The sequence below is a fragment of the Hemitrygon akajei genome, unplaced genomic scaffold (assembly GCF_048418815.1).
Source record: "Hemitrygon akajei unplaced genomic scaffold, sHemAka1.3 Scf000049, whole genome shotgun sequence".
In the NCBI taxonomy this organism is placed as follows: domain Eukaryota; kingdom Metazoa; phylum Chordata; class Chondrichthyes; order Myliobatiformes; family Dasyatidae; genus Hemitrygon; species Hemitrygon akajei.
In genome coordinates, this window is record NW_027331935.1 from 7,759,395 (window position 1) to 7,825,812 (window position 66,418).

A 66,418-nucleotide genomic window follows, 5' to 3' on the forward strand; every position below is an offset into this window, starting at 1 on the left:
CTCAATCTTCTACATTCCAAGGAATAAAGTCCTAACCTGTTCAATTTTTCCTCGTAACCCAAGTCCTCCAGACCTGGCAAAATCCTTGTGAATTTTCTCTGAACTCTCGGAACCTCTTTTACAACTTTCATCTATCTACTGTTGTCAGTGCTTTGGTTCATGAAGGCCAATGGGCTGAAATCTTTCTTTCCGTCTCTATCTAACTGTGATACCACTTTCAGTGAATTACAGACATCCCAGTTCCCTTTCCTCTACAACACTCCTCAGTGCCCAACCAGTCACTGTATAAGACCTACACTGGTAGGTCCTACCAAAGTGCAACACCTCACACTTGTCTGCATTAAATTTCATTTTCCATTTCTCAAACCATTTTTCCAGCTGGTCCAGATCGCACTGTAAGCCATGATAGTCTTCCTCGCTGTCCACTACACCCCAATCTTGGTGTCATCCACAAATTTACTGATCCAGTTAACCACACTATCATCCAGACTACTGATATAGCTGACAAACAACAACAGATCAAGCACTGATCCCTATGACACACAACTAGTCACAGGCCTCCAGTCAGAGAGGCAACCATCTGCTACCACACTCTGGCTTCTCCCAAAGCCAGTGTCTCGTCCAATTTACTATCTCATCTTGAATGCTGAGTGACTGAACCTTCTTGACCAACCTCCCATATGAGACATTGTCAAGTGCCTTGCCGAAGTCCATGTAGACAACATCCACTGCTTTGCCTTCATCCACTTTCTTGATAACTTCCTCGAGAAACGCTATAAGATTGGTGAGCCATGAACTACCAAGCACAAAGCCATGTTGTCTATCCTTAATCAATTCACATCTATCCAAATACTTATATATCCGGTTCCTGTGCATACGTTCCAATAACTTTCCCCCTACTGATGTCAAGCACACCAATGTACAATTTCTTAGTTTATTTTTAGAGCCTTTCTTGAACAGCGGAACAACATTGGTTGTCCTCCAATCCTCCAGTACCTCACCTGTCACTAAGGATGATTTAAATATCTGTGCTTGGGCCCCGACAGCTTCTGCACTTGTCTTCCAAAGGGTCCGAGGGAACAATTTGTCAGGCCCTGGGGATTTATCCATGGCAATTTGCCTTCAGACGGCAAACACCTCCACCTCTGTAATCTGTACAGTCTCCATGAAGTTGATGCTGCTTTGCCTCACTTCTATAGACTCTGTGTCCACCTCCTGAGTAAATACGAATGCAGAAAAAATCTCCCCCATCTATTTTGTCTCCTCATATGGATTACCATTCTGATTTTGCAAAGGGTTAATTTTTTCCCTTGCAATCTTTTTGCACTTAACATATCTGCAGAATCCATGAGGATTCTCCTTCACCTTGTCTGCTGGGGCAACCTCATGCCTTCTTTCATCAGTGTTCACTTGAATTTCCTGTATCTCATAAGTAGCCCATTTGTTCCTATCTGCCTGTATGCACCTCCTTTTTATTGATCTGGGAGATGAAAGCCAAAGGGGTGATAGAGCTGCATGGTGGGAGGTGGGGCATGGGGGGGGGTAAACTAAAGTTGCAGGGGGAATGACAGAACAGATAGTGGAGGGGTTTTGGAGACAGATGTTGTTCAGACCTCAGACAAGGTCAGGAATGAAAAACGTTGAGCATGGTGCAGTGAATATGCTAAGCCCTGTATATCTCAATGTAAGGAGCAGCGTAGGAAAGGTGGATGTGTTCAGGGCATGGATCAACACCTGGAATTATGACACTAGGATCTGGCACCTGTGGACTGGGACAGGCTGCTTTATGGCAAAGGTGTGCTTGGTAAGTGGCAGGCCTTCAAAGTGAAATTTTGAAAGTGCAAAGTGGGTATGTGCTTCTCAGAATAAAAGGTAAAGATAGAAACTGTAGGGAACCTTGGATTTCAAGAAATATTGAGACCCTGGTGAAGCACAAAATGGAGTTATATAACAGGGATAGGCAGGCAGGTTCTTATGGAGTATAAGCAATGCAAGAGAACAAATAAGAAATAAATCAGGATGGCTAAAAGAAGGCATGAGGTTGCTGTCGCAAAAAAGATGAAGGATAATCATCAGGGATTCCAGAGATAGATTAAGAGCAAAAGGATTGCAAGGCACAAAGTTGGTCCTCTGGAAGACCGGAATGGCAATCCACGTGTGGAACCAAAGCAGATGGGGGAGATGTTAAATATGTTTTCATCCCTATTTACTCAGGAGATGGACACAGGGTCTATGGGAGTGTGGAAAAGGACATGACATGGTGCTCCCTCGGACCCTACAGGAGGCAAGTGCAGAAATTGTCGGGCCCCTAGCAGAGATAACCAAATCATCCTTAGTGAACGGGGGGGGGGGGGGGTGTGGTTATCAGAGGATTGTAGGATAGCCAAAGTTATTTCACTGTTCAACATAAAACATTGAAATCCACAGCATATTCCAAACCATTCAGCCCACAATGTTGTGCCAACCATGCAACTTACTCTAGAAACTGCCTAGAGTTTCCCTAGTGCATAGCCCTCTATTTTCTAAGCTCCATGTACCTGTCTAAGAGGCTGTTAAAAGACCCTATTGTATCTGCCTCAAGCACCGCTGCTGGCAGTGCATTCCACCCACACACCACTCTCTATGCAAAAACTTACCCCTGACTTTCCCTCGGTATCTATTTCCAAGCGCCTTAAAATTATGCCCCCTCCTGTTAGCCATTTCAGCCCTGGGAAAAGCCTCTGACTATCCACACGATCAATGCCCCTCATCATCTTATGCACCTAAACAAGGCTCTAAGCATAAACAAGGAAACTATACATTGTTTTGAGGATTTGTTGGAAGTATGCAAAATTATGAAGGTACAGATAGGGTAAATGCAGCAGGTTTTTTCCGCTGAGGTTGGGTGGGATGACAACCAGAGGTCATGGGTAAGTGAGGAAGGTGAAAATTTAATGGGAACATGTGGGAAAGCTCTTCACTGAATCGATTGTGAGAGTGTGGAATGAGATGCCAGCACAGTGGTGCATGTGAGCTCGATTTCACCATTTAAGTGAAGTTTGGATAGGCAGCTGGATGGTAGGGGTATGGAGTGCTATCGTCTCAGTGCAGGTCATTGCATCAGACAGCTTAAATGTTTTCAGCATTGTCTAGATGGACAAATGGTCTGTTTCTGCACTGAACTTCTCCAGGTTTCTATGACAGAGAAGCTGGACAAAATTGATTGGAAGGGGAAACTGGTAGGAATGTCGATGGAGCAGCAATGGCTGGAGTTTCCGGGAACAATTCGGGAGGTGCATGGTAGATACATCCCAATGAAGCATTAGAATGGCAGGAGGACACAACAATGGCTGAAATGAGAAGCCAAAGCCAACATAAAAGCCAAAGGTAGGGTAAATAATAGAGCAAAAAATATTGGGAAGCTGTTACAAATTAACAGGTCTGAACAACATCTGTCTGATGTCAAGAAAACCTCTCCCTCAATGTCGTAAAAACTAAAGAGCTGGTTGTGGATTACAAAAGGAATGGAGACAGGGTAAACCCCTTTGCTGTTGAGAGGGTGAACAGCTGTACCGAGGAAGAAGGGCCCAAAGGATACTGGGGACACAATTCACCACAACCACAAACTGTTCCTGCTGCTACCATCCAGGAAACGGTACCACAGCAAAAGGACCAGCAGGCTCCAGGACATCATCTTCTACCAGGCCATCAGACTGATTAATTGATTTCTATGTTATATTGACTGTCCTAAGTGCAAACTATTTATTATGAATTACTACAAATTACACATTGCACATTTAGATGGAGACGTAACCAAAAGATTTCTACTCCTCATATATATGATGTAATAAAATCAATTCAATTCACCCTTTCCACTATCTGCTCTCTCATTCTGACTCCCATTCCCCCTACAACTTATTTTAACCACATCACCTCCCCCCCCAACACTAGCTGTCGAAAGCCTTACCACGAGGATATTAGTCCCCTTCTTGTTCTGTTCCCCTAACTAACGAATCCTCTATCAACCCTTTGAATAACCTCTGCCAGGTAATCCACCCCCCACCAGTTTCTAAAGTGGTCTACCTGTTGTTGTGGGGTTGACCACAAGAGTACTCTGTGAGGGCTGTTTAACCTCATTCCCCTTCCTGACTCTCACCCAGTTTCCTGTGTCCTGCACCTTGGGTGTAACTCACCTCTCTTCATATCATATCTATCACCTCCTCCAACTCCTTGGATGATCCGGAATTCATCCATTTCCAGCTCCAACTCCTTAAGTGCAGGGTTACAAGCTGCATCTGGATGCACATCTTGTAGGTGAGGGCAACAGGGACACTGGAGGTCTCCCCACCTTCCCACCAATGTCCCCCCTAATTTATAATGACCAGTGTGCACATGAAGCCTGTATTGGGCATTTTTGTAATCCAGTGTCAACATGTGCACAGTGAATTTTATATAGAGAGGTATTCATTTTAACACCTAGCAAATCACTGTTGAAAAGAACTTTGATCTCCTCTGGGTCTGATCAAGTTCACCTGCACTCTCACACAACCTGTGTAACAGGCCTGTAACGGGTAATGAAGGATTTTCTCACCAGAGCTTTTGCACTTTGTCCATATGTGGTTTGCTTGCTAAATTACACTTCAAAAAGTCACATTTCCAAGTATCACTCCACTTTTTCCCACTTGTAAATTCTCCAGCAACTTTTGCATCTCCACAATAGACACAGATAATACCAGTTTCTGTATTGTACATAAATATTTCCCCGAACCCTCCCCTAGGTGAACTCATGGTGAACTCATTGATGGCAATGCCAATGAATCTGAAGGAAAGGTTAGTAGTCTGTCTCATTGGAGACATCTGGCACATTTGTGATGTGAAAGCTAATTGTTGCCCAGGACAAAAAGCTGTTTGATATAATTACCTTCCCAGAGAGAATGAGTCAAAACATGTTCTCACGGGCAGAAAAGTTCAGACCAGGAGGAGGTGGAACAAAGCAACACAGACAAAATACTGGAGGAACTCAGCAGGCCAGGCAGCATCTATGGAAAAGAGTACTAATGCTGAGTTCCGCCGGCAGTTTGTGTGTGTTGCTTGGATTTCCAGCATCTGCAGATTTTCTCCTGTTTGGGATTGGAGGTAAAACAAATGTGATTTTCTCAACAGCTGATGTAAAAGATTGTTGTGCCCTATCTCCGAGTTCCCAATCCTTACATTTAGATAGCTGGAGCTCAGCTCTGTCTGAGAGACACATCTGTTCCCATTCCCTCATCAGCCGGAAGCTCCCCGGGGCCCGAATACGGATCGTGGGGCTGAGAAAGAGGGACGAGAGCAGGACTGTGCCGGGATTGAGGGTCGAGTGACTGGACTCACTGCAATTGTCCCTCAGTCGGTATTGTAAAGGCTGACCCAGAAAATCGTTCTTACCTGCGCCGAGTTTCCGAGGCCTTTTGTGAACTGCGCATGCGCAACATTTGGGAACGTCGGCATCTTTGACGCCTGCGCATTCAATCGGGGCTTCAGCGCAGGCGTAAAAGATGCCGAATCTTTCAAACGCAGCGCTTTCTGGGTAATTACGGTGCCATTAAAAGTTCTGCAGGCACCAGTTACATGTCCATATCAATTTTTTTGTGTATAGAAAACTCAGCAGCTCTTTTAACACAGAAAGAAGCCCCCATAATGAATACAATTAATATCAGCAAACTTTCTGCGTGTTTAATGCCAAAGTAGAATCTTCTTAAAAATGCAGATATGAAACACAAGAGATTCTGCTGTTGCTGGAAATGTGGGCACATACACATAAAATGCAGGAGGAACTCTGCAATGCATGCAGCAGCTAAGCAGAGGAGTACACAGTCCAGGCATGCTGAAGGGGTTCGGCCTAAATGTTGTCTATTTATTCCTCTCCACATTTGCTTCCTGATCTGTTGATTTCCACCAGTATTTTGCAGAAATAAACCACCTTTTGTTTCGATCAACCAGTTTCCAAATGTTTCTGATCTTTCATTTGTAGCCACATCCTGTTGGTCTGATTCCTCATCTTCCTCCTCCTTGTAAACTTCAGGCCCCATCTCTTTCATGAGCCCCAAAGCCCTAACTCAGGCTGGCAACTCTTTGGTTTCTGACTCTGCGCCATCGAAGATTAACTACTTGCTCTGCTGTTAGACATTAGAGGTGAATTGCAATAGCCCAGATGTCTGAGGCACAGTCCTTTGAAATTAGTGAAAATCACCCAAAACATTGAAAAGAGCAAGGCTGACAAGTGAAGTCAGACCCAAAGCAAAAGCAAAAGACTGTGTACAAGGAAGCCAAAGCTAATGGGAAGATAGAGGATTGCAGGCTTTTAACAACTTGCAGAAGAAATCTAGGAAGGTCATTCAGAAGGAACTGATGAATGATGCGAGTAAGCATGGGACTAATATCAAAGAGGATACTAAAAGCTTTTTTAAGTATACAAAAGGTAAAAGAGAGTCAAGGGTAGATATAGGACCAATACAGAATGATGCTGGAGATATTGTAATGAGAAGTGCCAAGATGGCAGTGGAACTGAATGAGTAGTTTGCATCAGTCTTCACAGTGGATGTCTACAGTATATCAGACATTCAAGAGTATCAGGGAAGTGACAATTACGACTGAGGAGGTGCTTAGGAAGATAATGGTCTGAGTGTAGATAAATCTCCTGGACCTGATGGAATGCACCCTCGGGTTCTGAAGGAAGTAACTGGAGAGACTGCAGAGGCCTTAACGATGATCTTTCAGGAAACGACAGATTCTGGCATTGTACCGGATGACTGGTAAATTGCAAATGTTATCCACAATTTAAGAAGGGAGGGAGGCAGAAGAAAGGAACCTATAGACCTGTTAGCCTGGCATCAGTGGTTGGGAAGTTGTTGGAAGTGATTTTTAGGGATGAGATTATGGAGTATCTGAGACACATAACAAGAGACACCAAAGCCAGCATGGATTCCTGAAAGGAAAACCCTGCCTGAGAAACCTACTGCAATTTTAAAGGAAATTACAAGCCAGGTAGACAAAGGACATGAAATAGATATAGTGTACTTGGATTTTCAGAAATCCTTTGACAAGGTGCCGCACATGGGGCTGCTTAGCAGGATAAGAGGTCATGGAATTACAGGGAAGTTACTAGCGTGGTTGAACATTGCTAGGTCAGCAGAAAACAGAGAGTGGGAATAAATGTATCGTATTCTGGCTGGCTGCCAGTTACCAGTGGAGTTCCACAGGGGACAGTTTTGGAATCGCTGCTTTTTCGATGTATGTCTATGATTTGGTCTACATTATTAATGGATTTGTGGCTAAAATTGCCGATGATACAAAGATAGGTGGAGGAGCGGGTAGTGTTGAGGAAACAGAAAGACTGCAGAGAGACTCAGATAGTTGGGGAACGGGCAAAGAAATGGCAAATGAAATATAAAGTTGGAAAATGGATGGTCATGCACTTTGGTGGAAGAAATAAACGGACAGAGTATTATTTAGATGGGGAGATCATTCAAAATGCAGAGAGGCAAATGGACTTGGGAGTCCTTGTGCAGGATACCCTTAGCTAAATTCCAGGTTGAGTCAGTGGTGAAGAAGGCAAATGCAATGTTGGCATTCATTACTCGACGTATAGGATATAAGAGCAGGGATGTGATGTTGAGGCTCTATAAGGCACTTGTGAGACCACACTTGGAGTATTGTGTGCAGTTTTGGGATCCTTATTTTAGAAACGATATACTGACATTGGAGAGGGTTCAGAGAAGATTCACGAGAATTATTCCAGGAATGAGAGGGTTACCATATGAAGAATATCTGGCAGCACTTGGGCTGTATTCCCTGGAGTTCAGGAGAATGAGGGGGATTTATACTAACATTTTGAATGTTAAAAGGCCTGAACAGATTAGATGTGGTAAAGTTAATAACCATAACCATATAACAATTACAGCACGGAAACAGGCCATCTCGGCCCTTCTAGTCCGTGCTGAACGCTTACTCTCACCTAGTCCCACTGGCCCGCACTCAGCCCATAACCCTCCATTCCTTTCCTGTCCATATACCTATCCAATTTTACTTTAAATGACAATATGGAACCTGCCTCTACCACTTCTACTGGAAGCTCGTTCCACACAGCTACCACTCGCTGAGTAAAGAATTTCCCCTAGTGTTACCCTTAAACTTTTCCCCCCTAACTCTCAAATCATGTTGTCTTATTTGAATCTCTCCTACTCTCAATGGAAAAAGCCTATCCATGTCAACTCGATCTATTCCCGTCATAATTTTAAATACCTCTATCAAGCCACCCTCAACCTTCTACGCTCCAAATAATAAAGACCTAACTTGTTCAACCTTTCCCTGTAACTTAGGTGCTGAAACCCAGGTAACATTCTAGTAAACCTTCTCTGTACTCTCTCTATTTTGTTGACATCTTTCCTATAATTCGGTGACCAGAACTGTACACAATACTCCAAATTTGGCCTCACCGATGCCTTATACAATTTTAACATTACATCCCAATTCCTATACTCAATGCTCTGATTTATAAAGGCCACATACCAAAAGCTTTCTTCGCCAGCCTATCCACATGAGATTCCACCTTCAGGGAACTATGCACCATTATTCCCAGATCACTCTGTTCTACTGCATTTGTCAAAGCTCTACCATTTACCATGTATGTCCTGTTTGGATTATTCCTACCAAAATATAGCACCTCACAATTATCAGCATTAAACACCATCTGTCATCATTCAGCCGACTCTTCTAACTGGCCTAAATCTCTCTGCAACCTTTGAAAACCTACTTCATTTTCCACAACGCCACCTACCTTAGTATCATCTGCATGGTCGGGGATTAATTAATTTCCCATGGTAGGGGATTCTTGGACAAGAGGGCACGACTTCAGAATTTAAGGACGTCCATTTAGAACTGAGATGCGGGGAAATCACTCGAGTCAGATGGTGGTAAATCTGTGGAATTTGTTGCTACGAGCTGCCGTGGAGGCCGAGTCATTGGGTGTATTTAAGGCAGAGATAGATAGGTTCTTGATTCGCCAGGGCATCGAAGGGTATGGGGTGATGGCAAGGGAGTGGAGCTGACTGGAAGAATTGGATCAGCCCACTATTGAATGGTGGAGCAGACTCGATGGGACAAATGGCCTACTTCTGCTCTTATATCTGATGGACTTAAGGATTCACTCATCCATGTGTCTCCATCCATTTCCAATTTTCAAAAAGTATGTACAATTCAATATCTTAAACACATGGATTTCTGTAGATGCTGGAAATCCAAAGAAACACACACAGAAAATGCTGGATGAACTCAGCAGGTCGAGCAGCATTTATGAAATTAATCAACAGTGGACATATCGGGCCGAGACCTTTCTTCAGTTCTGGAAAGTTACGGGGAAGGCGCCAGAATAAAATGACGTGGGGAGGGAAAAGTGACAGATGAAGCCCGGTGAGAATGAAAGGTAACGGGCTGGAGAGGAAGCAATCTGGTAAGAGGCAGTGGAGCAATAGCGATAGTTCCTCTTGTCCTGCCCCTCTGCAATCAACATATTCTGCTCATGCAAGCGGGCAGTTCGCTCCACCTTGTCCATGGAGTTTCACAGCATCGATGTGTGTAGTGAGGTCTACAAAGTCCAATGCCGGTGTTTCTGTCCACGCCGATCTCTTTAATTCTCTCATGTTACAGCAATAAATTTTCCTGCAACGGGGAAACATCTCTGTCTATCTGTGCTTCTGTCCATCTATCTATTTTTCTATCTTCCATCTATGTTTCTGTCAATTTCTCCGTCACAAAAATACATACGTTCACAGGATCTGTCACACACACACACACACACACACACACACACACACACACACACACACACACACACACACACCACGGAATTTCAATTTCTTTGTCCCAATGTAACTTCATTTTTTTGGTCTTTTTCACCTTTCGATATATTCTGTGCTTATCTTTTCACTGCTCACCGCACTTCAGGTATTCAGGAGTATTTATTGAAATTCATGCAGAAGTGCCAACTGGATTTTGGTGAGAATTTCGATAACGTTCCCCAAATTAGTCCGGGTCAGGGTGGCAGGAAACAGAGGTCCAGGAGAACTTGGCTTTGTGGATACTGAAATGACCTGACCACAGAGGCAGAGGGTGCTGGTAGAGTGAGAAGCGTATTCTCTCTGGAAGTCGGTACACAGGAGTGTTCTGAACCGATTTGTTCTGACAACCCTGTTCGTTGTGATTTTTACATCAATGCTGCAGGTTCAATTGCAGCATTGAAGAGAAGTTTGTGTGGGTAGATGGATGAGGGAAGTATTGACATCTGGAGTCTGGGTGCACGTGGATGGATCCAGGCAGAAAATGGCACAGGCTAGATGGGCCGAAAAACCTGTTTCTGTGCTGTAAGAGAGTGAATTACATTGTACGTCCGACACAAGTCCATTTCCCAGGAGACTTAAATCATTCCAACGAAATGTTCTAAAAAAACTGCAAATTCAATTAACGTTTAACAGACAATGAATATCTGTTGTGAGGAACAAAGTTAATGTTTCAGCTCCAGCACCCTGTGTCGGAATGGCTTCAAACAATTTCTGATGTGATTTCAGGTCTACAGCATCTTGAGTGTTTCTTTAATTTCCAGCTGCTCACAGACAGACGACAATGAGTGGGAATTTCCAAACACGGTGAGGATACTGAACCTGAGGTAGATAACCAACGATGCAAACACTGAACAGCTTAATCCAGGTACTCACTGCCTCTGTGTATTGAGATTACCCCGCAGATCTATTCGATCTGTCTGCTCTTTTCTATTTGTGGCCATTCAGCCCCTCTAACCATCAACAAGATGGCGGCTCCTCTTCCATTTCATTGCATTCTCTATAACAAATACTCTCTAACCGCTTTGTAAATCCTCTATGGAATTAATTTCCATCTTCTGCAGCCCGGTGTTGCCCCAACATTTCACTTCCCACCCCTATCACTATTTCCACCTTCCCACCTCCCCCCTCACCTGGATCCACCTCTCACTCCCCAGCTCTTGCCCCATCCCCACCCCTCACCTCTTTTCACTGACTATTTCCCGTCCACTCTCAGTCCAGAGGGAGGGTCTCGGCCCGAAATGTTGACGGTCCATTTCCCTCCACAGATGCTGCCCGACCCACTGAGTTCCTCCGGCAGTTTGTTCTTTGGTCTGTATAACCCGTGTTAGTATGGGGAGCGGGATTTTACCCCATATTCCAGGGACAGTCTCAACAAATCTCAAATAATTGTCACTTTGCCGGACCATTGGCCCCGCTTGCAGGGCAACAGTCTGCCGGTGTTTGCCCCCCAATGTGGTGAATCCCTCTGCTCGCCACCACCGTGGGCTCAGACATTTCCACAGATGAGCCCCTCCTGTCCCCACGGGGACAAACATCCTGTCCGACCCGTCTCTCACCATCTTCATCCTTTCAGTAAAATCCCCCTCTCCCTCCCTCACCCCGGGGAGCCGGCATCAAACCGACGGGCCGAGCGGTCTCCTCCTACCTCTCAGTGATACATCAGACTCCGGCCGCAGGAGACGCTTCACAAACGCCCCAACTTCCCTCGGAGGAAAATGGAAATAAATCAGAAAGCGGACATTTACTTTGGGATTTGTTTCACTCTGACGGGAGATCGACGCTTGAGCGGGAAACGGTTTCAGCGGGGTAACGCCCACTCGGCTTGTCCACCTCCGTTACTGGTTGTAACCAGTGATTGACATCGCTTCGCACCAATGGGAGTAGCGCAGCTCCTGAAGCTTTGTTTTCAGCGGTGGGAGAGGGGTGGTCACGTGATTGGTAGCTCAGCCGTTAAACCGATAAAGCTCGAGCTCTCCAGCGCGTGGGTGACGTAAGACACCGCGCACGCGAGGGCAGGTCCCGGTGTGGGGACCTATGTGTGACGTCAGGCGCGTGGGCGCGTCTATGTGACGTCACCTGTGGGAGAGCGCTCTTATTTAATAAAACACCTGAATGGACGTTTCTAATGATTTCAGTGGGACAACAACATTAATCACGGGTTTCATCACTGAATCCAGTGTTGTGAGATGTAAGATCCCCGGTTATGTGTCCGGCTGTGCCGTGTTGTTGGTGGAGTGGGCAGCGTGGTGTTTGTCTCGATTCGGGTCACAACACCAGAATTACCAGCGGGGTCCACACACAGTGTATTAGTCAACAGAAAACCTCTCGTCCCTGCAGTCTTTGTCTCCTGGTAAACTCAACACCCTGACAATGTAAACCATAGACACCCCTTCCTCTTTAAAGTCAGTTATTCATTCAGACAGCTGATCGCTGAGAGGAATTATATTTATTGGTCATTAAATTTCGCACAGATTCGTTCGGACGGATTTGATGTGGAGTTCGGGGTGTCACAGTGAAAGGGCCGGACGGCCGAACTCTCTCCGTTGTCCAAACGTCCTTCCAGGTGAGGCGACACTTCACCAGTGAATCTTCCCGGGTCGCCTATTGTGTCCGCTGCTCCCGATGCGGCCGCCTCTACACTGGTGACACCGGCTCCTCCGCAGTTGTGCGGGGTAGGGTTGTTTTTTTTTGGGGGGGCAGATCGATGTTATATCCTTTTGTGCGTGGGGGTGCGTTTTGGGGGTTGGTGATCGGGATGCCGTTCTTTTTGGAGGGGTGGGAGTTTGATTTTTCTCTCCGAACGACTTTCATGCTCTTTCTTTGTTTTGTGGTTCTCTGGATAAGAAAATAAAACGCAAGAGTTGTTTATGGATACCTGCTTTGATAATAAACTGACCTTTGAACTATCCGCTCCCAGCGGGACTTCCCGGTGTCCAAACATTTTCATTTCGATTCCCATTCCCATTCCCGTTCCGACGTGTCAAACCATCGCATCCTCTTCTGCCAAGTTAAGGCCACCCTCAAGGTCCAGAATCTGCACCTTATATTCCGTCTGGGTAGCCCTCCCCCCAACCTGATGGCATGAATATCGATTTCTCCTCCCGGTGAAAAAATCTCCCTCCCTCCCACTCCCTCTCTTCCTCTCTGACTTTTCACGTCCTCTCACGTGCTTATCACGTCTCTCTGGGTCCACTGCTCCTATTCTCCACTCTCTTCTCCTATTAGATTCTATTTTCTTCTGCTCTTGAGCTTTCCCATCTACCTGGCTTCACCTATCACCATCCAGCCAGCCATTTTCTCGCCCGCCCCGATCTTATTCAGATATTTCCCCCATTCCATCTCAGTCCTGAAAGAGGGTACAACTGGAAACGTCAACTGTCGACTCTTTTCGATAGATGCTGCCGGGCCTGCTGAGTTCCGCCAGCATTTTGTTTGTGTTGCTCTGGATTTCCTGCATCTGTAGACTTTGTCGCGTTTGTGATTTACCACTCCGTTGTCCCTCCAGCCTCCGATTACTGGGGGCTCTGCATGGACCGCTGGCCACTAGTGGCGATATGCAGGCCTCCGGCCGCGGGTGTCGCTGTACGGACCTTCGGCCACTGGTGGCAATGTGCAGACCTCCGGCCACCCGCGGTGCTGCGGAGAACCTCCTGATAAACGCATGCGCAGTGCCGACAGCAGCGGTTGTTGGCGGTTCTCCGACTCGAGCGGAGGGGTGAGTGGGGTTTGATCCCGGTGGGTTTGTGTAAATTTGGGCCGGTTGGATTGGGAAAGGACCGGGCCCGAGCTCTGCCGGACGGCTGCAATCTTTTAGCTGCCGGAGCTGTTCGAGGGGTGATTGATAAGTTCGTGGCCTACGTTAGAAGGCCGAAAGTTATGTATGTGTAGTTCAACTCTTTGAGTGATTATGCAGAAAGTTTGAACTTAATAACTTTTGCGGTATTTCTGTTTCAGATAATTGAAAATTGCTGGGTTTTCTAAAATCGACTCCTTCCACCTTAGGCCACGAATTTATCAATCATTTCTTCATTCATGTGATGAGCACGTACACAAATTGGGTGTCACACACACACACACACACACACACACACACATATATATGTATGAATGGGGCTTTTTATAATGTCAAGCACTAAACCAAGATGAAAGAAAGATATATGAATTCCAGAGCTCCACAGAAATACAGTGATAGTTAAGACATTAACAAGATTATAGCCAGTCACTGCATTTCAGTATATAACTGGTACAATAAAACATATTTAATTTAATTTAACAATATGATAGTTTTGCACGATTGCATTCACCAATTATCATAAAATTTAATTATCAAGCAAGTGAAGTAATGTTTGCTTCGAAGCCATAGGGTTGTTAGTGAGAAAAAATTACTTTCGTATTAGCGAGTAATCCACGGACCACCACAGTCACAGCTCCAGGAATTCACCAGAAATGATCAAATATCCTATCCTAATGTTATTAGTGGTATTTTCCCCAACAGCCACCAACCCCTCTCCCTAACCCCCGCTTCCGTAAAATTCCCTCTATTTAATATGCAGCCGCTGTTAAATTCCCCGCTTGTTTATTTTGATTTTTTCACAGAGGTGCTGGAGTGGTGCTCCGGTGAGCTCCGGCAGCACTGCACCCCTGTTTAAATCCAAGTAACATGGACCCGGGGATCAAGCTGACCGAGTTTATGAGGTGTTGAGCGAGTATTTCTGGTCTGGGATCAAATGTTTGTTTCTGGAGTTCCTTTGGAAGCAATGACTGCTAATCTGAGGAGAGAATGAGTTTGTATTCCATCCCTCACAAGGAGAGGCTGTGAGTAAATGGTCTGTTCTGTGTTTGAACCAGTAGAAATAGACCTGGGGGGTTCAGTATTTGAACTGTGTTTGGAAATTCCTCTTCGCTGTCACCTGTCTGTCAGACAGTGGAAATCAAACAGAAACTGAGGTTGCTGGAGATCTGCACTAAAAATGAAAAATTCTGAATCCATTCTGACAAATGATTGTGAAGCTGAATCGTTAAATTTGTTTCTCTCCCCACAGCAGTTCCTTACCTTTTCAGCGATTCTGGTGAATTCAGTTTCTTTTTATTCCATTCACTCTAGAATGGTTTAAATTTCCTGATTGTCTGTTATACTTGGGAATGTGTTCAGTGCAGTTGTTGCTAACAAGGTTCACGTGAATAATCTCAGGAATGATCGGCTTTATGTATGAGGAGCATTTGATGGTTATGGGGTTGTGCTCAATGGAGTTCAGACGGGGGTGAAAGGGGAGGGGGTGGTTAAGTAAACCTACCGAATGCTGAAAAGCCTGGATACAGTGGACATGGAGAGGATGTTTCCATCAGACGGAGAGTCTGTGATCTGACAGCACAGTCTCAGAGTAAAGATGCTTCCCTTCAAAATTGTGATGAGAAAAATTTCTTCAGCCAAAAGATGTCTGATCTGTGGAATTTGTTGCCACAGAGGTTGTTTGAGGCTGCCATTTGGGTATATTTATGACAGAGATTAATATACTCATGATTGCTAAGTAGCTTCAGGGTTACAGCAGGAAGGCAGGAATATGGTGTTGGAATAAATCTCAGCCATGGTTCAGTGGTGGAGCAGACTCGATGGATCGAATCACCTAATCCTGTCCCTACATCTTGTATCTTACCATGACTGAACGATGACTCCTTCCTATCCCATATCAGGTTTTGTGACGTGTCAGGGACAATTACAGATTTGTTCACTGAGATCGTTATATTTGTCTTCGATATTTAGATTTCAGTGAGCAGAAATATTTTGCTCTTTGTATTAACATGCTTAATTATCTCTCATGTTAAAGTTAGACCTGTGGTGAGAGATTTATTGGAAGAAAAGCCCACAACTGGAAGCAAACCACGACTGAAGACGAGGGAAAAGCAGCAAGTGAACCAGCCCGAGGACTGAGAGCACCGACTGGAGAGAAACCCTTCTGACTCAGGGTTTCCAGTGATTCAGTCAGGAGCAAGTTTGGTGAGTCTCATTTACTCAAACACTGGTCCTTCAGACATTACATACTGTACAAAATAAAGTAGGAAATAGTTGAGGTGAGAATGAATGTATCAGTTAAGTCTGTCAGACCCAGTTGCAATCACTCCAGGTCTGGTAATGTACTGTCAGTGTCCCAGCTCTTTAAAGTCACTCACATTCCTTCAGTGTTTGCTCATTTGAAGAGCTTGCATCTTCTGAAGTAGCTTTTGGTTGGTTCTGAGTGTAAAGAGGGGTGTTTATATTTACTATCTTGCAAAAAGAAGTAATTGTTTGAAATTACTTGCTGCAGACTCACTATACGTACCCTGTACATTCTCCACAAGATTATTGACATAGATGACAAGTAGCAATGGGTGTTACCCTGGGGAGCTCCAGGAGACACGGGCCTTGACTCCAATAAACAGCCTCCCATCATCACCATCTGCTTCCTACCATCGAGCTGTTCCCAGACTCTGGGCTCTGTGACAAACACAATGTTAGCAGCAAGATTAGACAATGATTAATATAAAGAGAGATTTGTTGCTTCCTGAAAGCTGTCTGATTCAATGGACCAGATCCTCCTTTGCTCACAACGTAATCTGCCCTAGGACCCATCCTCCCGGGTCACACTGTGTCCGATAACCCACAACCCCAACCTCCCTCCACCCCGCCAGTAACCCCACAAATTTCCCACCATTTACCCCACACCCGTACACATAAACAGATCCACATCACCAACATCCACTCTCACAGCTTGGGGAACCAGAACTAACAAGATCCTACCGGCCCAAACTGTCCAGCTGTTTGGCTCAGTCCCGGCCCTTTCCCACTGCAACCGACCTTCGATTTACACAAACCCGAGATCAGCTCCTTCCTCATCGCCGCCCAACCAGGAGAGCTGCCGGCAACAGCTGGGGTCGTCACTTTGCTGTAATATGCAGGGATTCCCCACAGCACCACCAGTGGCTGGAGGTCGGAGGGACAACGTAAAGGATTTGGCTGTTTGGTTCTTTCACTGTGACATCGCCAAACTGTGCATTAACTCCATCCAGCCAAATCTGAACGAACTTCAACGACCAACAAGTATAATTCCTCGCAGCGATCAGCTATCTGAATGTTTCACTCACTGTTAGAGGAAGGGGTACCTACACTGTCGGGGTGTTTAGCTTGCCATCAGTTCCATCAACCAGATCATTGGCATATAACATGAAAGGAATCATTCCCAACGTAGACCCCTGTGGAACTCCACTAGAAACCGGTAGCCAGCCAGAAAAGGCTGTCTGTATTCCCACTGGTTTGCTCCTGCCAATCTTCCTTTTTCCTGAAATAACATAGGCTCAGAGCTTGTTAAGGAGCCTCATTTGTGGCATCTTGTCCAAGGTCTGAAAATCCAAGTACACAAGATCAATCAATTCTCCTTTGTGTACCCTGCTTATTATTTCTGAAAGCATTCCAACAAATTTATTAGGCAAGATTTTCCCTTGAGTTTCCCTTGCTGACTCCAGCCTATTTTGCGCCTCCAAGTGTCCCGAACTCACATCCTTAACAATTGACTCCAACATCTTTCAAACCACTGTCAGACTAACTGGCCTATAGTTTCCCGTGGTTGTGCAGTTTAATCTTTCTTCGGTTCAGACAAGGGAGTGAGATCCAGATCTGTCACGTTCTCTCATTGTGCGTGGGCATATTTTTTAATTGACTCCGTTCCACTGTTACAAATTGCTGAAGTGCAGTCAATGTTTCGAGGTGTATAACCCGATTAATGCAAGAGGGAAGCCTTTTCTGTTTTTCCGGGCTTCTCAAACATTTGTACACTTCAGTGAAATCTCCCTCCAGAAGTTCCAGAGGAGAAGCTCAGTCTGTCTAATATTTCCACACAGTTAAAGTGGGGAATCGTTTATTATTGTCATTTACCGAGGTTCAATGAAAATCTTGTCTTGCATACCATTCTCTCAGATCAACACATTACAACAGTAGATGATGGTAAAACTTTAACAGAGTGTAACAAAGCATTATGGTCACAGAGAAAATCCACTGCAGGTGGACATCTGGTGCAAGGTCACATCGAGTTACATTGTGAAGTCAAGAGTCCATCTTATAATGCTGAGGAACATTCAGTTTGCTTATAACAGCAGAATGGAAAATGTCCCTAGGCCTGGTGGTACGTTTTCTGTTTTTGTGTTTTCATTTATCTTCGACCCGATGGGTGGTTGAGAATTGAGAATGTCTGGTCTGGAGTTCTGGGAATCTTTAATTATGTTGCCTGATTTACTGAGGCAGCAGGAAGTATAGAGCGAGTCCATGGAGGGGAGGCTTGTTTCCATGATGTGCTCAGCGAAGTCCACAGTTCTCTGCTATTTCTTGAAGTCAACAGAAGAGAGTAGCCACACAAAGGTGTGATGTATCCGGATGAGAAACTTTTTATGGTGTAAACTTCAATTCGCCGGATCAATAACCACACCACAAGCAATTCTTTACTTTATCCTTATGACCAGTTTATTTGTTCAAACTCAGCCTGTGAGAAGCTCGGAGCCAAGCATCAGAGAGACAGAATTCCTCTCCATCTGGCGGCTCATGACAATTTATAGAACTAGGAAACAAAGAGCACTTTAGTTCAACTGGTATTCCCAACATGTTTGTCGGAGCAAAACTTAATTTCTTATGTAACCCTTACCCAACAGGCTGGTATATGTCTAGAGGAAAAGGAGATCCAGCCACACACCAACCCACCTCCCGTACACGCAGGTGCTGTGAGAATCAAGTTTATGCTGCGTGTACACACACAATATCAAGCTCACACCAGATACCGTTACAGAATACACTTTAAAGCATAGGTGTCAAACTCAAGGCCCGCGGGCCATATCCGGCCCGGCATACAGTTATATCCGGTCATTTTAGGTAGATCTATTATTTTAATTATTAATGGCCCGGCGATATGAAGCCTATGATTGTAAGTTAATACCAATCATAAAAAGAATGCTTGCTCAGCAGTTTTCTTCATAAGAAACGGAATTTGTGAAGTGAAACACTTTGTAGTTATAGCAGAGACTGAGACACATGAGAGCAGGCTGAAAAAACGGAGGCAACGAAAGCTGCGTTCGCACGCGTCCGACTGATCCGGCCCGCATGAAGCTGCATTTTGCTCAATCTGGCCTGTGACCTAAAATGAGTTTGACACCCCTGCTTTAAAGAGTTTACTAAAACTAAAAGAGTACTCTGCAATACAGTATATATGAAGGAAAAGAAAATAAAGTAAAAGGCGCCTTACTTATCAAAGTTCAGTCAGTTTAGTGCACATCGTTGGAGCTGAACCATCGTACCATTCGACCCCTCGTCACTTTCCTCCGACCTCCACGTCCTCGCACCTGGGACCACCCGGGTGGACGTCCGAGCAGCGCAGCGCACGTCCACCTTCCTCAGCGTCTCCTTCCCGCCTCCCCTGAAAAGACCGCAAAACCCCCCAAGCTCCCAGCCCCACAAGACAAAATAACATTCCCCATTGGTTAACAACTGAATACAATCCCCATAGCAGCAAGTCCAAAGCTAAACAACTGCGAGAGAAAACACTTATCAGACATAAAAGCATTCCTACTCTAGCAAACCGAAGAAGCCATTTTGATTAACATACACAGTACATTGTACACTTAGATAAGAGAGTCCAGTAAATCAGGGTTTTAATTACAAATGAATGTTCTGTCCAATCCTTAACAGTTATTCTCCTGCGTTAGACAAAGGAGGGAACTCAGTTCAATTTGTGTCTCATGAGAACTCAACTCCACATAACGTTCCCAAGAGACATCTGTGAGTCGTTAATCTAAACAAGCTGTAAGCAGGTACCTTATTGAAGGGCAAATTTGCACATTATCCAGAACAGAGCAAAATAAGTTCGCACTTAATTTTAACCCGTTATTTACAGGAGTCCAAGAATCATTTCTTACATCCCCCAATACCCTTAAAACTTAATCATTCCTCCTTTTTATTATTGCACGATAACCTTTCAGAACAGATTGTCGCTTCTACAACATGATAGAAAACATGGCCAGACGCAGACAATAATCAAAATAATCAAAATTAATACAATCAGACTTCCAAAATGCTAAAACAACCCCCAGAAGTCCCCGAATATATTCAGGGGCCAGGGCCAGGGCCCTGCCTTACTGGTCCCAAAATTGTGGAGCTTACTGCCAACATCTTGAATTTTCTGAATCTCTTGGGTTCTGTGTTTAGACAAGTCAGTAATATTGGACGATTCGTCAGGGATATAAGTACAGCATTCCTTACCTATGATAGCACAGGTCCCTCCTTTTTCTGCTAATATAAAGTGTTGGGCCATCCGATTCTGTCGCACTGTTTGGCGAATTGCAATCATCTCAGTTACCTGTGCTTGAGTGTCAGTCAGTGCTCCAGCTGTATTATTGGCCAATTCTTCTAGAGCGGCTGGTAAATTAATTATTTCCCTGGAATTTCTGGCTACCCCATAGGAGGGAGAGGCAATCATCCATAATCTCTCAGATTCCGTTATACCCCTTCGTTGCCTGTTCCAATGGGGTTGATCCTGAGGCTGAGCCAGGATCCTCAAGTGTGGCACAAGGTCGGCCAAGTAGCAACAACCACTCCAACCCTCGTCCCCCCTCGAGAACCCGTCTGGTAGGGTGTGGTTCCATGCCGCTGCCCTGTTCTTTCTCCCGGCAGCCAGGGGTAGGCCCTATTTCCACAAACCCAATAAGTTCCATTTAGTGGTCCAGGGGTATCATAAGTTTGATTGTTGGTACAGTTACTACTTCCCACTTGATAGGGTGCACTCTCATTCTGGTTACACCAACAAGTAGTACTAACCACTGCTGGAGATGTAACTCTTATCCCCGGCGATAGCTTGGAGGGGTCTTGTGGAGGAGATCTACGTCTCCAACCCTCAAAGCAACACCATCCCCAGTCTCGCCTTCCAGACCTGGATATGGTGCAATTGACAATGTTACCATTACGGCTATCAGAAAATACCAGAACTGAATTTACTTCGCTAGTACTCAGGGGCACCAGTGACATGGGGATCGTAGTCTGACCCTGTTGGGGAATTTCGTCACTTACCCAACATGCTCCCCGCTCCACGTGTTTGGCGTAGGTGTGGTAGAGGGACAGGAAAGTGTTAAACTGGAGGCCTCCTGAGACAGGGGCAGGTTCCCTTAGGGTAATTAAAATCAGCATTCACCAGTACATTTTCCAGTCCTTATCAGTTCTGCCAGTAACGTGTTTACAGGCAGAGCTGGAGCTATCCGCCGGAGCTGCCCTTCCACCATCACTGCAGGAGGTGTTGTCAGTAGCACTTGGTACAGTCCTCCCCACCTCGGTCCCAACTTCCTACCATCCCAGTTCTTGAGCAGAACACAATCTCCAGTCTCGATGGTGGAGTGGTCACCTTTAGTTTGGGTTTTGTCCTCTCGATAGGCCTGTCGTACCTGTGAATGCAAGCTTTGGAGAGATTTAGTTAATTTGCATAAGTATTTTCCCATCTCCTCCCCCAAGGTATGCATATCCAATGTTGCAGGTAAGCTCTCAGGGAGGAGCGGCAAACAAGGTCGGGGTCCCCATGGGGTTCTCATGGGCTTCCCGTAGATAATTTCTGCCGGTGATTTCTTACTTGATGGCATGATTCTCATATGGAATAGGACTAAGGGTAAAACCTTCAACCAGATCATTTCAGTTTCTTGTGTAAGTTTTGCCAACTTATCTTTCAACTGGCTCCTTCCACTATGTCGCTGCATTCAGATGATAGGTGCAGTGGAACTGCTGTTTTATAGCAAGGAGTTTACAGATTTCCTCATTTATTTTGGCCCATTGTCCTAGCTGATCATTTCTGGAAGTCTATAGCAAGGAGTTATTTCTTTTAGCAATATGATCACAACAATTATAGTTGTAGGAATAGCTTCAATCCATCTGCTAAATACATCTACTATCACTGAGCAATACCTATAACAGTGGACTCCAGGTAATTCTATAAAATCAAGTTGCAAACAAGAAAAAGGTCCACCAGGCAAGGGGGTAGTTCCGGAACCACAAGGCATCCCCTTTCCAGCATTTGTTTTTTTATTACAGTTTAAGCATGCTTTGGCTCGCTTTTCAGCTGCTTTCTGGAAATCAAGATTGTAATAATGTATTAACCATCCCCTCCTTGCCCAAGTGTGTACAATTATGTACATGATCTACCAAAATAGGTAAGAACACGGAGGGAACACAGACCTTTCACGCAGGGGTCACCCATAAATTGGTCTGAGGTTCGAGGTGGCAACCCATTTGGGACCATAGTTTGTGCTCTCCTTCAGGGGCGTCCCCCTGTTAGTTACGTATTTCCCACAAGTCCGGCATACCCGTCCTTAGATTTTGTCTAATAGGAGCTTGCTGGGTTCCCGAGGGGAACTAAACGTGTGTTATTCAAGGCTGTCTGTTTGGCAGCTGCATCAGCCCTAACATTACCCTGGAACATCTCATCACACTCCCCAGTATGGGCAGCACATTTAATAATAGTCAAAACTCGAGGTAGCTGTAGAGCGGTGAGTAAGTTGTTCACAAACGTAGCATTACTAATGGGGTGGCCAGAGGAAGTCAGGAATCCCCAAAGCCCTGTAGTCAGTTCATAACGGGAGTCCGTGTAAAAGTCCGCACTTTAGTCTGTTGCTAGGATACAGGCAGGAGTCAGAGCAAACAGCTCAGCCTTCTGGGCGGAGTCAGCCGATTCAAAAGAGTCCTCTTCAATTACACTGGCATGCAAAAGTTTGGGCACCCCTGGTCAAAGTTTCTGTTACTGTGAATAGTTAAACGAGTAAAAGTTGAACGGATTTCCAAAAGGCATAAGTTAAGATGACACACTTTTAAAATATTTTAAACAAGAAAACTTTTTTATTTCCATCTTTTACAGTTTCAAAATAACAAAAAAGGAAAAGGGCCTGAAGCAAAAGTTTGGGCACCCTGCATGGTCAACACCTAGTAACACCCCCTTTGGCCGGTATCACAGCTTGTAAATGTATTTTGTAGCCAGCTAAGAGTCTTTCAATTCTTGTTTGCGGGATTTTCGCCCATTCTTCCTTGCAAATGGCTTCTAGTTCTGTGGATTCTTGAGCTGTCTTGCATGCACTGATCTTTTGAGGTCTATCCACAGATTCTCGATGATGTTTAGGTCGGGGGACTGTGAGGGCCTTGGCAAAACCTTCAGCTTGCACCTCGTGGTAGTCCATTGTGGATTTTGAGGTGTGTTTAGGATCATTATCTTGTTGTAGAAGCCATCCTCTTTTCATCTTCGGCTTTTTTCCAGACAGTGTGATGTTTGCTTTCAGGCCGCTGGCAGAAGGGGTTCAAACGCAGTGGAGTCAGATTAAGTGCCCACCACCAGGGGTGGGGGGGGGGGTCGGTAACTGGGGAAGATGTCGGTTGTTCGCTAGTTCCAGGGTGATACCCTTGTCCGCGCAGAGAATCTCGACTTCCAACGGACAGAGCAAGTCACTCTCTGCTAGATTACACCCCCGACTGGTGGTGACTGTAAATTAAACCTCACACTGGGTCCCCTGGAATTCCACCTGCAGTGGCTGGGTACGTGAATACGTATGTGCCCTGCCTTTGAACCCAAACAGAATGATTGTCTGATAGCTGTTTTCCATCTTCTGATACTATTTCCTGATCGACAGTGGTTGTGGTTGCAATCAATCATAAACGGAACAGGAATTCCAGCAACTTGCAATATTACATTGGGCTCTTCCTGAGGGGTGGTACTCATGGTAGGAAATATCTTTGCTTGTCTACCCTAGCAGGGATGACAGTGGAACAACAATGGCAGGTATTTCTGGGAATAATACAGAAGGTGCAGGATCAGTTCAAAGAGGAGGAAAGATTCTAACTGGAGTAAGGGGCGACCGTGGCTGTCAAGGGAAATCAAAGATGGTATAAAAATAAAGGAGAAAAAGTATAACATAGCAAAGATGAGCAAGAAGCCAGAGGATTGGGAAACTTTTAAAGAGCAACAGAAGATAACTAAAAAGGCAATACGGGGAGAAAAGATGAGGCATGAAGGTAATATAAAGGACGATAGTAAAAGCTTCTTTAGGTATGTGAAGAGGAAAAAGTTCAGACCAAAGTTGGGCGCTTGAAGACAGAAATGGGTGAATTTATTGCGGGGAACAAGGAAATGGCAGACGAGTTGAACAGGTACTTTATATGTGTCTTCACTAGGGAAGACACAGACGATCTCCTGATATAATAGTGGCCAGAGGTCCTAGGGTAACGGAGGAACTGAAGGAAATTTATATTGGGCAGGAAATGGAGTTGGGTAGACTGATGGCACTGAAGGCTGATAAATCTCCAGGGCTGATGGTCTGCATCCCAGGGTACTTAAGGAGGTGGCTCTGTTATTAGTAATCATTTTCCAATGTTCTATAGATTCAGGATCAGTTCCTGAGAATTGGAGGGCCGCTAATGTTATCCCACTTTTTAAGAAAGAAGGGAGAGAGAAAACAGAATTATAGACCAATTAGCCTGACATTAGTGGTGGGGAAGAAGAGTCAATTATAAAAGATGAAATAGCGGCCCATTTGGATAGCAGTAACAGGATCGGTCCGAGTCAGCATGGATTTACGAAGTGGAAATCATGCTTGACTAATCTGGGATTTTTTGAGGATTTAACTATGAAAATGGACAAGGGAGAGCCAGTGGATGTAGTGTACCTGGACTTTCAGAAAGCCTTTGATGAAGTCCCACATAGGAGATTAGTGGGCAAAATTAGAGCACATGATATTGGAAGTAGGGTACTAACATGCATAGAAAATTGGTTGGCAGACAGGAAACGAAGAGTAGGGATTAACGGGTCCTTTTCAAAATGGCAGGCAGTGACCAGTGGGATACCGCAAGGCTCGGTGCTGGGGCCACAGCTATTTACAATATACATTAATGATTTAGATGAAGGAATTAAAAGTAACATTACCAAATTTGCAGATGACACAAAGCTGGGTGGCAGTGTGAGGAGGATGTTATGAGAATACACGTTGACTTGGATAGGTTGGGTAAGTGGGCAGATGCAGTTTAATGTGGTTATCCACATTGGTGGCAAGAACAGGAAGGCAGATTACTATCTGAATGATGTCAAGTTGGGAAAAGGTGAAGTACAACAAGATCTGGGTGTTCTTGTTCATCAGTTACTGTAAGTAAGCATGCAGGTACAGCAGGCAGTGAAGAAAGCTAATGGCCTGTTGGCCTTCATAACAAGGGGAATTGAGTATAGGAGCAAAGAGGTCCTTCTGCAGTTGTACAGGGTCCTGGTGAGACCACATCTGGAGTATTGCCTTCAGTTTTGGTCTCCAAATTTGAGGAAGGACATTCATGCTATCAAGGGAGTGCAGCGTAGGTTCACGAGGTTGATTCCCGGGATGGCGGGACTGTCATATGCTGAAAGATTGGAGCGACTGGGCTTGTATACACGAGAATTTAGAAGGATGAGAGGGGATCTGATTGAAACATTTAAGATTATTAAGGGATTGGATACGCTGGAGGCAGGAAACATATTTGCGATGTTGGGGGAGTCCAGAACCAGAGGCCACAGTTTAAGAATAAGGGGTAGGCCATTTAGAACCGAGTTGAGGAAAACTTTTTCACACAGAAAGTTGTGGATCTATGGAATGCTCTGCCTGAGAAGGCAGTGTAGACCAATTCTCTGGATGCTTTCAAGGAGTTAGATACAGCTCTTAAAGATAGCGGATTCAAGGGATATGGGGAGAAGGCAGGAACGGGGTATCATTGTGGATGATCAGCCATGATGACAGTGAATGGCTGTGCTTGCTCAAAGGGCCAAACGGCCTACTCCTGCACCTATTGTCTATTGGTTGCACCCAACAGTCTGAGGGATTCAGAGGAACAAATTTGTAGAGAGATTGCAGACTATGCCAAGAAACAAATGTTGATATAGTAAATGATTTTAACTTTCCAAATATTGACTGGGTCTCCCATACTGTAAAAGGACTAGCTGGTGTAGAGTTTCACAAATGTGTCCTTAATCAGCACGTAGAATTCCCGATGTAGAAGTGTGCAATAAGCTGTTAGGAAATGATCCAGGGTTAGTGACAGAAATTAGTGTATGGGAACACTTTGTAACTAGCGATCATAATGCCATGAGATTCCAAGTAAATATAGAAAAAGAGAAGTCTGGACCACGGGTTGAGATTTAAATTGGAGAAAGGTCAATTTTGATGGTATCAGAAAGGATCTGACAAGTGTGGTTTGCGACAGGCTGTTTTCTGGCCAAGGAGTACTTGGTAAGCGGGAGGCCTTCAGAAGTGAAATTTTGAGGGCGTTGAGTTTGTATATGCCTGTCAAAATAAAAGTTGAAAGGTAACTGGTGCAGGGAACCTTGGTTCTCAAGAGATATTGAGGCCCCGGATATTTTGTTCCTCTAAATACCTCAGACTGTTAGGTTCAATCAAGACTCATCAGTAACTACAAATCATAATTCAATGTCCTGAGCATATCTGATTTTTTTATTTAGTTGTCTTCTGTTGGTTTCTAAAAACTTTCCTGTAGTTTTTGTTCTATTATTTGCCCTCTCTTTGGCTTCTCATTCCAGCCATGGTTGTGTCCTCCTGCCTTTCCAGTGCTACGTTGGGATGTATCTACTATGCACCTCCCAAATTGCTCCCAGAATCTCCAGTCATTGCTGCTCCATCGTCATTCCTACCAGTTTCCCCTTCCAATGAAGTTTGGCCAGCTTCTCTGTCATAGGGATTTGATGAAGTTCCGTGAAACAGGTCATTCCGCCCATCTAGACTGCTGAAAATATTAAACTCTCTGATGCAACGATCTGCACTGGGATCATGGCCCTCCGTACCCCTACCATCCAGGTACCCATCCAAACTTCTCAAATGGTGAAAGTGATCTGGCATGAACCACTTTTGCTGGCATCCCATTCCACACTCTCACGACCATTTCAGTAAAGAGCCTTTTCGCATGTTCCCCTTGAATTTTCACATTCCCCTCTTACCCATGACCTCTGATTGTCATCCCACCCAACAGTGGAAAAAGCTGCTTGCATTTACCCCATCTATACTCTCATAATTGTGTATATTTGGAGCAAATTCTCAAAGCAATGTATAATTTCCTTGTTTATGTTTAGAGCTTTTTGAGGTGTATAAGATGATGAGGGTACTGATCGTGTGGATAGCCAGTGGTGTCTTTCCCAGGGTTGAAATGGCTAACACGAGGGTGCACAGTTTTAAGGTGCAATGGAAATGTGTACCAAGGGGATGTCAGGGGTAAATTTTTCACACCGAGAGCAGTGGATGCATGCAATGCGCTACCAGTGGCGGTGGTATAGACGGAATCAATAGGGTCTTTTAAGAGGCTCTTGCATAGGTACATGGAGCTCAGAAAAATAGAGGGCTGTGCGTTAGGGAAATTCTCGGCAGTTTCTAGAGTAGGTTACATGGTCAGCACAACTTTGTAGGCTGAAGGGCCTGGAATATGTTGTAGACTTCAATGTTCTATGTTAAGCAGCGAAACAACATTTGCTGTACTCCAATCCTCCGGTACCTCCCCCTGTCACTAATGATGATTTAGTTATCTCTGCTAGGGCCGAGACAATTTCTGCACTTGCTTCCCCTGGCGTCCGAGGGAGCACCTTATCATGCGCTGAAGATTTATCCACTCACACCTGCCTTGGGAGAGCAAACATCTCCTCTTCCTTAATCTGTGCAGGGTGCACGATGTTAATGCCACTTTTCTCACACTTTCATCAACTCTGTGTCCAACTCCTGAGTACATAGATATGGAAAAAGCATTTAGGATCTTCCCCATCTGTTTTGTTTCCCAGCCCGGTCTTCCAGAGGACCAACTTTGTGCCTTGCAATCCTTTTGCTGTTAATCTGTCTCTAGAATCCCTGAGGATCTTTTCTGCGAGGGCAACCTCATGCCTTCTTTTAGCCATCCTGATTTATTTCTTATGTGTTCTCTTGCATTTCTTATACTTCATAAGAACCTGCCTGCCTATCCCTGTTATGAAACTCCATTTTGTGCTTCACCAGGGTCTCAATATCTCTTGCAAACCAAGGATCCCTACAGTTTCTATCTTTGCCTTTTATTCTGACAAGCACATACCCTATTTGTACTTCCAGAATTTCGCTTTGAAGGCCTCCCACTCACCAAGCAAACCTTTGCCATAAAGCAGCCTGTCCCAGTCCACAGTTGCCAGATCCTAGTGTCATAATTCCAGGTGTTGATTGATGCCCTGAACACATCCGCCTTTCCTGTGATGCTCCTTGTATTGACATATACGGATGGGGCTCAGCATATTCACTGCACCATGCTCAACTTTTTAATTCCTGACTTTGTCTGAGAACAGAACAACATCTGTCTCTACAACCCCTCCACTATCTGTTCTGTCATTCTGTCCCATTCCCCCTGCAACTTTAGTTTAACCACCCTGACCCTCACCTCCCACGATGCAGCTCTATTATCCATTTGGCTTTCATCTCCCAGATCAATGAATAGAAGGTGCATACCAGGTACAGGCAGATAGGAACAAATGGGGTACTTGTGAGGTACAGGAAATTCAAGTGAACACTTATGAAAGAAATAAAAGAAGGCATGAGGTTGCCCCAGCAGAGAAGATGAAGGAGAATCCTCAGGGATTCTGCAGATACGTTAAAAGCAAAAAGATTGCAAGGAACAAAATTAATCCTCTGGAAGATCAGAATGGTAATCCATATGAGGTAACAAAACAGGTGTGGGAGGTTTTTTTTGCATCCGTATTTACACAGGAGATGGACACAGCATCTGTAGAAGTGAGGCAAAGCAACATCACCTTCATGGAACCTGTACAGATTACAGAGGTGGAGGTGTTTGCTGTCTTAAGGCAAATTGCCATTGATCAATCCCCAGGACCTGACAGGTTGTTCCCTGGGACCCTGTGGAAGACAAGTGCAGAAATTGTCGGGGTACAAGCACAGATATTTAAATCATCCCTAGTGACAGGTGAGGGACTGGAGGATTGGAGGACAGCCAATGTTGTTCCGCTGTTCAAGAAGGGCTCTAAAAGTAAACTAAGAAATTTTACGATATGTAAGTATTTGGATAGATGTGGACAGATTAAGGATAGGCAGCATGGCTTTGTGCATGGGAGGTCATATCTAACCAATCTTATAGAGTCTCTCGAGGAAGTTATCAGGAAAGTGGATGAAGGCAAGGCAGTGGATGTTGTCTACATGGACTTCAGCAAGGCACTTGACAATGTCTCATATGGGACGTTGGTCAAGAAGGTTCAGTCACTCAGCATTCAAGATGAGATAGTAAATTGGATGAGACACTGGCTTTGGGAGAAGCCAGTGTGTGGCAGCAGATGGTTGTCTCTCTGACTAGAAGACTGTGACTCGTCGTTGCCACAGGGTTCAGTGCTGGATCTGTTGTTGTTTGTCATCTATATCAGTAATCTGGATGATAGTGTGGTTAACTGGATCAGTAAATTTGTGGATGACACCAAGATTGGGGTGTAGTGACAGCGAGGAAGACTCATGGCTTGCAGTGCGATCTGGACCAGCTGGACAAATGGCTTGAGAAATGGAAAATGGAAGTTAATGCAGACAAGTGTGAGGTGTTACACTTTGGTAGAACCTACCAGGATGGGTCTTACACAGTGACTGGTCGGGCATGGAGGGTTGTTGTAGAAGAAAGGGATCTGGGAATACATGTCTGTATTTCACTGAAAGTGGTGTCACAGTTCGATAGGGACGGAATGAAAGATTTTGGCATATTGGCCTTCAGAAACCAAAGTATTGAGTACAGGTGATGGGTGTTATGTTGACGTTGTACAAAGCATTAGTGAGGCCTAATTTGGAGTATTGTGTGCAGTTTTGGTCACCAACCTACATGAACGTTGTAAAAGAGGTTGAAAGAGTTCAGAGGAAATTCACAAGGATGTTGTCAGGTGTGCAGGACTTGGGTTACAAGGAGAGACTGAACAGGTCTGGGCTTTATTCCTCCCAATATAGAAGATTGAGGGGAGATTTGATGGAGGTGTTCCAAAATTATGAGGGTGAGAGATGGGGTAAATGCAAGCTGGCTTTTACCACTGAGATGGGGTGGGTCTACAACCAGAGGCCATGGGTTAAGGGTGAAAGGTGAAACGCTAAGGGGAACATGAGGGGAAACTGTGTGCTGGGGCAGCAGGCTGAGGGTAGCAGACACCAACAGATTCAACAAACTCATTCGTAAGGCCAGTGATGTTGTGGGGGTGGAACTGGACTCTCTGACGGTGGTGTCTGAAAAGAGGATGCTGGCCAAGTTACATGCCATCTTGGACAATGTCTCCCATCCACTCCATAATGTACTGGTTAGGCACAGGAGTACATTCAGCCAGAGACTCATTCCACCGAGATGCAACACTGAGCGTCATTGGAAGTCATTCCTGCCTGTGGCCATCAAATTTTACAACTCCTCCCTCGGAGTGTCAGAAACACTGAGCCAATAGGCTAGTCCTGGACTAATTTCCACTTGGCAGAATTTACTTATTATTTAATTATTTATGCAAAATATACATTTTTATATGCTATATTTCTACCTATTCTTGGTTGGTGCGACTGTAATGAAACCCAATTTCCCTCGGGATCAATAAAGTATGTCTGTCTGTTCACACAGACGGTCATCCGGGTTTGGAATGAGCAGACAGCCCAAGTGGTGCACGCGAGCTCAATTTCAACATGTAAGAGGTTTGTATAGGTACCTGGGTGGTAGGTGTACGGGAGTGGACAGTTTAAATAGTTCAACACAAACTAGATGGTCCAAAGGGCCTGTTTCAGTGTTGTACTTTTCCATGACTGTGACAGGAATAATACTAACATTCACTCGAATTCCGTTTAACAGCTGTGCAGACCAACCATACATCTGAGTAGGAGACATTTAAGGAAAGTTTCTCTGGTTATACGATTTCCACGCCTCTCTCGTCGTGGGGAACTGCGTACGAGGCATTGCCTTCTGCCGGGTGAGTTTCCAAAGAGATCACCAGCTCGTAACCCAGCACGGATGGAAAGCGTGCAGGAGAGCCGGCTGGGTTCGAACTCAGGACCTTTCGTCCCGAAGTCAGGCACTGACGCCACTATGCCACCATCCATGTCAGGAGATATTTACATTGCATTGAAACTGTGGCGCTTTAAATTAACAGTACATAAAAGAAAATCCCCAGCTGCATGTCAACAAAGGGTATTTGCATGAGAGTGTTTCAGTTACTGTGGGGCCAGGCACCCATGCAGCTTAGCTGGAGCAGGGAATAATAGCAATGGGGAGAGTCAGACTGAGCCAAGTCACGGATGGGAGACGGCAGAAATGCCCCATTCTCATAGAGACAGGAAGAGCATCAGAGAATTTGATGGTCAATCCAGATACCAGCACAGTGCCCAGTTAGAAGATGATTTTTCTCTCCAACTTGGGTTGAACTTCACTGTAACTGTGTGATGCCAGATCACACCTTGGCAACTAAAGTGATCTCATCTGACATGCTGTCTTTCACCCATTGATGGATTTTGTAAATCTTTTTACAGGTTAAAAATGACAAGGAATTTGACTACGTGAATCTCAACCACAACACACCAGTTTTGCTGTCTCTGTCCAGATATTTAAGAATTGGAGCAAGGGATTCAATCAATCATCCTTCCTGCTCAGACTGTGGGGAGGTATTCACTCTGTCATCTGACCGACTAGCACGCCCGTAATTTTACACAGGGAAAGGCCGTTCACCTGCTCAGACAATGGGAATGGATTCAGTTGGTCATCTCAACTGAAGATACATCAGCAAGTTCATACTGGACAAGGCCATTCACCTGTTCTGTGTGAGAGAAGGGATTGAGTCGATCTTCCCACCTGTGGAACACCAGTCAGTTCACATTGGGCAGAGGCTGGTCATCTGCTGAATTTGTGGGGAAGGATTCACTCTGTCAGCTGACCTAATGGCTCACCAGCGAGTTCACACTGGGGAGAGGCCATTCACCTGCTCGGACTGTGGGAAGGGATTCACTTGCTCATCTCAACTGAAGGTACATCAGCGAGTTCACACTGGAGAGAGGCCATTCACCTGCTCGGACTGTGGGAAGGGATTCACTCAATCATCCAATCTACAGATTCACCAGCGAGTTCACACTGGGGAGAAGCCGTTCAACTGCCTAGACTGTGGGAAGGGATTCATTCAGGCAGCCAGCCTACTGAAACACCAGCGAGTTCACACTGGGGAGAGGCCGTTCACCTGCTCAGACTGTGGGAAGGGATTCACTCAGTCATCCCACCTACAGAGTCACCAACGTGTTCACACAGGGGAGAAGCCATTCACCTGTTCAGACTGTGGAAAGGGATTCTCTCAGTTATCCAATCTACAGAGTCACCAACAAGTTCACACTGGGGAGAAGCCATTCACCTGCTCAAAATGTGGGAAAGAATTCACTCAGTCATCTGATCTGCTGGCTCACCAGCGAGTTCACACTGGGGAGAGGCCGTTCACCTGCTCAGACTGTGGGAAGGGATTCACTTGCTCATCTCAACTGAAGGTACATCAGCGAGTTCACACTGGGGAGAGGCCATTCACCTGCCCAGAATGTGGGAAGGGATTCACTCAATCATCCAACCTACAGATTCACCAGCGACTTCACACTGGGGAGAAGCCTTTCACCTGCCCAGACTGTGGGAAGGGATTCATTCAGGCAGCTAGCCTACTGAAACATCAGCGAGTTCACACTGGGGAGAAGCCGTTCACCTGCTCAGACTGTGGGAAGGGATTCACTCAGTCATCCCACCTACATAGTCACCAACGAGTTCACACTGGGTAGATGCCGTTCACCTGCTCAGACATTGGGAAGAGATTCACTCAGTTATCCAATCTACAGAGTCACCAACAAGTTCACACTGGGGAGAAGCCATTCACCTGCTCAAAATGTGGGAAAGAATTCACTCAGTCATCTGATCTGCTGGCTCACCAGCGAGTTCACACTGGGGAGAGGCCGTTCACCTGCTCAGACTGTGGGAAGGGATTCACTTGCTCATCTCAACTGAAGGTACATCAGCGAGTTCACACTGGGGAGAGGCCATTCACCTGCCCAGAATGTGGGAAGGGATTCACTCAATCATCCAACCTACAGATTCATCAGCGACTTCACACTGGGGAGAAGCCTTTCACCTGCCCAGACTGTGGGAAGGGATTCATTCAGGCAGCTAGCCTACTGAAACATCAGCGAGTTCACACTGGGGAGAAGCCGTTCACCTGCTCAGACTGTGGGAAGGGATTCACTCAGTCATCCCACCTACATAGTCACCAACGAGTTCACACTGGGTAGATGCCGTTCACCTGCTCAGACATTGGGAAGAGATTCACTCAGTTATCCAATCTACAGAGTCACCAACAAGTTCACACTGGGGAGAAGCCATTCACCTGCTCAAAATGTGGGAAAGAATTCACTCAGTCATCTGATCTGCTGGCTCACCAGCGAGTTCACACTGGGGAGAGGCCGTTCACCTGCTCAGACTGTGGGAAGGGATTCACTTGCTCATCTCAACTGAAGGTACATCAGCGAGTTCACACTGGGGAGAGGCCATTCACCTGCCCAGAATGTGGGAAGGGATTCACTCAATCATCCAACCTACAGATTCACCAGCGACTTCACACTGGGGAGAAGCCTTTCACCTGCCCAGACTGTGGGAAGGGATTCATTCAGGCAGCTAGCCTACTGAAACATCAGCGAGTTCACACTGGGGAGAAGCCGTTCACCTGCTCAGACTGTGGGAAGGGATTCACTCAGTCATCCCACCTACATAGTCACCAACGAGTTCACACTGGGTAGATGCCGTTCACCTGCTCAGACATTGGGAAGAGATTCACTCAGCCATCTCCATCAAATGTGCATCATTGAGTTCACACTGGGGAGAGGCTGTTCACCTGCTGTGAATGTGGGAATGGATTCACTCAGTAATCTAAACTTGTGACACACTACCGGGTTCACACTGGGCAGAAAGCTTCAATAAGCTTCATGCTGGATATTTGTCCATCACCGTTGCTGAATGAGATTTTTAGAGTGACTGTCGGTGCTGAACTCTGCAATTATTGCTGCTGCTCACCACACCCAGTTCTGCACCCTGGTCACTGGGCACGGGAGGAGTTTCTTCTGCTGCACATTCACCTTTAATGGGACTGGAGTTTAATATTCTGGATCTCTAGACAAATAAATCAGTTCTGTTTTGAACTCCGTCTCTGGTACTTAAGTGAATTTCTAACACAGCTAGTGTACAGTAGAGAGTCAACTCAGGCCAGCTGTATCCTGCCAGTGATTCTTTTCCATGACAGTCCTTTTAAATCCTCTCTCATGTCTCCCTCTCCCTGTGGTGATGGGTTCCAAACAGTCACCACTCTGTGGGTGAAGAATATTTTGCAGACTAAAGAAGTCGAGCTGACTGCAGTTCTGTCTGAGATGTTCTTTGCCCCTCAAATCTCTGGGCTGAGGAAGAATGACAATGGGAGTTAACCTAAAAAAACAAACACGGGGAAATCTGCAGATGCTGGTAATTCAATAAACACACACAAAATACTCGTGGAATGCAGCAGGCTAGGCAGCATCTATCAGAAAAAGTACTGTCGACGTTTCGGGCTGAAACCCTCTGGCGGGACTAACTGAAAGGAAAGATAGTAAGAGATTTGAAAGCATGAGGGGGAGGGGAAAATGTGAAATGATAGGAGAAGACTGGAGGGGGTGGGATGAAGCTAAGAGCTGGAAGTGTGATTGGCAAAAGGGATACAGAGCTGGAAAAGGAAAAGGATCATGGGACGGGAGGCCTAGGGAGAAAGAAAGGGGGAGGGGAGCACCAGAGGGAGATGGAGAACAGGCAGAGTGATGGGCAGACAGAGACAAAAAAAGGGGGAGGGGGAGAAAACTAAATATATCAGGGATGGGGTAAGAAAGGGAATTAACGGAAATTAGAGAAGTCCTTCCAGGTAAGGCGACACTTCACCTGTGAGTCAGCTGGTGTGGTATACTGCGTCCGGTGCTCCCAGTTAAGACCTTTATATATTGGTGAGACCCAACGCAGACTGCGATACCGTTTCGCTGAACACCTACGCTCTGTCCGCCAGAGAAAGAAGGATTTCCCAGTGGCCACACATTTTAATTCCACGTCCCATTCCCATTTTGATATGTCTGTCCATGGCCTCCTCTACTGTCTAGATGAAGCCACACTCAGGTTGGAGGAACAACACCTTATATACCGTCTGGGTAGTCTCCAACCTGATGGCATGAACATTGACTTCCATAGAAGAAAAAGTGAATTACAGAGAGAAGGGTTGTCCAAAATTGTTTAGAAAAGAACAATGGCAGGGATGACGACAGAATGGCTGAAATTTCTGGAAGCAATTCGGAAAGCACAGGATAAGCCATATGTACCAAAGAGGAAGAAGTATTCCAAAAACAAGATGATACAAGTGTAGCTAATGAGAAGGCAAAGCCAACATAAAAGACAAAGAGAGGGCATATAACAGATCAAACAATGGTGGGAAGTTAGGGGATTAGGAAGCTTTTAGAAAGCAACAAAAGGGTACTAAGAAAGTAATTGAGAAGGGAAATATGGAATGTGAAGTTAAGCGAGCCAGTAATAAAGAGGATACCAAATGTTTCTTCTGATACATAAAGTGTGAAGGAGAAGTGAGAGTGGATATCGGACCACTGGAAAATGAGGCTGGAGGGGTAGTAATAGGGGACAAGGAGCTCGCGGATGAACTGAATAAGTATTCTGCATCAGACTTCACTGTAGAAGACATTAGCAGCGGAAGTCCAGATGTCAGTGGTCAGAAGTGTGTAAAGGTATATTACTCGGGGAAGGTTCCTGTGAAACAGAAAGGTCTGAAGGTAAATACGGCACCTGGACCAGATGGTGTACACCCTAGAGTTCTGAAAGGATGGCTGAAGAGATTGTGGAGGGGGTCAGTAATGATGTTTGAAGAATCAATGGATTCTGTTGTGGTTCTGGAAGTCTGGAAATTTGGAAATATCACTCCACTCTTCAAGAAGGGCAAGAGGTGGAAGAACAGAAATTTTAGGCCAGTTTGTCTGACCACACTAATTGGGAAGATATTGTAGTTGGTTGTTGATGATCTGTTTTCAGGGTATTTCGAGGCACGTGATAAAATCGGCAACTCTCAGAATGTTGTCTTCGAGGGAAAATCTTGTCTGACAAGTATGTTGAAATTCTTTCAATTCATTGAAGTAACAAGTAAGATAGACAAAGGAGAATGGGTTGATGATGTGCTTTCAGAGGTGGATTTTCAGAAGGTCCTTGACAAGGTGCCTCCCATGGGTCTGCTTAACAGGCTATGGCGTGATATTACAGGAACGATTCTTGTGTGGATCATGCAGTGGCTGATTGGCACGAGGCAAAGAATAGTAACAAGGGGAACCTTTTCTGGTTGGCTGCCAGTGACTTGTGGTGTTCCACAGGGATCTGTGTTAGGACCGATTCCTTTTGTGTTTTATGGTAATGAGTTAGATGGCAGAATCGATAGCACTTTTGCAACGTTTGCTGAAGATACCGAGATAGGTCGAGGGACAGGTACTTTTGTGGAAGTAGAGAGCCTAAAAAAGGACTTTGACAGATTAGAGGAATGGGCAAAGAATTATTAGATGGAACACAGTGTAGAGAACTGCATAGTCATGCACTTTGGGAAAAGAAATAAAAGTGGCAGCTGAAATGCAGTGTAGGGACTGCGGGTCTGCAGTCAGGTTCTCCGGTTACCTCAGCATAATGTTGCACGAACATTATTAGCAAAATACTCCGATACAATATGGGTTTCAATTTGATACAGACAAAAGTGCCATTTTGGAACTACAAGTAAAGTACATTTTCACGGTGGTAGAGAAACACTCAAACACCCCACACCATCTCTGAAAACTTTTCCGAGCCCTATAGCACTCCTAATTTCTGTAAACCCCGCTGACCCCGACAGCACTCGCCATCTCTGCAAAACCCATCACCAACCACACTGGTATATTCAGCTGACCCGAGAAAGACACTGGCCATGGCAGATGGCAGGGTTTATAAAACACCCTCATGCTTTTTGTTTATAAACCTACCAATCTGTATGGTTATTGTGACTAACCCTCTTCCAACCTTGCCTCCTGTAGAAAAGCTATTTCTTTTTTATAGTTCCTTCATCCCCGCTACATTTTTTGACAGAATGAGGTTTTCCTTTCCAGGTCGTCAGAAATGTCCTCCTGCTTCAAAGATCGCAGTTTCCCTTCCACCACCATTGATGCCGATCTCACACCTGAGACTGACAGATACAAAATGAAACCCACACTCTCACACTGTAGCAGAGACTGACAGATACAAAATGAAACCCACACTCTCACACTGTAACAGAGACTGACAGATACAGAATGAAACCAACACTCTCACACTGTAACAGAGACTCACAGATACAGAATGAAACCCACACTCTCACACTGTAGCAGAGACTGACAGATACAGAATGAAACCCACACTCTCACACTGTAGCAGAGACTGACAGATACAAAATGAAACCCACTCTCTCACACTGTAACAGAGACTGACAGATACAGAATGAAACCCACACTCTCACACTGTAACAGAGACTGACAGATACAGAATGAAACCCACACTCTCACACTGTAGCAGAGACTGACAGATACAGAACGAAACCCACACTCTCACACTGTAACAGAGACTGACAGATACAGAACGAAACCCACACTCTCACACTGTAGCAGAGACTGACAGATACAGAATGAAACCCACACTCTCACACTGTAGCAGAGACTGACAGATACAGAATGAAACCCACACTCTCACACTGTAGCAGAGACTGACAGATACAGTATGAAACCCACACTCTCACACTGTAACAGAGACTGACAGATACAGAATGAAACCCACACTCTCACACTGTAGCAGAGACTGACAGATACAGAATGAAACCCACACTCTCACACTGTAACAGAGACTGACAGATACAGAACGAAACCCACACTCTCACACTGTAGCAGAGACTCACAGATACAGAAAGAAACCCACACTCTCACACTGTAGCTGAGACTGACAGATACAGAATGAAACCCACACTCTCACACTGTAACAGAGACTGACAGATACAGAACGAAACCCACACTCTCACACTGTAGCAGAGACTGACAGATACAGAATGAAACCCACACTCTCACACTGTAGCAGAGACTGACAGATACAGAATGAAACCCACACTCTCACACTGTAGCAGAGACTGACAGATACAGTATGAAACCCACACTCTCACACTGTAACAGAGACTGACAGATACAGAATGAAACCCACACTCTCACACTGTAGCAGAGACTGACAGATACAGAATGAAACCCACACTCTCACACTGTAACAGAGACTGACAGATACAGAACGAAACCCACACTCTCACACTGTAGCAGAGACTCACAGATACAGAAAGAAACCCACACTCTCACACTGTAGCTGAGACTGACAGATACAGAATGAAACCCACTCTCTCACACTGTAACAGAGACTGACAGATACAGAACGAAACCCACACTCTCACACTGTAGCAGAGACTCACAGATACAGAACGAAACCCACACTCTCACACTGTAGCTGAGACTGACAGATACAGAATGAAACCCACACTCTCACACTGTAGCTGAGACTGACAGATACAGAATGAAACCCACACTCTCACACTGTAGCTGAGACTGACAAATACAGAATGAAGCCCACACTCTCCACTGTAACAGACTGACAGATACAGAATGAAACCCACACTCACACACTGTAACAGAGACTGACAGATACAGAATGAAACCCACACTCTCCACTGTAACAGAGACGGACTGATACAGAATGAAACCCACACTCTCACATTGAGGGAGAAACTGATAAGTCAGTAATGAAATGCATAGACTCACTGTGGAGTTAGAGAGTGTGTGTATGTGTGTGTGAGAGAGTGAGTGTGTCTGTGCATGTGTGTGTTTGTGCGTGAGAGAGTGCATCTGTGTGTGTATGTGTTTGTGGGTGTGTGAGAGAGTGTATATGTATGCGTGTGTCATGGTCCGGTCTGTGAAATCCACATTCTGGTTCACGATCTGGTCAAGTTCCTTATTTCAGGCTTTCAGATTTTCTCCAGTTTCTGTTGAGGCAGCTGATTCTCGTTTGGGCTGGCTTCATAAATAGATACAGGATTCCTCTGTCTGTAGCCCTTCCCTTCACCTTCTGCCTGGAGCCTTGCCTCGCCTGGAAACTCGCCTTGCCTCGCCTGGAGCCTTGCCTTTCCTCACCTAGCCTCACTTGGAGCCTTGCCTCGCCTGTAACTCTTGCCTTCACTGCTGTCAAGTTCAACCACCGGAGCAAGATAGGGAACAGTCTTTCGTTGTTTTCAACAGTCTCTGTGTCCTCGCCTTCGCTAGGTAGGTCCGGCCATCCGCCGCTACCTTGTGTTAGAATCCGTCTCATCATAGTCTGCATGCTGTGTAATGAGTCCTGGCCCCATGTCCTGTACCCAAGTAGGGGTCTCATCTCCGGTGCTGTGTAATGAGTCCTGGCCCCATGTCCTGTACCCAAGTAGGGGTCTCAGCTCCGGTGCTGTGTAATGAGTCCTGGCCCATGTCCTGTACCCAAGTAGGGGTCTCAGCTCCGGTTCTGTGTAATGAGTCCTGGCCCCATGTCCTGTACCCAAGTAGGGGTCTCAGCTCCGGTTCTGTGTAATGAGTCCCGGCCCCATGTCCTGTACCCAAGTAGGGGTCTCAGCTCCGGTTCTGTGTAATGAGTCCCGGCCCCATGTCCTGTACCCAAGTAGGGGTCTCAGCTCCGGTTCTGTGTAATGAGTCCCGGCCCCATGTCCTGTACCCAAGTAGGGGTCTCAGCTCCGGTTCTGTGTAATGAGTCCCGGCCCTACGTCCTGTTTCCAAGGAAGGGTCCGGGCTCTGTGTTCCATGTTCCTGTCTTGCCCTCAACCAAGGCTCTGCATTCCTGTGTCTTCGTCGATCAAGTCAAGGCTTCGGGATCTCGTCCAGTCCTAGCCACGTCCAAGAACCTTGTCCTGTCCAAGCCACGGCTTTCTGTTGTCATCTTGTCCATGTGCCTCACCCGGCACAGGAATACCTTGCCCAGCCCGATGCTCGGGTTCCCTCGTCCTGTGGTGGACTTCCCTTGTCCTGTCCAGGAGTCTCACGTCCAGTCTTGTTGCCTCTCCTCGGCGTGTAGCCACATGTTGTCCTCGCCTGGTTCTGGGTCCTCGCCCGGTCTCTGGCTCGGAGCCCAGACCCAAGCATCGAAGATCCCAAGCCTCGCCATGTTGTCGCCTAGTTCCGGGGTCCGAGCCCGAGTCAAGACCCAGGCTTTGGGTCCCTGTCCAGTATCTGGCTCGGAGTCCTTGTCCGGGTTCCTAGTTCCCAGTTCCTTGTTCCTCGTCCAGGTCCCACTTTCCTACTCTCGTCCTAGCCCAGGCTCGGAATCCTTGTCTTGTCCAGGGCTTGTGTCTAATATAGCTTTATTTGATGGCGTGGCCTGATGTTACAGTTCTGCGAAGGGCACTCCAAAGAATATGCCAACGACACGGGCATTTTATGTTAAACAATGAGATCAAATCGGAATAGAATCTATACACGGCCGAAAGTATTTTGTTAAATCATGCTGTATTTACACCATGGAGAAACCTGTTGATGGCTGTGCTAGTAACCCACAGGAGAGCGAGTGACAGCCTTATCAGCCCATTAGATTCCTATAGCTAATTGAACACCACAGTATTTCAGTATCTAACTGGTCGTCAGGCGGATTCAAGAGCAGCTTTGTCTGTCACTTTACCGTTTCTAAGTCCACAGCACGACTAAGAAATTTTATCCATATAAATTTTAAGATACATTGGAGTTACACACGAACACACGTACACATGCGCACACACGCAGCCACACCTATACACACATCCACATGCAAATAAACACACACATTCACACATGAACACACACACAAACACACACGCACAAATACACATAGACACATATGCACATAAATATACATACACACAGATAATACAGATGGGGAGAAGATAGTTCAAGAGATGGAGGGGACCATGGTCAGTTCTGGACTTAGCGAAGATATCGAAAATGAACATTATACTGGGGAGGCTAATCAGAATGACCTAAATACCGATGTCGTCCAGGGCTGATGGAGAACTGGACAGAGTGTCTGTATACACAGCGGGTATGTTTTATATCTGGTGGCACATAGTGGGACGGGGTGGGGTGGGTTTGGTGCCTGATGGGGAACTAGACAGAGTGTCTGTGTACACAGCGGGTATGTTTTATATCTGGTGGCACATAGTGGGACGGGTTGGGGTGGGTTTGGTGCCTGATGGGGAACTGGACAGAGTGTCTGTGTACACAGCGGGTATGTTTTATATCTGGTGGCACATAGTGGGACGGGGTGGGGTGGGTTTGGTGAAAGTGGAGCTGCTGAATTACGAAAAGCTGAACGATATTAACTGAAAGTTGCAGGTGGAGACAGAGAGAGGTTTCATGTACCCCTGGATCCAGAGCACATTGAGGAGAAACGGATGTCTTTGTAGATGAAACAGCAGGTGTGCCAAAGTTGCTGAAAATGCTGGAAACATCGATTCCGGATTGCTTGTGGAAAGAGAACCACAGTGAAAGTATCAGGTTGGAAAACGGAAACAGTCATGACTGTTGCCAATGCAACTGTGGAAAATGAACCCGCTCATTGTTCACTTACTGGTCACATTGCACATTTTGGTCAACTAACACATAGGAATCTGTATGAGGTAATGTCAATAATATTGACGTGTTCGTGTTACATCCCCACTGAATTTACACCTGAGACACTTCCGGTGATGTAATACGTTTGTTCGGTAACAATGGTCGGAGTTGGGACCTTGTCACTGGAGATTGATCCCCTGTATAAAGCATAGCCTGTTGCAGCCCAGAATGTCTTCCCATGCTGTGGAATTCAGAGCAACAGCGTTCACTGCGTCACTCAAATGGGATATCCAGTAATCTGGCGGATTGAAGAAATTTACTACCCTGTTATTTCAGCCGTTGGAATTCCCGGGAAGCCGTTGTCACACCTGCAAACGGCAGAAACTGAGAGTTAATTCCGATGTTCTGAAGTGTTTCTCTCGCTACTTGTTTCCACAGCCACCTGCCTATTTCCGTGACTAGTCAATAATTTCTCTGTTTCCCTCCTTTTCTCTTGCAGTTTACTTGGTTGTGATTGTTATCCTGTTCCGAGGAAAGTGCGGTCTCTCCACTTGCTACCTGCTGGGAATGGCAGTGGCCGATTATCTCTGATTTATGATTTAATCGTTATCTCTGACCCTCTGCTGAAGTGGACTGTTTACATATACTTTAAGTCTTCCTTCCTCTATAGGACTCCCGTTTGCAGGGTCATTTATTGCCTGCTTTTAGCAAGCACCGGGGTCTCTGTCTTGCTGACAGTCGTGTTCACCTGTGACAGATTTGTGGCCATTTGTTGTGACAAGCTGAAAAACAAAACATTGCATCGAAAGAACGGCGGCTGTGGTTATCGGGGCAGTGAGTGTTCTGTGCTGTTCACAAAGTTTCCCTTTTTACTTTACATTTGAGCTTTTGATGATAATTAGTGGAGTTTTCTATGGCTGTGCGAGCAAAGCGAGCTTCCATACGTCGCCTTCGTGGATCGCATTTCACATGTTTCTTCGCATTTTTATACCTTGTCTCCCGTTTGTTCTGATTTTATTGGTCAATGCTCGGACAGGTAGATGGAGTTTTTCCGCCAATGAAGTCCGGATGGGGCTCCGGGGCCGCAGCAACGGAAAGAATGACAAGGACCCGGAGATGGAGAACCGAAGGAAATCGGTCGTTTTACTATTGAGTATAACTTGTAGTTTGTTTTGTATTTCTGTGGTTAACACGGCAGGTGTTTGATATCTACCGACGGGTTGCAAACATCACCCTTTATTTGGGCATGGATCCGATTAATATCGTGGGCTCCACGGCGATGATGCTGTAGATCCTCAGCTCCTGCACCAACACATATATTTACGCCGTGACTCAGAGCAAGTTCAGAGAACAGCTGAAGAACGCGGTGAAATACCCCCTGAAACTATTAACTAATTTCATTAGAACGACCGTTGGTCTCTACAGTGGAATGACATCAGTCGCCATTTTCCTACATAAGGTATCCGCTTGCCGATATGTAGAACCACGGTTAACAATTGAGCGCTCTGAAATACGCATGCATTTCCTGGTGATATATTTCACTCGCCGACTACCCTGTACAGGTGAAATTCGTCCTTCATCAGATATGCAATATGTAAGCATCAGCTAAGCTGTAATTCACCCCGTTGAACGCTCTGTAGAAGACGGGAACTGACGGGGACGGTTCACTCATGCCCCGCCCGTTTTATTTTCCTTCTCTTTGTTCGGTCTCATCCTTCGTCCTGGTGATGCTCACGGTGTTTTACTCCGGGCTGGTCCAGTCAGAGTGGATCATCTTCCTTTTCAATATCCTCCCCACTGTTTCTCATTTTCCTGTTCAGTGATGCTCTCGATGTTTTGCTCCCAATCTCTCAGTCGATCCCCTCGATTCCAGCGTAAACTCCACATCGCCTGTATACAAATTTTGAATGATGAGTTGCAGCATGAGGAATCAACACAGATGCCTTGTGCAGGAAGGCACAGAGTCGACTGTACTTCCTAAGAAGGTTGGCGTCATTCAATGTCTGTAGTGAGATGCTGAAGATGTTCTATAGGTCAGTTGTGGAGAGCGCCCTCTTCTTTGTGGTGGCGTGTTGGGGAGGAAGCATTAAGAAGAGGGACGCCTCACGTCTTAATAAGCTGGTAAGGAAGGCGGGCTCTGTCGTGGGCAAAGTACTGGAGAGTTTAACATCGGTAGCTGAGCGAAGGGCGCTGAGTAGGCTACGGTCAATTATGGATAACTCTGAACATCCTCTACATAGCACCATCCAGAGACAGAGAAGCAGTTTCAGCGACAGGTTACTATCGATGCAATGCTCCTCAGACAGGATGAAGAGGTCAATACTCCCCAATGCCATTAGGCTTTACAATTCTACCGCCAGGACTTAAGAACTTTTTAAAAGCTATTATTAATGCTTTTTGAGATAGTGATTTAGATGCATATCATATTTTTTACTGAGTTAAGTATTGTATGTAATTAGTTTTGCTACAACAAGTGTATGGGACATTGGAAAAAAGTTGAATTTCCCCATGGGGATAAATAAAGTATCTATCTATCTATCTATTATCGGACCTTCAAACAACGGATTCATATGTGCTTTGTTTTCTTTTTCAACATTCTCTCCATCTCCAGACTGCTCTCTCTTTGTCCTTTCATATCTCCGTCTTTTCTATGTTCACCTCCCAAGGCCCCGTGACAATCTGCTTCCTTACTTCTCCCTCTGTTGTCTGTTTCTCTCTGTCCACACGCCTGGTCCCCTGCTGAATAGCTCATTGCAGTATGTAGGAATATATAATTACACTGATAATAAATGTGCGTTGAACGTTAAAGAACCAAAGCAACAGGAAAATATATTTGATTTTTTTCTCTCTCTCTGTGGAACTAACTGGATTTTATCTGGGTATGTAATTGATTTTTGGGGAAAAAAAAGATACCGGAAATCCTAATAAAACGAGTCAGCTGTAATTACCTTTCATCATGAGGGGGAAAAAACACAATACCTCTTGTCTGCTGATTGGAGGAGTCTATCTTTTGCATTGATCATTTGATGAGGCAAGCCACACGTAGAAATATCGCAGAATTGCTTTAAATATTGCTCTACTACTCTCTGCGGAACATTACTCAGTTTGTAGAATTTCCTGTTCCGTCCAACTGAGGACCCGTCTTCCACCCAAACGGAGTCTTACAACATCACTGAAGTAAGAGTTGAGACGACGGATAACTTTTCGAGCACTTGCTGATCCTCCACCTGTCTACGTATAGTCCGCAGTCTTGGATGCAGATCCATCAATTTCATCATGGTAAAATGAAGCTGTCCCAACACATCCCTGTGGAAAACTACTAGTCACCGGTAGACAGTCAGAAATTCATCCCTTTGGTCCCACACTTTCCCTACTATCAATCAGCCAATACTCTATGTATACTGCGCGGATTCATGTGAGGAATCTTTTCAAATTTCTTCTGAAAATTGAAGTGTACAACATCCACTGATTTTAATTTGTTCATCCTGCTTGTTATTTCCTCAAAGAATTCCAATGGGTTTCCCTTTCCCTTAATCCTCTGCATGTCTGCCCCCGCTCCCTGTATATCTGGAATGTGGATCTGAGCAAGTGGACATGTAAGGACAATATAAAGGGCTGGGGAATATTTAGTTCTAAATGGTCTTGGAGTTAATTGGTTGAAGGGTCTATTTCTATGATGAGTCTCCCTCTGCCTCCCTTGCAAAATCTACCCTGCTGTGTCCTCTGGTGTTCTGTCTGGTTCAACTAGATGACCTCTGATTCTATAATCTTTAACCATTTGTGATAGGACAACACCTTTGATCCAGGAATTCGCTAAGGTAATATCTTCTGGAATGTCAACGTGAACGTTTTCTCTCTGAAGTAAGGGATTCAGAGCCGTACATAATTCTCGAGGTGTGGCTGTCCTAATACTCTGCACAACTTTATTTCCAAACTCCAGCCCTGTTGTAATAAATACAATTGTACCATTTGCTGCCTTCTCTGCTGGATGCACCATCAAACAATTCTATATCTCATACGCAAGAACATCTCAATCCCTTTGAATTTCACCCGAGTAACCTTCTCTACTTGATTCCTCTTCCCTCACATTTTCCATCACTAACATCCATGTACAGACTTTTCCTTTGCTCTTTCCATCTATCAGTAAGCAAGTCCAAATTTGTGCGTTTTATCCGGCCCTCTCACCTCCTTGAGTTGTCAGAAAACTTGGAAACACCCTCTAAGTCATGCTTGCAGGTGGAAATACAGACGATGTCGTGTCGGTACTGGCCGAATCGAAGCGACGAAACCCGAGTCCGAGGCTGTATGGAAGAACAGAGAGCGAGGAATGTCACAAGGTTTTGACGATTTAAGGAACCGGACGGATGGAAATGGCCCGTTGTCGGAGTCGCAGGCGAGGGATTGTCCGGCACTGCTCGCTTCTCCGCGGGCTGAGCTCGTCTCTGTGCTGGCCTGAGACTGTGACCTGCAATTGGTGGATTCTCGCCCGGCTGCAGTGATGCCTGACTCTGTGACCTTCAGTTGTGAATACTGTTTCCGTGCTTTTATTTTGTACGATATATTTCTCTCTCTCTGCACACTGGGTGCTCGTCAGTCCTCTTTTGTTTTAATGAGTTTTATTGGGTTTCTTTGCTTCGTGGCTGCCTGTACGGAGACGAGCCCAAGGTTGTATAAAGTCTGCACACTTTGATAATAAATGAAGGGACCGACGCAGAGAGAGTGAAAAAGCGAAACGAATCGCTATCGTATGTTTTGCCGACATTCACGCCAATCGTTCAGTCCCAAGATATTGTGGTGGCATTAGCAGTGATCGTTAGAGAAACACAATATTTCCAACAGTTTGGATAAATGGAAACGTGTTTCACTCTTTAAGAAGGGGAGGGAGAAGCCAAAGAAAGAACGTTAGCTGGACGTCAGTGTTTCAGGTGATGTTACAGTCCATTATTATGGATGGAGTGTCGCGGTACTTGGAGGCACATAATAAAACAGACCAAAGCCAGCATGGTTTCCACGAGGGGTAATCTAACCGGATAAATTGTTTAGAATTCACTGAGCAAATAACAGGCAGAATAAACAAAAGAGAGTCACTGAATGTCGCTTACTTGCAGAACTCGTTGACAAAGCGCCTGGCTTGAGTCTGCTAAAAAAATATATAAGCCCCTCATAATACAGAAGAGATGCCGCCATATCTAGACGAATAGCTGACTGGGTGGAGACAAACTGTGAGAAAAAAGGGGGACTTTTTTTCTGGTCGACTGCTGGTGACTGGTCGGAGTTAGGGCCGCATCCATGCACATTATACGACAGTGAATCAGGATAATGAAACTGGGGGCTTTGTGGCCATATTTGCGGACTATCCAAATATTGGTTGAATGGTAGGTAGTCTTGAGGAAACAGAAAGTTTGCAGAAGATCTTGGACAGATCAAGGAAATGGACAATCGAGCGGCAGAAGGACTATTGTCATCGTCGTTGGTCGCATCTGGAATTTATATCTGGCGGACGATGACCCTCCACGCCGCACTGACACACTGGGAAATCATGTACATGGCAGGATACAGCAGTGGTTTGCCTTTGCATTCTGCCGCGTGAGTTTAAAGAGATCACCACCTCTTGCAGTGGATGACCAGGACATCTAAATGTCTTGCCGTGCTCTTAGCGCTCCACCAACGCCTGCTGGCCTGCCTTCTTGACCATTGGATCATTAATTGTTCTCTTCCACACTATCTGCCACGGTCAGACTTCACCCGCTGGGACAGACAGATCCGCTACCTCACCCAGGGTCGAAGAGCCATTGGCTACCTCACCTGGTTTATCCCGTCTGCCGAGACGGTTTACTGGGGTGTGGGCGCTGGTCCTGTTACAACTACTTGGAGCCACAGGTAAAAACTGAGCGGCAGGTGGGGACCAAAGGTGGACGAGCTGCCCTGAAAAAGGCCCCCCCCCCCCACCAGAGGTGCTACCGCTCCCTAGATACCCCATACACCCTAGATGGACTATATTGCAGGGAATTGTCTACTCGGGACAAAATCGGGAAAGAAGAGCCCTAACAGGAGTTCAGAAACCTAGTGCGGGATTCTCTTGCTCCTGTCCCACTGAACTCATTTCTGCATACCTTGACACTGTCTTACCCCCCCCCCCCCCCACTTGTTCAATCTCTTCCCACCTATGTTCGTGACACTTCTCATGCTTTGATTTTTTGTCAATGGTTTTAAATTCCCGGGCCCCCACCACCTTATTTTCACCATGGACGTCCACTCCCTATATACCTCCATCCCCCACCCGGACGGTCTCAAAGCCCTTTGCTTCTTTTTGGATTCCAGGCCTAAACAATTCCCCTATACCACCACTCTCCTCCGTCTAGGGGAATTAGTTCTTACTCTCAATAATTTCTGCTTTGGTTCCTCCCACTTCTTCGACCCCGCTCCTCTTGAAGCCCCCGATTACCACCCCCTCCCCCGCTGAATTCCCCTCCCGCAGCCCATGAATACTCTCCCCACACACAGTCCCCCCCCACCAACGTCACCATCTCACGGAATCCCCTCCCGCAGCCCGCGAACACCTACCCCAGTCACCAACTCTATCTCCCACCCCCCACTGAATACCCCCCCCCCACGATGCTAGACTTAGAACTGATAGTCCTAAGAACCTTGGAACGAGGTTACTCGTACACGAGTCGACCAATAAACTGGCAGCTCCTTGTGGTCACAGGATTTTTATACTGCAGTTGCTGATAGAAAACACGTGTTTGTAGTTGGTGGAACCTGGGAATGATTGGGAACTAAATGAGATGATTAAGGCCCAATTCCTGAGGAAGTAGCCGGGTGTCAGAAGGGACCATGACACTCCTTGGGCAAGAATTTTTTAATCCCCCTTTGAAGTTTGGAAGTCAAATTCTTACCACCGTTTTGGAGTCTGTATACAACTCCCATCACTGTCGTTTTACCCTTGCAGTTCCTCCCCTCTATTCGCAAAGAATCAGCGTCTTCCAACCGCATGTCTCCTCTTTCGAATAATTTGATTTATTTTTCACCAACAGAGCAACGCCGGCCACTCTACCTTCCTGCTTTGTTTTGATATAACGTGTATCCTTGGACATTAAGCACCAGGCTATTTTTTTTTTCAGCCACTATTCAGTTCAGCCCTGTATCCACCCTTTTAGATTTTCCAGAGACGCCAATAACATCATTCCGATTGGCAACTGTGCTGCAAGTTTATCTGCCTTAGTCTGTATACCGTCCCATTCAAATATAACATCTTCATTTCTGTATGCACGCTTTTCGATTTTGTCCACCATTTATGTTGCATCTTTTTGACTGCAATTTTGCCCTATCGACAGCCTCTCCTCACTACACGTTGCCTCTGTCTGCCCAACCAGCTCCCTCATCTCCAGCTCGTTACACAACTTGCCTCCGTTACTTCCTGTATTGAAATACATGCAGCTCGGGTCAGTAGTCACACCATGCTCAACCTTTGATTCCTTGCTCTGTCTGCAGTCTTCCCAACATCCGCCTCCACAACTCAACATTAACTCTTCTCGCATTCTGGTTCCCATCTCCCTGCAATTTAATACAGTGTATTGTGGCTAAGGATACCTTGGACACGCCGCTCATCCGGGTCTTCCAACAGATACAGTTCTGTTCCGCCTCAGGGGCTGCGTCTAGCACTATGACAGAAAGAATTGAGTTAAATACTATCACAATGAAATAATAATTAGCTGACACGTGCATCCTCATGAGCGCAAATGCCGTATCTGCTGCGCTGCCGAATCCGTGGTCGTGACAGGGCCCCTGGCTAATTATTATTTCAGTGTGATAGTACTAAAATCAATTATTTCTGTCATAGTGCTTGTCGAGACTTGAACCAAGCACAATAACTCATCGCTGCCTGCTTGCTTTCGGCCTTGCCTGAGAAATTGGAGAGTTTGAGGAAACTGACTCCCGATATTCATTTTATATTAGCAAACACGAGGAAATCTGCAGATGCTGGAAAGACAAACAGCAACACACACAAAATGCTGGTGGAACACAACAGGCCAGGCAACATCTATAAGGAGAAGCACTGTCGACGATTCGGACAAAGACCCTTCGTCAGGATGAAGGGTCCTGTCCTGACGAAGGGTCTCGGCCCGAAACGTCGACAGTCCTTCTCCTTATAGATGCTGCCTGGCCTGCTGTGTTCAACCAGCATTTTGTGTGTGTTTGTTGTTCATTTTATATTAAGTTATTCCTTTCAACCGCACTGTAGGCTTCATTTCCCTTTTGAGAATTTTAGTTAATGGCCCTGTTTGGCGTAGCGTTTATTCTTTTCTCTAACTCTGTTCGCATTAAAGTGTGTGAACTATCGACCTGCTTCAGTGTCTCTTGCTCCGCACTCGGGCCATATCCGAACCTATATATATATATATTTCACAACCAGGCGGATATTATGCTGATCCTGATTGTTGCAGGATGTTTATTCCCAAATGCGAGCTGACATTCCATGCCCAGCCTGGTTGTTTTGGTGACGGTGGGCAAAAACTGGCGTACATGGTCTATCTTCCAGGTGGACCTCCACTCAGCCTGTTCGACATTTTACGGGGGCAGTTAAATTCCGCACGTCTGCAGGAGAGAGGGGTTTGCATCAGAGATCTCTCATCACTGCCTTCCAGTGTGGACTGAATGCAGGGGTCCTACGGGAGATCGCAGTCCGGGACCAGCAGGATAGTCTGGATGAAATGATTAATCTGGCTGTTCCACTTGACGGCTGGATAACCGACTGGCTCCTCCCTCGCCACACAGCATCTAGTCCATGGAGGAGGTTATGCAAGTAGAGCGCGTGCGCCTGTCTCAAGAGGAATCAGAGTGATGCAGGAGAAGTTTCCTGACTCTATTGTGGTGATCCAGGACAATTCCGGGCGCATGTTCCAAGCGTTCTGTAAAAGAGAATCCCCGTCAGCAGGGAGGGGAATCCTGACGGATTGTTTCTCTCAGCAGTCAGCTTCCTCTAGTTGTGTAATGCTCTCAGATCTCATAGACATCTCTCCAGCTCAAAGATGGGAAGTTCAGATTCAGGAATGAAGAGAAAGAAATCAACGTCGAGGCTCTGTACGGTTGATCTCTGTGCACCGGCCATATCCACTCCTCCACCAAACCCCTCCAACTGTGAGGAAATTCATAAACACGACAAAATCTGCAGATGCTGGAAATCACACAAAATGCTGGTGGAACTCAGGCAGCATCTATCGAAAAGAGTCAACAGTCGACGTTTCTAATTGAACCCCCCTTCAGGACTGAGATGGAATGGGGGAAATATCTGAATAAAATCGGGGCGGGCGAGGAAATGGCTGGCTGGATGATGACAGGTGAAGCCAGGTAGATGGGAAAGCTGAAGAGCAGAAGATAATAGAATCTAATAGGAGAGGAGAGTGGAGAATCGGAGCAGTGGACCCAGAGAGACGTGATAAGCACGTGAGAGGACGTGAAAAGTCAGAGAGGAAGAGAGGGAGTGGGAGGGAGGGAGATTTGTTCACCGGAAGTAGAAATCGATATTCATGCCATCAGTTTGGGGGGAGGGGCTAACCAGACGGAATATAAGGTGCAGCTGCTGTACCCTGAGGGTGGCCTTAACTTGGCAGAAGAGGAGGGGATGGTTGACACGCCGGGTCGGGAATGGGAAACGGAATGAAAATGTTTGGACACCGGGAAGTCCCGCTGGGAGCGGATAGTTCAAAGGTCAGTTTATTATCAAAGGAGGTATCCATGAACAACTCTTGCGTTTTTTTTCCCCCAGAGAACCACAAAACAAAGAAAGAGCATGAAAGTCTTTCAGAGAGAAAAATCAAACTCCCATCCCACCCCCGCATCAAAAATGTAAGAAGAGAAAGGGTTAAGGTTAGACTGTGCTAAGATCTAAGCTTACAAAACATATGCTGACACATTGCTAAATAAGGATATAAGATTCTTGCAAAACTGTATAGGTACAATCTGTACCTTGTGGTAATCATGAAGAACTAAAAAGGAGTCATTAAGCTAGGAGCTGAGAGCGGAGGTGGATGAAACAGATGGAGATAAGCTGTACTCTTGTGGCTAACTCCAAGGCCGATAAGTGTTTGAAAACTTGGCAGACATGGCTCTGCGGATGGCTAACTCCAAGGACAGAGGATATGAGAAAATGTGTATGTGACCCCCGAAATGTACAAGCCTGTGGGGAGGGGGAGAGTGGAGCTGACTATGAATAATTGTAGGAATGATACAGCAACTGAGGGACACGTGATAACCTACTTGAAACTGTATAAAAGGAAATGAAATGTAATGCTCTGGGCTCAATACTGCTGGAGCAGTTTTGGGTCCGACTCTGCAGACTCGTGAAAAATAAAGCTTTGCCGCTTTGCAGTTTGCTGAGACTCAGAGTGTAGGATTATTTCTGACAGCTGGGGGTCTCGTCCGGGATCCCCACTCCGGTCGTGGAGGGCGAGAGGAAGGACATCGGAGAAGGTGCACCCTGCCGAGTTCGGCAGTCCCTGATTCCTTGCTCGTCGTCTGAAACGGCTTGAGCGAGTGAGATCCGGACAGCGCAAGGCGGCAAAGCAGGGAGGAAAGGAGACGGTTCTACGGCACACCGGGTAAGTGAGACTAGCTAACTGAGATCTAGGTGGGTGTGACCGGGTAAAGTAGGTGTGACGACACCTAGAGTAAAAAGAACCGGGCCGGGAAGGGAATAATGGGAGGGGGAAGCTCAAAGGAAGAGGAGCCGGAGAGTTCGGGTTTGTTCCCGAAGGTACCTCCTGATAGCCCCCTCGGTAGAATGTTTGCAGGATGGGGATATGGACGAACAAAGGGAAAGCAGAAAAAGAGAATGGTAGAATATTGCAAATTATGGTCCAAACAGCCAATAACAGGGTCCTCGGTATGGTGGCCACCATTTGGGTCAGATGAGGATTGGGTTAGACAGGCCTTAAACATATATGTAAACTCTAAACCAAATGTGAGAGAGGAAGAAAATGAGTATGCCTCTTGCTGGGTTCCCGGACCAGGAGACTCCGCAAGAAGTTTTAAACTAGAAACTAAAACTAAGGAGGAAGAGCCTCCTTGGGAAGTGTTGAATCATCTACCTCCCCCTTATGTTCCCCGGCCCCAGCAGCCCGAACAAGCTGCTAGTGCTCCGCATCCGGATGATCCGCAACGGCAGGCGGAAGAGGAGAGAGAGAAAGAAGAGGAGGAATGGGAGGAAGAAGAAGAGAAAAGAGATGAGGAGCGAAAAGAATGGATAGATAGAGACAGAAAGAGGGAAGAGGAAGGAAAGGATCCCCCGAGGTCCCGACTCCCTAAGATGAAGACCCGTTCGGGAGCAAAGAAAGGGTCACAGAGGAAGGAGAAGGGGAATGCCGGGGAACCTAAGTTTCCCCTGTTAAACCCGAACTGGGATAAGCAGACCGGAGAAGGTCAAGGAAACATGAGAGACATGAGGGAATTCCTGATAAAGGGAATAAGACAAGCGGTCCCCAAGGGTCATAACTTCACTAAGGCGTTCGGAAGCCACCAGAACCCCGATGAGACCCCAACTGACTTCCTGGATAGAATTCGGAAAAATATGCAACAATATGCGGGGGTAGACCCGGAGACAGAGGTGGGACAACAGCTAATTAGGGTAGAATTTGTATCGAAAGCCTGGCCAGACATTCGGAAGAAACTAGAGAAGATAGAGGACTGGAATTCAAAACCCTTGAGTGAATTACTGCGAGAAGCGCAGAAGGTGTTTGTAAGAAGAGACGAGGAGAAACAGAAAAAGACCGCTAGGATAATGGTTCAGACAGTACAGCAAGTAACCACAGAAAACAGGGAAAAGAGGGGAACGTGGTCAGACCGAGGCAATGGCCAAGAACCAGGAAGGAAAACGCGAAGGACTCTAAGATGCTTCCACTGTAACGAGGAAGGACATTTTAAACGGGAATGTCCTAAGTATCGGCGAGAGGTCAGGTCATATGCCATGATGGAGGACGAAGACTAGGGGGGTCGGGGGTTCCTACCCTTGGGGAGAAGAAACTATCGACAGGAACCCCTGGTAAATCTGAAATTAGGTCCCCAAGGGTCAGATACAACCTTTATGGTAGATTCGGGTGCTGAAAGATCCAGTGTAATCCAGATACCTCCCGGCGCCCGAACAGGAACAAGAGTAATGAAGGTATCCGGTATCGGAGGAAAAACGATACAAGTGCCCATTGTGGACAATGTGGAAGTCGGATATGAAGATAGGGCAACAAGGCAAGACCTTCTCCTGCTGCCCTCGGCAGGATTCAACCTATTAGGAAGGGACCTGCAAGTGCAACTGGGCATTGGAACAGTGCCGAACAATGGAGAAATAATAGTAAAATTATTCGCATTAAAAGAAGAGGACGACCAGAAAATAGAGCCCGAGGTGTGGTATAGAGAGGGAAATAGGGGAGGATTGAACATCAGCCCTCTACAGATCACCTTGCTACCGGACGGTCGCCCAGTAAGGAGGAAGCAGTATCCCATTGCGATGGAAGGAAGAAAAGGGCTGCAGCCGGTAATTGAAGGGCTGATCGCAGATGGACTGCTGGAAGAATGTATGTCGCCATATAATACCCCCATCCTCCCGGTGCGAAAGCCGGACGGGACTTATCGGATGGTACAAGACCTGCGGGGTCTAAATGCAGTAGTCCAGACCCGATACCCGGTAGTACCCAACCCGTACACCCTGATGAGTAAAATCTCCCCTGACCATGAATGGTTCAGTGTAATAGATCTAAAAGATGCTTTCTGGAGTTGCCCGCTAGAAGAAAGCAGTCGGGACATGTTTGCGTTTGAATGGGAAAATCCTACAACAGGGCGGAAAAGACAACTCAGATGGACGGTCCTGCCGCAAGGATTCACTGAGTCACCTAACCTATTCGGGCAGGTCTTGGAGCAAGTACTAGCGGAATTCCAATGTGCTCCAGAGAACCAACTGCTACAGTATGTGGATGATTTATTACTATCCGGGCCAACACAGAAAGGGGTGCAGGAAGATACCATCAGATTACTGAACTTCCTAGGGAAAAAGGGGCTACGGGTCTCCAAGAAAAAGTTACAATTCGTGGAAAAGGAAGTAAGGTATCTGGGACACCGGGTCAGTAAGGGACAGCGAAGCATTACCCCAGAAAGGATAGCTGGAATAACAGGGATGTCGCTCCCTCGTACCAAGAAGGAGATACGACAGTTCCTGGGGTTAGTGGGGTATTGTCGAATCTGGATTGAGAATTATACTCCCCTGGTGAGATTTCTGTATGATAAACTCGGGCAAGATGAGCAAACAGTAAAATGGACAAAGGAAGAGGAGCAAAAATTCAACTATATCAAGGGGCAATTGATCCGTGCTCCGGTGTTAGTCTTGCCAGCCCTGGAAAAACCATTCCAGCTGTACGTCAACAATGCCGAAGGAACGGCCCAAGGGGTACTCACCCAACTAAGAGGAGGAAAGCGGCAACCCGTGGCTTTCCTGTCAAAAATGTTAGACCCGGTATCGCGTGGATGGCCCACCTGTATCCAAGCAGTGGCAGCGACAGCGGTATTGGTAGAGGAAGCCCGGAAACTAACCTTTGGAGGGAAGATCACAGTGCATTCTCCCCACTCGGTCAGCACCCTACTAGCCCAGAAGGCACATCGGTGGCTCACTGACTCCCGCATTCTAAAGTACGAAACTATACTGATGACCGGAGAAGACCTAAACTTCGCAAAGGATTCCAGTTGCAACCCAGCCCAGTTCCTCTATGGAGGACTAGAAGAAAAGGAGTCAGAACACGACTGTATTGAATTGCTGGACTTGCAAACAAAGAGCCGGGAGGACTTACAGGAAGTTCCCCTGGGAGAAGGACAGGAATTGTATATAGATGGATCCTCACGATGTATTGATGGAGTACGGCACAGCGGATATGCCATCATTGACGGAGAGACTGAAAGAATAGTGGAGTCCGGGAGATTACCGGGAAACTGGTCGGCCCAGTCATGCGAATTATACGCACTCCAGAGGGCTCTGAGGATATTGGAGAAGAGGATCGGAACAATATACACTGACTCTAAGTACGCCTATGGGATAGTACATACCTTTGGGAAGATATGGAAAGAAAGAGGACTGATAACGGCCAGAGGAAAGGGACTGGCACACGAGCAAATGATAAGTATGACATTGGAAGCCCTGGCCCTACCAAATGAGATTGCGGTAGTACATGTACCCGGACACCAAAAAGGATCAACACCTGAAGCAGTAGGGAACCGTCTAGCCGATGGGGAGGCCAAACGAGCAGCCGTTGAAGACCCGATCCAACTCCTGACCTTGATACCAGTGAGGGAAGGACTTACTAAACAACCTATGTTTACCCAAATAGAGATTGATAGCATGAACCAACTAGGAGCCCGAAAAGACACTGATGGTAAATGGACGGTCCCGGATGGGAGACAGGTACTAAATAAGGAAGTAACCCGCAACATCCTCCAACAGTTGCACCATCAAACCCACTGGGGAGTACAGGCCATGTGCGACACAATTCTGAGGGACTATGTATGCAAAGGAATATACACACTGGCCCAGCAAGAGATAACTGGATGTCCGACGTGCCAGCGGATAAACAAGAAAGTGATGCGATCCACTCCAAGAGGTGGCCAGCCACTGGCCATGAGACCGTTCCATAGAGTCCAGATCGACTTTACCGAACTACCCTCAGTGCAGAGATGGAAGTACCTGTTAGTAATAGTGGATCATTTTACCCACTGGGTGGAAGCATACCCGACCACAAAGGCCGATGCGCCTACAGTAGCCCGAATACTACTAGAAAACATAATCCCCAGATATGGGATCATGGGGTCCATAGACTCGGACAGAGGGACACACTTTGCCTCCAAGACGCACCAGTTGATTTGTGATGCATTGAGTATCCAATGGAAATACCATACCCCGTGGCATCCCCAGAGTTCGGGACGGGTGGAAAGGATGAACAGTACCTTAAAGGCGCAATTGACCAAATTAATGCTAGAAACCAAGTTACCCTGGACTAAGTGTCTCCCCATCGCCCTGTTAAGAATCCGAACAGCACCCAGGAAGGATATAGGAATCTCCCCCTATGAAATGCTGTTTGGACTCCCGTATTGGAATAAGGTAGAAGGGTACCCCACGCTACAAGGGGGTGATATTTTTATAAGGAACTATTTACTGGCACTATCTCGTTCCTTTGCAGAACTGCGGAAGAAGGGTCTCTTGGCCCAGACTCCGCCGCTCGACTTTGCTTTACATCAGATCGTGCCTGGAGATTGGGTTCTGGTACGGACCTGGAAGCCGGAGAAGTTACAACCACAGTGGGAAGGCCCTTTCCAGGTCCTGTTAACCACCGAGGCGGCCGTACGAACAAAAGAGAAAGGGTGGACCCACGCATCCAGAATAAAGGGACCAGTTAAGCCTGAGGGACACACGGAGTGGACCTGTGTTCCCAGTGAAGAACCGTTGGTGGTGAAACTGAAAAGGCAACAAAAATGAACTCAATGTGGACTGTTACATTATTGACTGTAATATATTTAATTCTGTATGTGGGAAAAATAGAAGGGAAATGTGACAAGTGTAGGAACCGAGTTTTGGAGAAAGGAAAAGAACGACCCGGGGCCCTTGTGTCACATTCACATGTAAATGACCAATGTTATGGAAAAGAAAAAGAGGAATGTGAAGAGGGAGGAATAAAATATACCCTGAGAAAGAACAGGGGATACCCCGGTGGATCAGTGAGAGAAGAAAAAGGAGAAGGGAGAAGTTGGAGTGTACGAGAAAGTACATGCCCTGAGACAGAATGGATATGTGAAAGGAAAGAAAAAGGAAGGGCAGAGTTTGGTGGAGTCAGAGAAGAATGGGGAACCTATGGAAAAACAAGACCGGAAATGAAGGAAAACCTGTTTATAGACTTAGCAACTCGAATAGCTACAAGTTTAAATGTAAGTGACTGTTGGGTTTGTGGGGGACCCCACATGAGCGAGCAATGGCCATGGATAGGTGAGAGTTTGAGTGTGTGGGAGCTATTGGCTCATGATTGGGATAAGAAAAGGACTGGGAGGACGCAAGAATGGAAGTTAACAAACTATCCGGAAGGACAAGTATGTGTAGAAAGAAAAGGGAAGGTGAAAGTAGGAGAAAGCCCATGTCAGAGTATAAAGTTGGCTAAAACAAAAAATAATGCCACTTGGTGGCCCGAGGAGCCGACTTGGTACATAACTAAAGGGGCAAAGGACAATTGTACGGCTATGGGAAACAATTCGGGAATCTGGAATTGCAGTGGGCATAACCCGTACGAAGGAATTCCCAGTGTTTGGAAAGCCTGGCGGAAAGCAAGGAAAGGAGGATTTGTCCCAGAAGGTCTGTTCTGAATTTGTGGGAATCAGGCATACACCAAATTGCCGAAAGGATGGGGAGGAGTTTGTTTCTTAGGCCTTATAAGGCCAGAGTTCTTCCTCCTACCCCAGGATGAAGATAGGGAATTGGGAATCAAGTTATTTGACTCACTGAGAAGGGAGAAGCGGGAGATAAAGGTGGGAGAATGGGGCGACGAGTGGCCTCCAGCACGCATCATTGAATATTACGGACCAGCAACTTGGGCCCAGGATGGGTCATGGGGTTACCGAACCCCGGTATATATGTTAAATCGAATAATACGCCTACAAGCTGTAGTAGAGGTGATCACCAACCAAACCGCATTGGCTCTGGAATTGCTGGCTGAGCAGCAAAGCCAGATGAGAACAGCCATATACCAAAATCGATTAGCATTGGATTACCTATTGGCCTCCGAGGGAGGGGTCTGTGGAAAGTTCAATCTGACAAACTGTTGCCTAAAGATAAATGATAATGGAAAGGCAGTGTTGAAAATATCCGACAAAATTCGGAAGTTGGCCCATGTGCCAGTACAAACTTGGAGATCCTTAGGGAACCTGAGTTGGCTGGATAGTCTGCTGGGAGGAAGCTGGTGGCGAATAGCCCTGTTAATATTTGGCGGAATACTCATAATGATAATCATATTACCATGCTTAATACCCTGCTTGAGAGCATTAATAACGCGAGTAGTAGTACAGGTAATGCAGCCAGGGAACCCAGCTGACCCGGCTAAAATGCTGTTGCAACGAGGCAGAGAACTGGAAGAGTGGAATCCCTGGACAAATCCTTAGCACACTCTAAAAAGAAAAAGGGTGGAATTGTAAGAAGAGAAAGGGTTAAGGTTAGACTGTGCTAAGATCTAAGCTTACAAAACATATGCTGACACATTGCTAAATAAGGATATAAGATTCTTGCAAAACTGTATAGGTACAATCTGTACCTTGTGGTAATCATGAAGAACTAAAAAGGAGTCATTAAGCTAGGAGCTGAGAGCGGAGGTGGATGAAACAGATGGAGATAAGCTGTACTCTTGTGGCTAACTCCAAGGCCGATAAGTGTTTGAAAACTTGGCAGACATGGCTCTGCGGATGGCTAACTCCAAGGACAGAGGATATGAGAAAATGTGTATGTGACCCCCGAAATGTACAAGCCTGTGGGGAGGGGGAGAGTGGAGCTGACTATGAATAATTGTAGGAATGATACAGCAACTGAGGGACACGTGATAACCTACTTGAAACTGTATAAAAGGAAATGAAATGTAATGCTCTGGGCTCAATACTGCTGGAGCAGTTTTGGGTCCGACTCTGCAGACTCGTGAAAAATAAAGCTTTGCCGCTTTGCAGTTTGCTGAGACTCATGGTGTGAGTTATTTCTGACAAAAAACAACGGCATCCGGATCATCAAACCCCGAAAACCACACCTCCCGCACAAAAGGGAACAATAACATCGATCCGCTCCCCCCAAAAAAAAACAACCCTACCCCGCACAACTGCGGAGGAGCCGGTGTCACCAGTGTAGAGGCGGCCGCATCGGGAGCAGCGGACACAATAGGCGACCCCGGAAGATTCACAGGTGAAGTGTCGCCTCACCTGGAAGGATGTTTGGACAACGGAGAGAGTTCGGCCGGCCCTTTCACTGTGACACCCCGAACTCCACATCAAATCCATCCAAACGAATCTGGGCGAACTTTAATGACTAATAAATATAATTCCTCTCAGCGATCAGCTGTCTGAATGTATAACTGACTTTAAAGAGGAAGGGGTATCTATGGTCCATATTGTCAGGGTGTTGAGTTTACCAGGAGACAAAGACTACAGGGACGAGAGGTTTTCTGTTGACTAATACACTGCGTGTGGACCCCGCTGGCAATTCTGCTGTTGTGACCCGAATCGAGACAAACACCACGCTGCCCACTCCGCCAACAACACGGCATACCCGGACACATAACCGGGGACTTTACATCTCACAACACTGGATTCAGTGATGAAACCCGTGATTAATGTTGTTGTCCCACTGAAATCATCAAAAACGTCCATTCAGGTGTTTTTAATTACAAGCGCTCCCCCACAGGTGACGTCACACAGGCGAATCCACGCGCCTTACGTCACACATGGGCTCCCCACACCAGGACCTGCCATCGCATGCGCGGTGTCTTACGTCATCCACGCGCTGGAGAGCTCGAGCTTTATCGGTTTAACGGCTGAACTATCAATCACGTGACCACCTCTCCCCACCGCTGAAAACCAAAGCTTCAGGGCCTGCTCTACTCCCATTGGTGCGATGCGATGTCAATCACTGGTTTCAACCAATAGCGGAAGCGTACCAGCTGTGAGGGCGTTACCCCGCTGAAACCGTTTCCCGCTCAAGTGTCGATCTCCCCTCAGAGCGGAACAGATCTCAAAGTAAATGTCCGCTTTCTGATTTATTTCCATTTCCCTCCGAGGGAAGTTGGGGAGTTTGTGAAGCGTCTCCTGCGGCCGGAGTCTGATGTATCGCTGAGAGGTAGGAGGAGACCGCTCGGCCCATCGTTTTGATACCGTTTCCCCAGGGAGGGAGGGAGAGGGGGATTTACTGAAAGGATGAAGATGGTGAGAGACGGGGCGGACAGGATGTTTGTCCCGGTGGGGACAGGAGGGGCTCATCTGTGGAAATGTCTGAGCCCACGGTGGTGGCAAGCAGAGGGATTCACCACATTGGGGGGCAAACACCGGCAGACTGTTGCCCTGCAAGCGGGGCCAGTGATCCGGGGAAAGTGACAATTATTTGGGTTTTGTTGAGACTGTACCTGGAATATGGGGTAAAATCCCGCTGTCCATACTAACACGGGTTATACAGACCAAAGAACAAACTGCCGGAGGAACTCAGTGGGTCACGCAGCATCTGTGGCGGGAAATGGACCGTCAACATTTCGGGCCGAGACCCTCCCTCTGGACTGAGAGTGGACGGGAAATAGTCAGAGAAAAGAGGTGAGGGGTGGGGATGGGGCAAGAGCTGGGGAGTGTGAGGTGGATCCAGGTGTGGGGGGAGGTGGGAAAGTAGAAATAGTGATAGGGGTGGGAGCTGAGTGGTTGGGGCAACACCGGGCTACAGAAGATAAATTAATTCCAGAGAGAATGAAAAAAGCGGTTAGAGAGTATTTGTTATAGAGAATGCAATGAAATGGAAGAGGAGCCGCCATCTTGTTGATGGTTAGAGGGGCTGAATGGCACAGATAGAAAAGAGCAGACAGATCGAATAGACCTGCGGGGCAATCTCAATACACAGAGGCAGTGAGTACCTGGATTAAGCTGTTCGGTGTTTGCATCGTTGGTTATCTACCTCGGGTTCAGTATCCTCACCATGTTTGGGAATTCCCACTCACTGTCGTCTGTCTGTGAGCAGCTGGAAATTAAAGAAACACTCAAGATGCTGGAGACCTGAAATCACATCAGAAATTGTTTGAAGCCATTCCGACACAGGGTGTTGGAGCTGAAACTCTAACTTTGTTCGTCTCCACAGATGTTCTTCATCCATTGAGTGTTTCTTGTATTTGCAGGGTTTTTTTTAGAACGTTTCATTGGAATAATTTAAATCTCCTGCGAAATTGGACTGGTATAGGACGAACAATGTAATTCATTCTCTTACATCAGAGAATCAGGGCTTTCAGCCCATCTGGTCTTTGCCATTCTCTGCCTGAGCCCAGCCATGTGCACCCAGAATCTAGATGTCAATACCTCTCTCATCCATGTACCCAGACAAACTTCTCCTCAATGCTGAAATTGAACCTGCATCCATGTTCGCATCACCTTCTGAGTGAAGTAAAAATCACAACGAACAGGGTTGTTGGAAAAGATCGGTTCAGAACAGTCCTGTGTACCGACTTCCAGAGAGAATACGCTTCTCACTCTACCAGCACCCTCTGCCTCTGTGGTCAGGTCATTTCAGTATCCACAAAGCCAAGTTCCCCTGGACCTCTGTTTCCTGCCACCCTGACCCGGACTAATTTGGGGAAAGTTATCAAAATTCTCACTAAAATCCAGTTGGTTCTTCTGCTTGAATTTCAATAAATACTCCTGAATACCTGAAGTGCGGTGAGCAGTGAAAAGATAAGCACAGAATATATCGAAAAGTGAAAAAGACCAAAAAAATGAAGTTCCATTGGGACAAATAAATTGAAAAACGTGTGTGTGTGTGTGTGTGTGTGTGTGTGTGTGTGTGTGTGTGTGTGTGTGTGTGTGTGTGTGTGTGTGTGTGTGTGTGTGTGAGATCCTGTGAACGTATGTATTTTTGTGAGGGAGAAATTGACAGAAACATAGATGGAAGATAGAAAAATAGATAGATGGACAGAAGCACAGATAGACAGAGATATTTCCCCATTGCAGGAAAATTCACTGCTGTAACATGACAGAAAAAAAGAGATTGGCGTGGACAGAAACGGCGGCATTGGACATCGTAGACCTCACTACACACATCGATGCTGTGAAACTCCATGGACAAGGTGGAGCGAACTGCCCGCTTACATGAGCAGAATATGTTGATTGCAGAGGGTCATTGTCTGGTAGGTCAGGACAAGAGGAACTGTATCGCTATTGCTCCACTGCCTTTTCTTACCAGATTGCTCGCTCTCCGGCCCGTTACCTTTCATACTCACCGGGCTTCATCTGTCACTTTCCCCTCCCCATGACATTTTATTCTGGCGCCTTCCCCGTAACTTTCCAGAACTGAAGAAACATCTCGGCCCGATATGTCCACTGTTGATTAATTTCATAAATGCTGCTCGACCTGCTGAGTACCTCCAGCATTTTCTGTGTGTGTTTCTTCGGATTTCCAGCATCTACAGAAATCCACGTGTTTAGGATATTGAAATGTACATACCTTTTGAAAATTGGAAATGGATGGAGACACATGGATGAGTGAATCCATAAGACCATCAGATATAGGAGCAGAAGTAGGCCATTTGTCCCTTCGAGTCTGCTCCACCATTCAATAGTGAGCTGATCTAATTTTTCCAGTCATCTCCACTCCCCAGCCATCACCCCATACCCTTCAATGCCCTGGCTAATCAAGAACCTATCTATCTCTGCCTCAAATACACCCAATGACTTGCCCTCCACGGCTGCTCGTAGCAACAAATTCCACAGATTCACCACCCTCTGACTAGAGTGATTTGTCCGCAACTCAGTTCTAAATGGATGTTCTTAAATTCTGAAGTCGTGCCCTCTTGTCCAAGAATCCCCTACCATGGGAAATTAATTAATCCCCTACCATGCAGATGATACTAAAGTAGGTGGTGTTGTGGATAATGAAGTAGGTTTTCAAAGCTTGCAGAGAGATTTAGGCCAGTTAGAAGAGTCGGCTGAATGATGACAGATGGAGTTTAATGCTGATAATTGTGAGGTGTTATATTTTGGTAGGAATAATCCAAATAGGACATACATTGTAAATGGTAGAGCTTTGAAGAATGCAGTAGAACAGAGTGATATAGGAATAATGGTGCATAGTTCCCTGAAGGTGGAATCTCATGTGGATAGGGTGGTGAGGAAATATTTTGGTATGTTGGCCTTTATAAATCACAGCATTGAGTATAGGCGTTGTGATGTAATGTTAAAATTGTATAAGGCATTGGTAAGGCCGAATTTGGAGTATTGTGTACAGTTCTGGTCACCGATTATAGGAAAGATGTCAACAAAATAGAGAGAGTACAGAGAAGATTTACTAGAATGTTACCTGGGTTTCGGCACCTAAGTTACAGGGAAAGGTTGAACAAGTTACGTCTTTATTCTTTGGACCGTAGAAGGTTGAGGGGGACTTGATAGAGGTATTTAAAATTATGACGGGAATAGATCGGGTTGACATGGATAGGCCTTTTCCATTGAGAGTACGGGAGAGTTGGGGGCAAAAATTTAAGGTTAACACAAGGGGAATTTCTTTACTCAGAGAGTGGTAGCTGTGTGGAACGAGCTTCCAGTAGAAGTGCTAGAGGCAGGTTCGGTATTGTCATTTAAAGTAAAATTGGATAGGTATATGGACAGGAAAGGAATGGAGGGTTATGTGCTGCGTGCGGGCCAGTGGGACTAGGTGAGAGTAAGCGTTTAGCATGGACTAGAAGGGCCAAGATGGCCTGTTTCTGTGCTGTAATTGTTATATGGTTATGGTTATTAACTTTACCATATCTAATCTGTTCAGGCCTTTTAACATTCAAAATGTTAGTATAAATCCCCCTCATTCTCCTGAACTCCAGGGAATACAGCCCAAGTGCTGCCAGATATTCCTCATACGGTAACCCTCTCATTCCTGGAATAACTCTCCTGAATCTTCTCTGAACCCTCTCCAATGTCAGTATATCGTTTCTAAAATAAGGATCACAAAACTGCACACAGTAGTCCAAGTGTGGTCTCCCGAGTGCCTTATAGAGCCTCAACATCACATCCCTGCTCTTATATCATATACGTTGAGTAATGAATGCCAACATTGCATTTGCCTTCTTCACCACTGACTCAACCTGGAAGTTAACTTTAAGGGTATCCTGCACAAGGGCTCCCAATTCCTTTTGCCTCTCTGCATTTTGAAGGATCTCCCCATCTAAATATTACCCTGCCCGTTTATTTCTTCCACCAAAGTGCATGACCATCCATTTTCCAACTTTATATTTCATTTGCCATTTCTTTGCCCGTTCCCTGAAATTATCTGTGTCTCTCTGCAGTCTTTCTGTTTCCTCAACACTACCCGCTCCTCCACCTATCTTTGTATCATCAGCAATTTTAGCCACAAATCCATTAATGCTGTAGTCCAAATCATAGACATATATCGTAAAAAGTAGCGATCCCAAAACTGACCCCTGTGGAACTCCACTGGTAACTGGCAGCCAGACAGAATACGATACATTTATTCCCACTCTCTGTTTTCTGCTGACCTAGCAATGTTCAACCACGGTAGTAACTTCCTGTAATTCCATGACCTCTTATCCTGCTAAGCAGCCCCATGTGCGGCACCTTGTCAAAGGATTTCTGAAAATCCAAGTACACTATATCTATTTCATGTCTTTTGTCCACCTGGCTTTTAATTTCCTTTAAAATTTGCAGTAGGTTTCTCAGGCAGGGTTTTCCTTTCAGGAATCCATGCTGGCTTTGGCATCTCTTTGGCTTTGGCATGTGTCTCAGGTACTCCGTAATCTCATCCCTAAAAATCGATTCCAACAACTTCCCAAACCACTGATGTCAGGAATCCATGCTGGCTTTGGCATCTCTTGTCATGTGTCTCAGGTACTCCGTAATCTCATCCCTAAAAATCGCTTCCAACAACTTCCCAACCACTTTTGCCGGGCTAACAGGACTATAGCTTCCTTTCTTCTTCCTCCCTCCCTTCTTAAATTGCGGGTAACATTTGCAATTTACCAGTCATCTGGTACAATGCCAGAATCTGTCGTTTGCTGAAAGATCATCGTCAAGGCCTCTGCAGTCTCTCCAATTACTTCCTTCAGAACCCTAGGGTGCATTCCATCAGGTCCAGGAGATTTATCCACACTCAGACCATTATCTTCCTAAGCACCTCCTCAGTCGTAATTGTCACTTCCCTGATACTCTTGAATGTCTGATATACTACAGACATCTTCCACTGTGAAGACTGATGCAAACTACTCATTCAGTTCCACTGCCATCTCTGCATTTCTCATTACAATATCTCCAGCATCATTCTGTATTGGTCCTATATCTACCCTTGACTCTCTTTTACATTTTGTATACTTAAAAAAGCTTTTAGTATCCTCTTGGATATTAGTCCCATGCTTACTCGCATCATTCATCAGTTCCTTCTGAATGACCTTCTTAGATTTCTTCTGCAAGTTTTTAAAAGCCTGCAATCCTCTATCTTCCCATTAGCTCTGGCTTCCTTGTACACCGTCTTTTGCTTTTGCTTTGGCTCTGAATTCACTTGTCAGCCTTGCTCTTTTCAATGTTTTGGGTGATTTTCACTAATTTCAAAGGACTGTGCCTCAGACAGCTGGGCTGTTGCAATGCATCTCTAAAGTCTGACAGCAGAGTAAGGAGTGAATCTTCGATGGAGCAGAGTCAGAAACCAAAGAGTTGCCAGCCTGAGTCAGGGCTTTGGGGCTCCAGAAAGAGATGGGGCCTGGAGTTTACAAGGAGGAGGAAGATGAGGAATCAGACCAACAGGATGTGGTTACAAATGAAAGATCAGAAACATTTGGAAACTGGTTGATCGAAAAAAAAGGTGGTTTATTTCTGCAAAATACTGGTGGAAATCAACAGATCAGGAAGCAAATGTGGAGAGGAATAAATAGACAACATTTAGGCCGAACCCCTTCAGCATGCCTGGACTGTGTACTCCTCTGCTTAGCTGCTGCATGCATTGCAGAGATCCTCCTGCATTTTATGTGTATGTGTCTACATTTCCAGCAACAGCAGAATCTCTTGTGTTTCATATCTGCATTTTTAAGAATATT

General features: G+C 46.0%; 1 long non-coding RNA gene and 1 pseudogene across 1 annotated transcript; both read left to right on the forward strand.

The window, feature by feature from the left end:
• The first annotated feature begins 14,442 nt into the window (after positions 1 to 14,442).
• LOC140720986 (uncharacterized) lies at positions 14,443 to 34,070 on the forward strand (annotated as a pseudogene).
• Positions 34,071 to 51,439: 17,369 nt separating this feature from the next.
• LOC140720996 (uncharacterized) lies at positions 51,440 to 59,323 on the forward strand. Its single transcript, XR_012097295.1, has 2 exons — positions 51,440 to 52,198; positions 56,807 to 59,323. It is a non-coding gene; the product is annotated as an uncharacterized lncRNA (long non-coding RNA).
• Positions 59,324 to 66,418: the final 7,095 nt, after the last annotated feature.